Source organism: Camelus bactrianus, chromosome 7, assembly GCF_048773025.1.
Source record: "Camelus bactrianus isolate YW-2024 breed Bactrian camel chromosome 7, ASM4877302v1, whole genome shotgun sequence".
Classification (NCBI taxonomy): domain Eukaryota; kingdom Metazoa; phylum Chordata; class Mammalia; order Artiodactyla; family Camelidae; genus Camelus; species Camelus bactrianus.
The window spans coordinates 5,262,463-5,332,320 of NC_133545.1; the positions used below are offsets into that span (position 1 = coordinate 5,262,463).

The window sequence follows — 69,858 nt, forward strand, 5'->3', positions numbered from 1 at the left end:
AAAAGGCAGCCCCATCAGTAAAATAAATGCTGTCATTGATTTAAGTTTGGGGTTTGGGACAACTGAAACAGTTTGTATCTGCCTCAGTTTCTCTAAACTATTAATACACGTTTCATTAATTCAATAGACCTTTATTAGATACCGACCATATGCTAGGATCTGTACAACAACAGATATGATTTCTATATTCATGGACAATACATTTCAGCTGCCACCACTGTTCCTTTGCACACAAAATAAAATCCATACTCCTCAGCCCTCTGCTAATGGCTCTAGCCTATGCTCCACTGACACTAAATCAAACTGTTTTGTCCCCAAACCTGGTCTTCATTCTCCACTCTCTATGCCTGTGCTCACGTTGTCCCTTCCACCTGCAGTGCTCCTGCCCTGCCACATCTTGACCTTCAAGGACCTGCTCTGAAAGCTTGTCCCCTCCCAAGGTCCTCCCAGACTCCTCCAGTTGAGAGTAAGTGACACCTCCTTGTAGTCCACAGGATTTACCGTAGACTGCAGTTTCTGTCTGCACATCACCTCTCTCAAGCCCCAGTAGACCGCGAATCCCTGGAGGAGGGATCCTAGCTTGTCCCTCCCATCCCTCATGGTGTCTGGCATAGGGCCTTGTACATAGAGGGCCCCCAGTAGACATCTGTTGATGCGACTAGTAGCAGAGCCAGAATTAAAAGTCAGATGTCCTGAATCCTAGTCTCCAGCACCTTACTTGCTTCTTTGGATATCACCAAGGCAGGAAAAAGTCCCATCAAGAGTGGTTATCAGGTGGATGGGAGAAGACGCTGGCTCTGGCAGGAGGTTGACAAGATCACTGCACATGGAGCTACAGATGGCAGTGAGTGGACGGAGCTCTGGCTCCTGGCTAGGGGTTTGTGGTGGGTCCTTCCCTCCCTCCCTTCCTTCTCTTCGTGTTCTCAGCAAGCCTTGAGCACCCACTTCTGCAGGGAAACATGCTGCTTCTTTGACCTTCCTCTCCTCTAACCCCAGTTCCTTTCTGAGAACATCTTCCTTCTCAGTACCCAATCACGCAGAAACACAGGCCCCACCGTGCAGTCTCAGCCTCCCCTAGCGCAGCGAGGGACTACTCCATGTTCTTCCCTGGGGTTTCTGAGGAGCCATTCCATCAGCTGTCTTTCCTGTGCCCACCTGACTGGAACTGCTTTCCAGTCCCCTGTGACTGTCACTTGCTCTCTTGGGCCCCATTTTGGCTGCATTCTCCTTGGGGATCCACCAGCAGGGGCAGGCTTCAATTCCTTTTTTCCTCCCAGGACAGGATCCCTCAGACTGAGCAGGAGCAGAGAGTGGGGTGGGGAGGATCTTTTCCAAGGACTTTTCTCCCCAAACCATCTCTTTCAGGGAGCTGGGAAGTGCCCGTGTGTCTCACTGTCAGTACCAGCTTCTCCCTCCCTCCCTCCATCACAGTTCAGGGTCACAGGCCCGGTGGAGGAAGCTCTTCCTAGGACTGATCCCTGTAAATGGCTCAGTGAGCCCCAGTGGGGGTGGGGCGGATTCTGGTTGCTCTGGGTATTAAGCTTGGGCATGTTCCTCTTTCTACTGGATCTGGGGGTAGTGGAGGTGGAAAGGGGGTGGCAGCGGAGGCTTCTCTATCAGCTCATCTGTTGCTCTTTACCTCTTGGGGCCTGGCACCTGTGGCCCCAGGAAGGATGCCTTTGGGCAAATTCCTCCCATCTCATGGTCCCTCTTCTTTGTCCCAGTCCTTGGCTGTGGGGTTGGCTCATTGGGACTGCCCTCAGACTCTCCTTAGCCTCCAGGAAGGCAGAACTTCCATTCAGCTTTCACCTCTCACTGAGGTGTTTGTGCATATGTGTGTGTGTGTGTGTGTATGTGTGTGTGTGTGTGTGAGAGAGAGAGAGAGAGAGAGAGAGAGAGAGAGAGAGAGAGAGAGAGAGAGAGAGAGGGAGAGAGAGAGGGAGAGAGAGAGAGAGAGGGAAAGAGAGGGAAAGAGAGGGAAAGAGAGAGATTTACCTCTCCTTCGCCTAAGGGAACAGGTCTCTCCTTGCCTGCAGCCTCTATGCACAGAAGGAGGGCTGCTCTGGGCCCAGTCTCCTCTTTATTGGGGGGATCAATGGTCCCTCTGATTCCTTCATCCTCCCCAAGGGATAAGAGCAGAGGAACATGGGAACATGGGTACCTCAGTGTGGACAGCTGGCCAGGCTAGGCAGCCCAGCTCTCCAATACAGATGTCCCTCTCCCCTTCCTCTCTCCCCACACCCATTTTCAAAGCAGACCCTTTTTTACTGTCTCAATCCCTTGACCTGGAGGGGAAGACATCCCACTTGCAGGTGAATCACCCTGGACTTAGTGCAGGCGAAGCAGCAACAAGGGGGTGGTTGCTGGGGGTGGGGGGAAGAGCTGAGTCATAGACTGGGTTCCTTCTAGTATCCAGATGGGTTGATGTACCTGATGCCAGGTCACAGAGGAAGGGGGGTCTGTGCTACCAAAGGTCCTGGGCATCTTGAAGTGAGGGTGAAGAAGCTGCCGGAGGTGGAGAGGGCCGAAGGGATGACTGTACAGGCAAGAGCCTCTGGTCTTTTTTAGCATCAGCTGGTGGAGCCACCTCCTTCTCTCCCACTGGCTGCCTCCCTGAGTCACTGCCCACCCACCAGCAAATAAAAAAGGGGTGTCATCTGCTGGCCAATGGTTCCATCTGGCCCCAGGGTTCGCCCCTACTTGTTCCCGGGTGGCAGGTGAAAGTCTAGGCAGGGTGGTCTCACTGGGACCTCTTCCTCTGGCCTTTTGCCTTCCAGGCTCTGCTGCTTTCTCTGTCCTTTGTTCCTCCCCTCCCTCCATACCCCATGATGGTTCTCCCCGGCGACAAGACCCACCCCCTTGCTCCAAGGACAGAGGCAGCTGCAAGCCCTCAGGGGCCCTCACATGGCCCTATCCATCTCCCAGGTCTCTGATCCGGGCTGCAGGGGAGGGGACCCGCCAGCAGCTGCTCAGTGGCCGACTCCTCCCCACTGGCCAGCTCAGCTGTCAACACTCGCCTTCCGGCCCTGAGTGTCCTGAGGCCCTGCCTGGCTGCTCAGGCTGGGGACATTGCGCCCCGGAGACCCTCCGTTAGACCCAGGCGGGCGATGGGCAGGCGGCGGGCAGACACCCTGCCTGCCCTTGAGCATCCTCAGGCCTCCTTGCCTAAATAAGGGAGCTGCAGCTGGAGTGAGCCAGCTGGCCGGGGGGAGGGGCCTGCGGCTAGGCCAGGGTTTTCCGAGGGGCTGGGCCGCCGCAGCGCCGCAGGGCCCCGAGCCCGCCGATTGGGCCTGCACTGCTGGCCCCGCGCTGCAGAGGGAGGGCGGGCCCTTCGCACGAGGGGATCCCCAGGCTGGAACCTCGCGTTCAGGGTCTTCTCTTTGATCCCGCAGCTAGGAGGCCGTAACTCCTGTCAGAATGTCCCTCTGTGCAGGAGGGCCTGGAATTACCCCAGAGAGGGCTGTGTGTGTGTGTGTGTGTGTGTGTGTGTGTGTGTGTGTGTGTGTTTACGTTGGGGGAGCGCCCCTGCTGTGGGTGTGTGCCCCTCCTAAATCTCACCCACCCTGATCTCAAATGTTGGTGGCCAGGGGCCTACAGATTGTCCTGCCCTTCACACTTCTCGGGTCTCCCCTGACCCTGTGCTCGTCCTCCCAGGGCCCAGGCCTCGCCTATGTCACCAGTATTGGTTATGGAGCGCATGCTGTGTGTCTGAGCCTGCCTGGCATGGTGGGGGAGCAGGGCATAAGGGACTTGCCCTCTCCCTTCAAGTCAGGTTCCTCAGTCCTCCCAGTCCCGGGTGGCTAGGTGGGTGGAGTGGTGGGGGTGCGGGATTCCCAAGACTCCTCCCTGACCGCCTCAAGGCGCCGTCGCACCTGTCCTCATAGTTCCCCTACCTAAGGGTCCCTTCCCCCTCTTGGGGCGCGCGAGTCCCGGGGGCTCCTGGGCTGAGCGAGGGGCTGGGGTAGGGGGAGCCCTCGACGCGGCTCAGCCAATGGGAAGGGCGGGCGCGCGGGGTGTGTGGGGGGAGAGGGCGGCGCTGCGGGCGCGCGGCTGGCGGGAGGGGGCCGGGAGGCGGGGGCCGGAGCCCGAGGGGCGCGCGCCGCGTTAACCCTTCCGCGGCCGGGCCGAGCCGCAGGCGCAGCCCGAGCCGCGGGCGCCGGAGCGGCTGTCCGCGCGGCGGGCGGGAGCCGGGAGCCTGGCGCTCGGGCGGGTGGAGCGCAGCGCGGGGACGCGGCGGAGCGGAGCCTGCGGCTCGGCTGGGGCCGGCAGACAGGTGTGCGGGCGGCCGGGCGGCCCGAGCTCAGGCAGCTCCAGGCCAGGCCCGCGGTCCGGAGCCGGCGCCGAGCGGGGACCTCGCGCCCGCAACCCAGTCCCGGCCCCGCCCGTGCTCTGCTTGGCCGCGGGGCGCGGGGATCACGGCCGGGCCGGGCCACCCGAAGCCTGTGCTGGGCCGGGCCGGGCCGGGCCGGGTGGGGGCCCGCCCGGCCCGCCCATGGGCTCAGGATGCCCGTGCGGAGGGGCCACGTCGCGCCGCAGAACACCTTCCTGGACACCATCATCCGCAAGTTTGAGGGCCAGAGTGAGTGGGGGAGGGGGCCGGCGGGGAGGGGGCTCTGGGGGTGGGCCGAGCTCTCCAGAGTGTAGATGGGGGGCGTGCCCGGGCCGTGTGCATCCAGTAAGTGAGAGTCAGTGGGGGCTGGTGGCCCCAAGGCGCTGGCCAGGGGTCGCGGGGGCAAGGCTTGGTGCTGGGGGCCGGGGGCTTGGGGCCAAGGGGCCTGGTGTTGGGGCACAAGGTAGGAGGCTCAGCTTATGTTTTCGGTATGGGGAGAGTGAATGTAACACCCTGAGTGTGCAGGGAAGGGAGGTGGGATGGGAGGGTGCAGTTATCTCTAACTCTGGGTGTCTGGAAGTGGATGGTGCTGTGTGGACACAAGAACAGAATGTATACGGTCCAGACTGTGGGACCCTAAGAGCACCGTGCCCATGCTGATTGTGTTGCTAGAGACTGAAAGCCAAACATGCGGGGTCAGTGCCCAGTCTGCTCTTGGGTGTGTGTGGCGTGTGTATGTGTCTCCCATGAGTTTGACCCTGCCCGGGCAGTGGAGGGGGAGCGTGTCTTTGACAAGGCTAGGAACTGTGGGCTCTGGGGTGAGAGGGAATCAGGGCTGAAGCTGGGCTTTGGGGGTCTAACAGGCTCCATGCAGTGACCTCAAGTTGTTGATTTTCCTGTCCCGAGCCCCTTTATGGGGTCTACAGCACCTCAAATGCTGGCCCAGTAGGAGAGGCTTCCAGAAGTGTCCCAGGCTAGGTGAATGTTCTGTGTGTGGTTGTTTGCACCCTCCTGGCATGCGTGTTTGCCCCCAAGGCTGCATGTGCCATGGTGGGTGTGACTGCCAAAGGCCCTGGGAGCGGGTGACATTCCTTGCCCATGACCCTGTGAGCACAGGACAACATGTGCTTGTAACTGTGGTGGGGGGAGGGAGGGGTCAGTTAGATGGGCAGCATTGTCTGAAGCAGAGGAACAAGATGATCCTGAGGGGGAGGAGACTGACGTGGCGGAGGGCGGTGAGGCTGGGGCTTTCCTTCCCACAAGCTCCGAGAGGCTGTGCAGGCACGGGAAGAACCTGGGCTAGGAGTTGGGGGCCTGCCTTCTGGCCTCACCTCTGCCACTGACTGCTATGTGACCTTGAGTGACTCTCTTCCTTGTCCTAGTCTCAGTTTCTCAGTTTCCTGGGAAGGAGGGGGTGGCAAAAGGACCTGGATGTGAATGGGGGTCTGTGGATGCAAGAACAGAACGTACATGGCCCAAACTGTGGGACATTTCAGGTTCCTTCTGTCTCAGAATTCCAGGAGCTCAGGGAAGGAGGTGGGGGTGGGGCCTGCCTTCGAAGAAACTCACTCTTCTCTCCAGGCCTGGGAGTAGGGGGTGGCCAGGTGGCTGTTCCTCTCAGAAGCTGGCGCGTGTGTGGCTTGTACTCAGGATTGCCCTGGGCTCAGGTGGAGATGGAGGCTTGGTCGGGGATCTTTTCCTGTTGACAGGGAGCCCTGCCTTCTGGGGTAGATGGCTGCCTGATAGTTATGGGGGGCCTGGAGAACTGACCTAAAGATGACCTGACTTCAAAAGTAACTTCCTGGAAGCCAGGCTAAGGATGGGGGAGAAGGCAGGAGGAGGCCATGCAGCAGCCTGGGCCCTGCCCATGGGATTGCCCAGGGCTGCAGCCTGAGGGCTGTGCCCACTGGGAAGGGACAGGGCAGAGTTCCGATTCTTACTGAAAGCCCCAGCATTAAAGGCCAAAGTGCCTGGAAACCTCTATGTTTATAAAAAGCTCTTATCCACAGAGCATCTTTCCTGGCACAGCTGGGGCTGCTGCTGCTGCCTGCTGCTCACCCATCAGCCTGGCTTCTGGGGCAGGTGTGATGGGGGTGAGCCAAGTCTAGCTGCAGTAGGTCCGTTGGGGCTTCTCACCTTAATGGGGCCAAACTAGGAAGGCCTCACATCCTTGGGGGAGACCCCCTTTTCTGGGTCTGTCTCCTTACTAGTGAGCCACTCTCTCTGGCTGGCCCTGACCTCTGGGTCTTTCCAGGGTTTGGAGCTGCAGGTCGCTTTCCTTGCTCTCTATGACCTTGGGCTTCTGCTTGTGACCCTCAGCTTATTCCTCACCTTCTGCCAGAAAGGTTCCAAAGCTGGGTCTGTTATTTACAAGCTGCAAGATAAGGGCATGTTCTGAACTTCTTTTGAGTCTGTTTCTTCATCTATAAAATGAGGATAGTGGCCGGGTTATCAGAGTATTAAATGAGAGAAAGAATCGTAGATGCTCATGTGGTACTACTTTCCTCTTCCTCTTTGGTACGCCCACTCCCCAGCCCCTGACTGCCCTTGGAGGGGGCGCAGAAGTCCCAGGAAGTACTGACCTGGCAGGGTCCGCAGATACTTGGGGGAGTGATTTCCTAGGGATCCCCGGGGTAAGGAGTGCTCAGGGAGCGCCTCTCAGTCTAGAGGGCAGGGGTCAGGAAGAGAAGCCGGAGCCGGTGCAAAGGGAAGGCTGGCCGCCATCTCTGGCCCTTCCCAGGATCCCTCTCCAGGCCCAGTGTTTATCCCTCCGCCGCGGCTGCTGACACGCGTTGCTGACACCCGCCCAGGCTGGCCTCGGCCCCGGGCGCGGAGGAGCGGGGCGGGGGGGGGGGGCGCAGCTGGCAGCCCGCCCGGGGGAAGCCACGCAGCCAGCCCGCGGGCCGGGCGGGGGAGGGGGCGGGCCACCCGGCCGTCCCCAGCCGTGGCACCTGTGTCAGGGCACAGCTGCGTTCGTCCCTGCTGGGGACCCCAGTCCCTGCTGTGCTTCCTGGGGCGAGGAGTCCCCGGGGGTGGGCAGCTGTATGTGACAAGAGAATGCGGGGAAGGTCTGGGAGCCGGGCAGGCTAGGGTCCCTGCTCACGTGCCCTCTAATCTCCGCCCCCCAGGCCGCAAGTTCATCATAGCCAACGCTCGGGTGGAGAACTGCGCTGTCATCTACTGCAACGACGGCTTCTGCGAGCTGTGCGGCTACTCACGGGCCGAGGTGATGCAGCGGCCGTGCACCTGCGATTTCCTACACGGGCCGCGCACGCAGCGCCGCGCCGCCGCGCAGATCGCGCAGGCCCTGCTGGGCGCTGAGGAGCGCAAAGTGGAGATCTCCTTCTACCGGAAAGATGGTAGGCGGGGGCTAGGGGCGGGGCCGCGGCGAGGGGTGGAGCCACGGTGGGGGCGGGGCCGAAAGGCCGTGTGTAGGGGTGGGGCCGTGGGTAAGGGTGGGGACCGTGGGTTGGGGGCGGCCTGAGGTTGGCTGGATCCCGGGTGGGTTCCATGGGGGCGTGATCCCAGCAGGGACCTTTGCTGTGCGCCAGGCGGGAGGCGCGGGCTGGGCGTTGGGGCTGCAGGGCGGACTGGGTCTCTACTTAAAGCACTCTGGTGGGATGGTTTACGGGGTGACCAAGAGGCTGCTTGGCTGTGGGTCCTGTGCCTCTGGTTCCTTCCTCCCTAGGCAGATGTGGTGGGCACCTTGAGCTAGGTGGGTTGGAGTTTGACGGCCCCTGGATGGCAGGTGCGTGCATGGACGGAGGTAACAGAAGTCCAGGCCGGCGGCTGGGCACTGACCTCCGGCCACAGGCCTCTAGTTACCCTAGGACAGCCCCTGCCAGGTGACTGGTCTGGGGAGTTGTCGCTGAGGGCGAGCCGGGGAAGGGCGGCAGGACTCTGGCTCGCTCTCTGCTGCCCCTCTCCTGCCCCCTCTCTCTTGCACTTCAATTGCACCTGGCGGGAGGTGTGTGCCTCTCCCCACAACCTCAGTTCCCTTTGTCTCATCTTTTGAGCGCCCCGCCCACCACCTTCTCCTGTGCCAGGTGTCTCTGCTCAGCCACCGCTTCCCGGCCCAGCTGCTGTGGGCTTCCGGAGAGCGGATAAACAAACCCTGAGTGGAGCTGCTCCCATACCTCCAGCCCTGGCGGGGTGGGCTCTGCTCAGGGAGGGCCGTGCAGCAGGTCTCTGGGGGACCTGCAGTTATCAGAGACTGGGGAGGGGGTTCCAGAAGTTGCCACTGGACTTTTGCTCACCAGCATGTATCTGATGAGCATTTACGGAATCCTTGTGAGCTGGGTGCAGCAAGAGCAGTGTAAGAGACAGATGAGGTCCGTGCCCGCAGGGAGCTTACCTGCTGTAGACAGCACTCTCTGTCTCCCTCTGGGGCATAGTGAGCCAGCAGCCCCTGTATGCCCTTAGCCCTGTACCTTGGAACCTCCCCTGAATGCTCAGAGTTGGCTGAGGCTGCCCTGCAAAGGCTTACACCCCCCTGCTTTTGCAGAAGTGCACAGTTGAGATCCCTGGATAGCATTAGATGGGAGATGGTCTCTGGGGCCCTTGGGAGAGGGTTTGCTTGCAGCAAGTGGGCATTCTGGCTGGAGGCAGCGGCTGGGAGACTGGAGGCAAACTCTGGAAGGCAGGGCCTTCTGTGCAGCTTTTCACTGATGTCTCCCCGGAACCTAATCAAAACAGATCTGCTTTAATATCTGTCTGCTCATCTAGTACTAGCTAATGTTGGTGGGTGCCTTTTATCCACTGGACCCTGAGCTAAATGTTTCACTTGCGTTATCTCATGGGCTCTTCACAACAACCTTGGGAGGTGGATACTGTTTTTTCCCCTCCATTTTATGGATGAGGAAACTGGAGTTCAGGAAAATTAAGAAACTTCCCTCAAAGACACACACACCTAGAAAGTGCAGGGCTGGGAATGGAACCATGTCTATCTGATCAGAGCCCTGTCCACTCTGCTCTGCTGTCACAGATTAAAAATGACACAAAATAGTTATAGGTATGCCTATGTACTGCATGTTACTTTATGTACACATTTATTTTGAAAGTTTGCAAACCGTTGATATAATGAAAAGAATGTGAATGCCCAAGTCCTGGATTCAGGTCTAACACCAGAGATTCTATGCTATGGGCCAAGCTGGTTACTGCCTTGAGCCTGTTTCTACTTCTGGTTTAGTGTGCCTGCTGGGCCGCTTGGCATCTGGGGCCTGAGTGCTTCTGTCTTCGCTGTAGTGTGAGTGAGGAGCTGGCCCTCCCTCCTGCCCCAGGCTGGTGACTTCTGAAGAGGATGGCCATGGGACCCCTTCTGCAGAGGTGCTATCATGGAATCTTGGTGACCTCGCGGATCGCCTAATCCAGTCCACTCAAGTTACAAATGGAAAAACTGAGAAGCAGAGGTCAAGTTACCAGTGAATCCGTGGAGGGAGTGGGGCTAGAACCCAGGCCCCCCACCCAAGTTCAAGCTCTTTCCCCACTCCAGGTTACTACTCCAAATGGGGCTGTGACCCAGAAAGTCATATGCCAGCCATCTCTGCCTGCCCCCTTCTCTGCTGTCACCTAGTTTCCATGGGAATCAGGTATCTCCTGCCGGCCCATAGGCTGGCCTTGTCCCTCAGGCTTTGTGGGCCCCTACTTGTCCTGGCCCTCCAGGCCTAGGGTGCAGAGATATTTCCTCTGCCTTCCCTCCCTCTCCCTCTGTGCAGTCCCTTGGGCAGGTCTCTGTGCCTGACCTGGGCTGTGTGTGTGTGTGTGTATGAGCATGAGCTCACAGCTTTGTGCATGGGCAGAGGAGAGAGGCAGAAGTGAGGAATGCTGATTCCACCTCTTGTTTCTGTCCAGGCCTTTCTCAGGGTCTCGGTCTGGGCCAGCCACAGCAGAGTGGGTCCCTGGGCTTCAGCCCCGGGGAGGTGGGTGGCTGGGGAGGAGGCGGGACCTTTTGCTGGCAGGCGCCACTGAGGACAGCTGTGCTGTATCGGTGCCTCTAGGCTAGCTCTGTGGAGTGTCAGGGCCTGGAGCCAGACAGCCCCATTATTTAGCTGCTGGGGCTGCTGGGAGGTTGGGAGGCCGGACTTCGGGGGTGTGGACTGGACATGGGGTGCCAAGGGCTCACTGGCCCTGTGTTCCTGCCCCTTCATGTCAGGCCAGGATTAAGGTAGAATTGGGAGCCGGGCCCCCGCAGCATGGGGCTGGCAGGTGGTGGCATCCCTGTGGGGCTCTGGGCGTTGCCTTGGTGGCCGGTGATGCCGGGCACACCTGCCCTCCCACATTGCACTGGAGTAGGCCGTGGGCCTCTTTGAGCACGGCTCCTCCTCTTGTGCTCCCCTCTCTGCCAGGCCTCATGGAGGTCCCCTGCTCTCTGTCTCTTGTGTTCTCTCTGCTCTTTGTTCGCATCTCTCTGCCCCGCCCCCCCCGCCACACTCAGCGTCTGCCTGTGCCCATGGTCTCTGTCCCTCTCTCTCTCCCCACGGTCTTTACCGATTTCTCCCTGCAGCTGTCTCTCTTCTTCCCTCCCTCCAGCACCCCTGAAGTTTCCTCTTTGCCACTCTCCCTTTGCCCTGGTGTCTTCCGCCTATCTGGGCTCCATCTGGAAGTCTCTGTCTGGCTCCCCGTACCTCTGCCTGTCCTGGCCTAGTCTCCATGTCCCTGTGTCCCCGGGAGCCTGTGTGTGGGTGAGGATGGGGGTGTCTCTAGAGAAGAGTCTGTCTGCTTCTCCATTCCAGTTGCAGGCTGGTTGTCATGGTAACAGGGTCAGAGGGCCCCCCACTGCAACAGTTGAGCTGTGGGCTGGGGGAGGGTTGGAGACCAGAGGGCCAGCATGCTCCCCAGCACCCTCAGAGCCCATGGGGAGCCAGAGACCCAGAGGTGGCCCCACACCCACTGGTCTGTGGTCCCCAGACTCAGACTTCAGCTTCCCAGGTGCTTGTGCAGGTACTCTTGGCACCAGTGCCATTCCTCTGGGCCTCCTGTGACCTTCCACACACTCCGGGCCATTTCCTTATCTCTTCCCTGGTCCCTGAAATCAGACTCCTCACTGTGAGGCTCCCACACCACGCCCTTCTGCATTGTGGCCCCGAGCTCTGACTCTCACTGCCCTCCGTCCCCACCAGGCAGGAACCTGATTGTCAGGTCCCCAGACCGCCACCAGTCTTGGTTGCTGGTGAAGGGGTATGTTGAGGCCGGCAGGCAGGTCAGGTGGAGACTGGCGCCTGGGTGTATTCTGCACCCTTAAGATGGAGCCGACCGGGGTGACCCCCAGAGGAACGCGGTTAGACACAGGTAGCACTTTTCTTGGACAGGAGAGTGGGGAAGCCATTAGGGGTCTCCCTCCACCTTGGGCCTTTTGGTCAGGGCCTGGGGCAGCTTGGAGTCAGGTGGGGGAGAGCACCTGCTCCGTGGTGGCCAGGAGCGGGGCGGGGCTGCCTCAGGGCCCAGCTGCTTTCCCTCCGCAGCTCCAGGGGCTCCCTTGTGGGGGGGGGGTCATTCCTGAGCGGGAGCAGGGTGCCCTGTTCTGCTTGGGGCTTCCTGTCCCAGCTCCACCCTGGGGGCGAGGCAGGCCTGCCATGACTGAGGGTGTGTGGGCCACTCCTGCTCTCCTCTGGGGTCTGGAGAGTGTCGGGAGGGTGGCTCCTCCGTGTTGTGTCTGCTGTAGCCCCCGAGAGGAGCTATGTAAATATTTGTGCAGAGCCGTCTGGGATGGGAGCAGAGTTTGATGGTGGCCTTGGGCTCTGGGGAGGGGGGCTGTGGGCAGCAGGGGGGACCAGCATAGGGGTTGGAGTGTGAGATGGGTGAGACTCTGCCTCTCTTCTGCCCAGAGGTGGCTTCCAGGGTGGCAGGACTTGAAAGGTTCCAAGAAAGTTCTTTCAAAATTAAGTATCTTCCCCGAAGGGGCCTGAAATGCCTCTGTTAGGGAACCCCTTGCTTGGGCTGAGAACGAACCTTTTTCTTTAAAAAGACATTCTCTGTCATCACCCCTCCCCTGTAAGCAGGGAGGGACGTGGAAATAGCTAGCCTTCAGTGTGAAGGAGTTTAACAGAAACTTTCCTCCCTGCTGTGGGGTCAGGGCCAAAGAGGGGGCACGGAAGGCCACCTGGGGCCAGTGATGAGTATGGGGGGGGTCTGGATGAACCGCTGTCCCCCTAAAGTCCCTTCCTGTCCTTAGTCCAGGGGCCCATAAAGATCTCCATCTTGTGAACTGTGAGTGGCCTCAAGTGGACTCCTCTCCATTCCTACCAAGTGTCCAGGGACTAGAAGCACCTTGAGGGCAGGGCGGTATCTTCTCCTTGACCCACCATCACCCTCGCCCACAGTTGTGGTTGAGGCTGCCATGTCTGACTCCCCCACTAGATTATAAGCTCTGTGAGGGCAGAGAGTGGCCTGCTTTGTTCTTTGTTGTATCTGTGTGTGTACTGCAGAGTGGGAGCTCAGTTCATGCTTGCTGAATGAGTGAATGAATGAATGAAGTGGGCAGTGTGCTGTGTTGCAGAAACCCTATCCTGGGAGTCAGAGTCTTGGGAGCAATTTCTGGTTTAGTTACAGACTTGCTGTGTGGCCTTGGACAAATCACTTCCCATCTCTGGGCCTTGGTTTCTCCCTCTCTGAAAAGCCTTAGAATAACAGAATGCCACGGCTGGGAGGGATCTTAGTGGATGAGGAGGCTGTCAGGGCCAGAGGAAGGTGGGTCAGGAAGAGGTGGACTGAGGTGGCCACTTAGAGAGTTTGGAGAACTCCAGCCCAGCTGAGTGTGGGGGATGTTGTGGGCTGCAGGGAAGGTACTGGGGATTCTCACCCTCCCCGCCTCAGAGATGGACCAAGGAGGCCCGGACCAGGGAGCTAAGCTGGGGGAGGGGACGATGGCCGCTGCATGACCAGCTCTCACAGGCTCCCTCACTGTTGTGACTACACTTGTAGTTTGCAAGCTGGGACACACGCTTTGTGGCAGGTGGTCCTTAGACTGGGGAGGCCTCCTCTCCATCATTTTACGGGAGTGAAATTCTCACTTGGAAAGGCTAAGGGGACTTCCCCAGCTGGCAGGTGCTTGGGTGAGAATTCCTATCCAGTGTTTCTCTTTCCACTCGAGTCCTGCCCAGCATGGAACACCACCGCACAGGCTGACTTGCCTCAGAGGGCCATTTTTCGGCATGATGGTCTCAAAGCCCCAGGAAATTTGGGTGTTAGCTTGGGCTCCCAGAGCTGCAATTCCTCATTCGCTAAGTGGGATCATAACACCTGTCCTCTTGGGTACCGCTGGGAGAGGTTCAGCAAAAAGAGAATAGAGGCAGGGCAGTATCGAGTGCCAAGGCTCTTGGCACCCTACTTGCCATTAGGCAGGGCATCGCCCACGCGGCCACAGGTACTGGCCAACCAAGGAATTGAGCCGACTCAGGGCCGCAGCATCCCTGTTCCCTACAGCTCTCACTCCTTGCCCTGCACCCGGCTTCTGCATGCGTGTGTGTGTGTGTGTGTGTGTGTGTGTGTGTGTGTCTCTCTCTCTCTCTCTCCCCCCCACCCCAGGCTTTTGCTGGCCCCAGCTCCTGCCTCCTCCCTAAATCGTGGAAACCAAGATATTCGTGTTACTGGTTTTTTCTTTCTCTTTCATTGGTTTTTCTCCTTTTTCTTTTTTTCTCACTCCCCATCCGTTAGTTCCCCTTCCCTTAGGCAACCATTCAAATGTACTTCCTGTGAATGTGTTGCTTGCATATGTTCTTGCAAAATGTGTGTTTTGTCTGGCTGCATGTAGGTTTAATTTATGTAAATGATATGTGCTATATATTGTATTCTGGTGTTCACTTTTGTTACAAAGGAGTACGCCTTTAAGTCCAGCCAGGTTGCTCCTTGACACTGAGTCCGTAGTGTCATATTCTGTGGGGTGCTCCCACCTCATTTCACCTGTCTGCTTTCCTGGAGAGGGCCCTCCACATTGTCTCTATAAATGATGCTGCAGTGAACATCCTCATCCATGGCCCCTTTTGGACTCATGTAGGGATGTTTCGGGGATTCATCCCCAGGGGTGGCGTTGCTGGGTCACAGGGTACGTGGACATGCAATTCAACCACGCACTGTCCAGCTGTAACCAGCAGGGCTGTACCTATCACCGCACTCCCACGCAGAGCAAGGGATTTCTATTCCCCCGCATCTCTGCCACACCTGGCATCATCGGCTGTTCTAATTTTTGCCAGTGCAGTGGGTGAGAGTGATACCTTGCTGCTTTAATTTGCATTTCTTTGATTTCATGCGAGTCGGAGCATCTTGTTGGTAGCCGTTCAGGTTTCTCTCCCGCGAGTTACCTGCTCATATCCTCTGCTCATTTTTCTATGACGCTGCTGCCTTTTGTTCTTGTTGCTTTGCCAGAGTTGCTTATGTAGTCTCGAAATACAGATGTATGCAGTTAAATATCCAGCACGTATTCTGGATGTTATTTCCTGTTGAATCAAGATACTGCACATATCTGCTCCCGTTCAGTCATCTGTTAAATTTATCCAACAAAGATACTTCCTTTTGATACAAAGTCATGGATTTTGAGCTTTGTTTGTGCTTTTGAAGTTTTGTTTAAGAAATTCCTCACCATTCCAAGGTTGCAAAGGTCTATGTTTTCTTCTATTAACTTAATTGTTTTACCTTTCTCAGTTGGGTCTTTGATCCATCCTGCCTACCGCTGTCTGTGGTGTCAAACAGGGATCAAGTTGTATTTTTTCCATATACTGAGCCAATTTTCCCAACACATCTAGTAAACAGCCTGTTCTTTTCCACTGATTTATGGGGCTACCTTTATTACCGGTTAATTTCCCATATATCCATCGATCTGTCTTTGAACTCTTTTGTTCCAAATATTTATTTGTCTGTTCTTGCATCAAAACCACATTAAAAATATGGCATTTAGTATGTCTCAGTATCTGGAAAGGCAAAGCTTCCCTCTCTGTTCATCTTTTGAAGGTTGACACAGATATTGTGGACCTCTCTTCTTCTTTGTAAATTTCAGAGACAGTTTATCAAGTTCCTGGGAAGAAAAACCCCACTAGGATCTTAATTGAAATTAGGTTGGTTTGGTAGGTTAATCTGGGGAGAATTGACATCTTTGTAATATTTGTCCCATCCAAGAGACTGGAGTGGCTCTCCATTTATCAGATCATTTTTGCATCTTTTATTAGTTTAAGGTTTTGTTTTGTTTTTCCCCATAGAGGCCCTGTGCATTCTTGGTCACTTCCTAGATATTTTATAGTTTTTGTTGCTATTATGAAAGAAATCTTATTTTCCACTACCGATTCTAATAGCTTAATGCTTGTGGAGAGAAATGCTGTGTGTTTTGTGGGCCGATCTTATATTTGGCAGCCTTGCTGAGTGAACTCTCTTATCAGTTAGTGCTAATGGTTTATCTGTTGATTTTATTGGTTCTCTAGGGAGATGATCCTATCATTTGCGAATAATGCTGGTTTCCTCTTTATGCCTGGGTCACTGCCGTATGTGTTGATGCTGGAACATTCCATCTGCCTTTTCAGCAGGCTCTCACATGTACTTGTGTTTATTTGCTGGAGACCCTCCAGTGTCCTGTAAGGTGGGTGAGTCAGGGAGGAATTGCAAGTCTCGGTTTAATGACCAAGAAGCTGTGGCCGACTGGGTGACCGATGGGACAGGGCTCTCTCAAAGCGTCCCTAGGTTCTCTGGGATATGCTGGGAGCCAAGGTGGGAGCGCCGTTTGAGAAGCTCGCTGAGCCCTGGAGGAGGGCAGGGACCTCGGTTGTCTCCTGGTGGACCACGGCTCTTTGTATCCTTGCCACCCGTGGCTGGGTGGTCAGCTTCCATGTTCTGTGCTGTTGACTGGATTTCACAGTGCTTCAGCAAAAGACATCACCTAATTCCCATGGGGGTTCTCACTGCTGAGGGTGGGTTTGAAATGGGCAAATCCTCTTGTGGAAGGACAGTCAGTGCCCCTGGATCTGAAAGGGAGCTTAGAGGGTGGGGAGATGGCCCTGGCCACACCTGCCGTCAGCACAGGTCACTGCCCGGAGTCCACAGTCAGTCCCTGGACACCTGCTTACCCAGTACCTCCTGTGAGCCCAGCCCCACCCTGCCCTCAGGGCTCTGGGGGGAGGGAGGAAGCTTACCCCGGAAGCCATGCACAATCACCTCCCACATGAGGGATCTAGTTTGAGAAGAGTTCTCAATGAGAAACGTCCCTGTGGGCCAGGTGGAGCAGTCAAGGAACTCTTTGTAGAGGGGGCCTTCGGGGCCTAGAGGGTTGGGAGGAGCTAGAGAGAAGCCGGGTGGGGCCGCGGGGAGTGGGAGGGTCTGGTGAAGCTGGGGTGTGCTGGAGGGGGCGCCCGGACCCGCCTGCTGGGGACTTGGCCAGTCTGTGTGTCCCGGGATGGGAGGCCCAACTGGGAGAGCAGGCTGAAGGATGTGTGGGTCGGGAACAGGGGATTCTGAAAGATTCTGCGGAGGGACAGGCTCCAGGAAGCAGGAGGAGGGAGGTTAAGTGTGGAGGCCTCAGGGAGGCGGGGAACGGGATGGAGCTGTGAAGAGAAGCTTTCCCCGAATAAACATGGCCTGGTTTCACCTTCCTGGGCTTCTGTGGAGCGGGGCAGGGGTGTGACTCCCAGTTTACAGACTATGAGGCTGCATCCTCAGAGGTCGAGTGGGGCTGAGCCCCAGAGATTTTCTAGAAAGAGCTCTTCTCCCGAGGACGTCACAGTGGCTTCAGGGAAAGACAGCACATACAGGCCACCTGCAGGGGTGTGGGTGTTAGTCTGGATGACTGCACAGGCCCTCTGTATGGCCCTATGGGTCTCTGCGAAGGTGTGAGGCTGGAGGGGTGGCGGGAGGGTCTGTCTGGAGATGCTTCCTCTGTATGAGCTGGGGTCTGGATTGTGGCTCCCCATCCCTGTCCTGCAGTGAGTATCTGCGGGCGAGTCTGTCCCACTCAGCTCCTGGAGTCAGGATAGGATTGCCCCCACCCCGTCTGTTTCACACACACACACACACACACACACACACACACACACACACACGCGCACACACACTTAGGCACACCCATTCACTGGATGGCCTCTCAGGCGTCCCTGCTCCGTCCCTTGGGCCTGCAGTGTCCCTGGCCCTCTCTGGGCCCCTGTTGCCCATGAGAGCGGTGTTAGCGACACGGTGGCCCCCGGCCAGGAGCAGCTCCTGCTGCATCTTCCTGTCGCCGCCACCAGGCTAAATATAACCTGACACTGCACAGCCCCGGGCCGCCGCCGGAGACAGCCTCTGCCTGGGGGCGGACAGGCCAACTGGAGCCCCAGCCTCCTGCCCTCAGCGTGACTTTGGGCCCAGCTCCTCCTGCTCCAGCAAGGCAGGAAGGCGACTAGGGTGAGGATGGCTGCCTCCCCGAGGTCACCTTCCCTGCAAGGACCCGGCACCCTGCCTTGTTACAGCTCTGGATGCTTCCACAAGGCCATCTGTCATCTCATCTGGCACCTGGGGCAGGAATCACTTGTCCCTGCAGTACCCCTAGGGAGTCTGAAGCTCAGAGAGGTGGGTGGCCTGCCCACAGTCACACAGCAGTTGCCTGGGTCTCTTGAGGGTCAGGGCAGATCAGCTCAGCTCAGTCCCCAGGATCCCTCTCTCTGCCATCTCATTCTGGACTCCGAGCCAGGGAACCTCGTCTCAGGGAGGGTGGGCACCCCAGATGCTTCACATGCATGTGCTCGGTTAGTGTTCGAGGGGCTGAAGAGCCGCCTTCGAAGGAGCTGTGATGGCACCTAGTTTGCAGACGAGCACCTGGAGACTCTGCCTGGGGAGCTTGTCCAAGGACACTCAGGCCACCTGCAGGCCTCCCCTTCCCCTGCTGCCTGGTGCTGCCCTGAGAGATAAGGCCTCCCTGCAAAAGCAGAGGGCAGCTCTTGCCTGGGGCACAGCCAGGGGTGCCCAGAGTTGGGAAAGTGGGTTTGGGGCTGTCGGTGGGGCCTCTGGGTGGGTCGGGATTCAGGGTGGGGCAATGCCCCCAGGTGCACCGGCAGGCGGGGGTTGGCACCACGGGGAGCAAGCCAGCGTTGCATTCTGATGAGTGACGTTGCTCTTCCCTGGAGTCAGGAGGAACTGCGGCACCTGGCAGGTGGCCAGGCCTAGCTCTCTCGGGAGCCCCCCCAGCTGCCCCTTCCTCTTTTCCCTTCCTCAGTGGCCTGCAGTGAGCTGCATGACTTCTGTGGCTGTTATAATCTGAGACCCAGAGGAGCCTGTCAGTGTGCAGCTATCCATTCATGACTCCCCTCCTCTCCTGGTCTCCATCCCCGCAGGGCCCAGGGTGCCCTTAGCCCCAGAAGGCAAGCAAAGGCTGGGTGCCCAGCCTCCTCACCGAGACCCAGGTGTCTCAGCTGGGCCTGGGCCTGGGGGCTGTGAGTGGGGTGTTCTCCGGCTTCAGCCACATGGGCCAGGTGGCCTCAGGGGCCTCTCTGTTCCTGAACCCACCCCCCCAACCTGCATCTCCCACTCTTCCTCCTCCTTTTATCAAGACCTCCCTTGGGTACTGGATGAGCTCCCTGGGGCTCGGGGGGAGGGCAGGTGACTTGCCCAAAGTCATTCTGATGCCATGAGTAAAGGCTCCTTAACTCTTGTGCCTGTGCCCCACCCCTTTGCACCCGGGAACCCCACAGGCTTCCTGTGGGTGTGGCAGGGGTCCTCTCCGCTTGCTTTCTTCCAGTCGGTTCCCTCCTTGCCCCTCCTCCTGGTTCTGGCTGCCTCGGAAGTGTGGGCCATGCCTGCCACAGAGCGGCTTTCGACGGAACTGCAGCCTCACCCGGCTCTGGGGTGAAGTCAGCCTCAGCTCAGAACCTGCTCTGGGGGGGGGCGGGGCAAGTAGGAGGAGAAGAGGGGCAGAGTGCTGAGCAGGGTCTAGGGTGGGTAGGTGCAGAGCTCCTGGAGGGCAAGGCACCGTTCTGTGCATCCAGCGCCAGCCCAGCCACAGACTCTCATCACTTCTTTGCCCAAGGTCAGAGCCCCACCAATTTGTTTTGCACCCAGGCCCAGTTCTGGCTGTCCCTGTGTCCCACCTCTGGCCTGCTGACCTCCAGCTACCCAGAGGGACCCCTGCCCGCCATAATTCCAGCCAGTGATGGGATGGGGTGTGCTGAGGTCTGGCTGAAGAGCTTGGGGTGGGTATTGTGCTGGCTCACGGAAGTCCCAGCCAGCCAGGCAGGGTGGTGGGAGGCAGAGCCTGATGGGGCCCTGGTGAACGGGGGCCACCTGCTTTCCTTGCTCTTATGTCCCCTTGAAAACAGCAGCTGGAGCCTACTGCTCCCCCACCCTCCACCCCCCAAATCCTGCCCCAGCCATCAGGCAGGGCTCCAGTTCACATTTTTGGAATAACAGGGCTTTTACAGGGTTATTTGAAAGGGAAAATTCCTTGAATATTGACAAAGGGAGAGGACCAGGAGGGCTCCATGTGCATGTCTGTGGGTCTAGGGTTGGGGAGTGGGACTGGGCTGCTGAGGGGGGGCTTATATCTGGAGTTTGGGGGCCTGGCAGGGACTGGCTGGCAATTTGGGATGCTAGTGTCCTGGGCTGTCTGGGCTGCAGAGTGCAGCTCTGGCCTCTCTTGCTGGGAAGCTGGAATGAAGTGGGCATAGGTGCTGAGGCCTCGAGGTCAGAATCCTGAGGCTGTGCACTGGGGCAGGATCCCCAGGCCATCCTGAAGGGCTGCGCCCATTGGGGTTCCAGACTCTGGACTTATCTAAGATGAGTTTTCCAGCAAGGAATGAGGATCAGGGGCCTGGATCACTGGCTCCCAGGGGTGGGGTGTTGGGGGTCTGCAGGGTGAAGGTTTCCTGGTCTCTAGCCTCTCCTTAGTCCCTTTGAGGGCTAGTCCCTGTTCAGGCCGCTGCCGGCCATCACCATATTAGGGCATAAACTCTAGGCGGGCTGTCTGGGTGCCAAACGGTCTCCAGCTGGGCCCGGCCTCCTGCAGCTCCCAACACCACAGGCGGGCTTCAGCCGGGCCATGTCAGAGGCCGGAGGTCAGGGGACAGGAGCAGCTACTGGAGGGAGACCCAGAAAGAGCCCCCCAGCTCAGGTCCTGCAGGCTGAGCCATGAGTGTCTGGGATGCGGTGAGTGGAAGGGCTTTGGGGTGGGGCGGAGAATTCCTGGCCAGCCCCTCCCCTGGTCCAGCCCCCCTCATCCCAGTGCCACCCTGTTTCAGTTGGGTTCAGAGAATCTCCTTCCATGAGATAAATCCCACAGCTGTTAGAGGCGCTGATCTTCCCCTTCTCAGCTCTTTCCCCTGGAAAATCTTCCCTGAGCCTGGCCAGCATCTCCCAGGAATCAGGCCCTTTGTGCCTGGCCTTCTCAGGTCCAAGGTGAAGCTGCGGCTGCACTCCCCAGGGCTAGGTTGGCTGCCAGCCCCTCCAGGTTGTTGGTCTTGACTCATTCACCCCCGCCACTTCCTCTCCACCAGTCTTGATTCTTGACTCCTTCCTCACCACTGCCCCCTCAGCATTAGCACTGGAGCACCTGCCGGCTGGTGCAGTGTTCTAGGCGCTAGGCTCTTCAGAGGGGACGCAGACGCTGGTGAGTTAGGCCCCTGCAGTTCAGAGAAGACATGAGCATGGGGGAGCAGAGACAAGGAAAGAAGTCTCTGCCCTGGCAAGAGAAGGAGATGAGGAAAATGCCTGGTCCCCACAGGGTCCGTGGAGAAAGAGGAACAGGATGTTAATGCGCCTTGTTGTATCCAGGAGGGCTTCCTGCAGGTGGGGTCCTGAGCTAGGCTTTAGGCGGAGCCTGAGAGCGCACCACGGTTTCTTTCAGAAATCAGCAGAGGGGAGGGTGAGGGGGCCGTGCACTGGACAGGGAGCAGAGTTGGACAGGGACCCAGGTGGACTGGGTACATTTGGCCTGATGGACTGGTATCACCTAGAATAGGGGCTCTGGTGGCCAGAGAGAGAGAGAGATTGGGAGGGAAAAAAAATCCAAGAACAGAGAAAAAGATGAGTGACTTTGATGAAAGGTGTAGAAGCAGTGCTTCTCGGCTCTGGTGAAGGATCAGTTTTATTTCTAGTAAGTTGCAGACCAATGCTTGTGTGAAATACAAAAATCATGTGCTTGGATATTGTGGCAATGCCAAATTTTTGAAACTCCTGCTCTCAACTTCTGAACTTGTCATGCTGTAGATGACACAACAATTGGGTACTGACGTAGGGAAAAGACAGAGACAGACAGCACACCTGCTAACCTGTCTATAGTGTTCAGTGCACGCCTGGCATTGCCCTAGGCAGCTGGCACGTGTTGACTTATTTAATCTGTACAATTTATGAGGAAAGAATGATTATCATTCTCATTTTGTAGATGGGGAAAGTGAGGCACATACGACGAGGCAGCAGAGCTGGGATCTGAACCCTGAGATCCTGAGCCTAAAGTCTCTGGGCTTAACCACCAGGCTGCGCTGCCTTGCACGAGGGAAAGCAGAGATACATTGAGAGGTTAGGGAAGAAGATGAAACAACGCAGGGAGAAAGGAACATAAGCCAGTGTGAGGAGACTGCACATAGGGAGGGGGTGCTGGAGAAACAAGACAAGCAGAGAGAGAGAAAGGGCGGGCTTTGAGAGCAACAAGCTGGAGCGGCCAGATTGGGGAAGAAACTCAGTCTGGCAGGCATGTGGCAGGAGGAGGGCTTGGGGCAGGAGACACTGGCAAGAAGGGGTGAGACTGTTTGTGGGAGCAGTGGGGGAGGCAGAAGTGGACAGGCCCCTTTAGGATTGGGGGTCCATCCCGCCTGGTACCACAGTGGCTGTGTCCCCGCTCTGCAGGGAGCTGCTTCCTGTGCCTGGTGGATGTGGTGCCCGTGAAGAATGAAGATGGGGCTGTCATCATGTTCATCCTCAACTTTGAGGTGGTGATGGAGAAAGACATGGTGGGGTCCCCAGCCCGTGACACCAATCACCGCGCCGCCCCCACCAGCTGGCTGGCCCCAGGTAGGTGCAGCTGTGCTCTCGGGCTGGTGCAGAAACACCTGGTTTCCCTTCCCTGGGATCATGAGGCTACCCAAGGAAGGGGTGTGGAAGGGATCCTTTCAAAGATGGTAGGGGGGAGGTACAGCTCAGTAGAAGAGTGAGCTGCTTAGCATGCATGAAGTCCTGGGTCCAATCTCCAGTACCTCCATTAAAAATAAATAAATAAATCTAATTACCTCCCCTAATAGTAAAACAAAACAAAACAAAACAAAAAGATGGCGAGAACACGGAGAATACGGCTGGTCCCATCTGGCTCAGGATGGACAAACGGGAGTGGAGTGACTGACTGAGCCCAGATTCACAGGTCCTTGGGGCAGGATCACAACTGGTTTCACAGCCTTACCTGCTTGGGTTTCCACCACAGCATCTCCTGGGAGTGGTCCTCTCTCCTGCCCCAGGGATCGGGGATTCACCCTTCCCAGATGGCTCTGGCCACTTCCAAGTGGCTCCCTCTGCTCATGAGAAGTTTCAGTCTCTCTCATGGATTCAACTCTGTGAAGTTTCTACCTCTGGTCCTTGTTCCTGGTCTGGCCAGCTCCCTGCTGTGGCCTCGGCTAATTGAGAAGAGGATGCGAGGGGAGTGGTCCCTGTGGCTGGGGACCTCACTTTATCCTCCTGTGACTCAAAGGCTCAGAGTCATCCCCCCCTCCTGCCCCCAACCAAGGCCCTCTTGGGTTTAATTTTAAGTATTCCCTTAGAGTCACAGGAAGGAAAAAATCACCTCTTGGTTTCTCAAGCTCTAAAATGGCAGTGTTAATAACGCTGGCCCTACCTGTTCCACAGGTGCCATTTGCAAGATGGCAGGTCATGGCAGGAACCCATGGCATCACTCCTCCATTCAGATGCAGACCCTGCCATTTACTGTGTGACCTCCTACCAATCACACAACTCATTGGTGCCTAAATTTCCTCAGGTCTAAAATGTAGAGATAATGGTACTCACAAGTGCAGCTGTGAGAGTCTCAAATGGTTTGTGTAGAGACCCCGGTGATGTGAGGCTCAAGAAATGGTGGTTTATTATTGCCAGAGCCTTAGATAAGGTTGTATTCTAGACTTTTCTGGAGACTTGAGTTCTGTGCAGTAGGAGTGGGGGTGCAGGGGTGCTGGCTGTCAAGGCTCCTGCTTTCCCTCCTTCCTCCCCTTGGTGACTGGGGCTCCAGATCCTGGGCCTTGCCCCCTCTGGGGCTGTGGCGGTGCCCACAGCCACGCGCCTCCCCTCGCCACGCGCCTCCCCTCTCCCCGCAGGCCGCGCCAAGACCTTCCGCTTGAAGCTGCCCGCACTGCTGGCCTTGACCGCCCGGGAGTCGTCCGTGCGGCCGGGTGGCGCGGGCGGCGCGGGTGCCCCAGGGGCCGTGGTGGTGGACGTGGACCTGACGCCCGCGGCACCCAGCAGCGAGTCGCTGGCCCTGGATGAGGTGACGGCTATGGACAACCATGTGGCGGGGCTTGGGCCAGCGGAGGAGCGGCGTGCGCTGGTGGCACCCGGCTCTCCGCCCTCCTGCGCGCCCGGCCCGCACCCGTCGCCCCGGGCGCACAGCCTCAACCCCGACGCCTCGGGCTCCAGCTGCAGCCTGGCCCGGACGCGCTCCCGAGAGAGCTGCGCCAGCGTGCGCCGCGCTTCTTCGGCCGACGACATCGAGGCCATGCGCGCTGGGGCGCTGCCCCCGCCACCACGACACGCCAGCACCGGTGAGTGCCGGCCCCCACCCCTGTAGGAACCGCCTGGCCGCGTCCCCACCCCAGGCCTGCCCCATTCCAGGACCTCAGCTTCCTCCCTCCCTGCCCTGTCCAGTGTGCCTGGGAGACGGAAATCCCATTAAGCCCATATTTAATCCCATTAAGTGGCCTTTTAGTCCATTAATCATGCATTTATCCCCCTGCATTCTTCCACTCTCAGAGCCCTGCTGGCCCCGCAGCTGGCTCTCCCAGCTGGAGTGGGGATGGCCGTGGGGAGTCTGGAGGGCGGGAGAGGCATCTCTGTACTGCCCCTACCTGGGCCTCTGGCAGGCCCCCAGGCCCCGTTGAACAGGCCCTTATGGAGGCTTTTCTTCCTTTGTCATCTCATAGTTGCATCTCAGCCTGCTTCCTTTACTTGGGGAGGGGCCTGTCCTTGCTTGTTTCTCAGTGACTCTGCCCCTCTCTCCTGAGCTGGCTTCATTGACTCACTGAACGCCACGGCCTGGCTCATGCAGGGCCTGTCTCCACCTCAGCTCTACGTGGTCCACCTGACTTGCCTTTGACCCTGCCTGCTGCCCTGACCCGCTTTCCCTCCACCCCAGGGGCCATGCACCCCCTGCGCAGCGGCCTGCTTAACTCCACATCAGATTCGGATCTCGTGCGCTACCGCACCATTAGCAAGATTCCCCAAATCACCCTCAACTTTGTGGACCTCAAGGGTGACCCCTTCCTGGCTTCGCCCACCAGTGACCGGGAGATCATAGCCCCCAAGATAAAGGAACGGACCCACAACGTCACTGAGAAGGTCACCCAGGTCAGTGCCCAGCTCCCTGGCTCTCCTCTCACCTGGGAGGAGCTTGGAGGGAAGGTGGGAGTGGACTGTGGTCAAAAGTGGGGGTGGAGGGGTGCAGTCACTGAGGGCTGCTTGAAGGTGGCGGACCTGCAGGCTGGGGATGGAAGGGAGGCTTTCAGAGTTGGGACAAGAGAACAAACAGTATGAGAGGTCCTGGAGAAAAGAGGACTGGAGAGGAGGTAGCATTGGGATGGGGCAGATACAGAGGACAGGTTGATGGGGCTCAGGGAGGACATGGCAGTTGAGGCTGGGCACCTGGGAGGGTCAGGGTGGGTAGGAGAAGGCCTCCAGAGGGGCACAACAGGGTCTGTTCACACCTTGTGGTAGGAGAGCACTGGGGGGCAAACCAACAGGAGACTTCCAATTAGAAGAGGCCACAGAGGTCGAGACTGGGGGGTCCTGATTCTTCTAGGCCAATATGATGAGCCAGTCAGAGGGTGCTAGGGCCAGGGTGGCCTAGAGGTGCCCATCCTTTCCCCAAACCACAGGAGAGGAGAGTTTCCTTCCCGTGTTGGGAGGGGAGGGTGTGGTGGTGGGAGCACAGATACAGAGGATCAAGTCCCTGAATCCTGGGCCAGAGATTGCCAGCCTTGGGGGGCACTGTCTGGTGGCAGGACCTGCTGGTCTCCTGCCGCCTTTTGGCAGTAAGGTGGTTGGCATCACCCCCACTGCGCAGTCCATCTCAGCCCCTTCACGGTCCTGGCCTTGGGGGTAGGGTGGGGGAGGCTCAGGAGTTGGAAGTAGGAACAGTGGGGGCTCCTGTCCCACGCCTGCCTCGCCTCAGTCCCCGTTGCCCCTTCCTGTCCCTCCCACAGCAGCTCCCCTAGTTGGCCCGAGTGAGGGAGCTGTCCGCTTGCTTGCTGCCTCCTCGGCCCTCCTCCTGGCCCTGCTCCCGCTGCTGCCTCTGGCTCTCTGGGCCCCTGCCAGGTCTCCAGCCCCTTGGCCTTGACTCCAGAACGTTCTCCCACACCCTAGGCCCCATATCTGGCTGCCTCCTCCTCACCCCTTCCCTGCCTCTCTCTTGCCCCACCTGGAGCCCAGGCTTCTGCCCTGCTCTGGTGCCCACCATGTGTGCTGTCGTGTTGTGGTCTGTGCGTCTGTGTGTGTCAGCGCGCGCGTGTGTTCCTGGCTCTTTGGTCACCGGGCAGTCTCTCCATCTCTGGGTGTCTGTCTGACTCTGGCTGGCTGGTCACTGGACCGGCTGGGCGGGGGTGTTGGGGAGACCATTAATCTGTGGTGACAGGCCGGGCTGCTGGGGGAGGGGGAGGGGCGCGGGCTGCGGGAGCGGCTGCAGCAGGAGCCCTGAGCGGGCCGCGGGGGGAGGGGGCCTCTGGCCGGCGGGGCGGGGCGGGGCGGGGGAGCCCAGTGTGGCGGGTGGGGGTGGGGACCCGGGAGGAGGAGGGGCCGGCTGGAGGAGCCGAGGTTCCGACCGCCTAGCGGCTGCTGGGCTGGCAGCAGGCACAGCGCGGCACTCTGGCAGCGGGGCCCGCACCAGGGGGCCATGGGCAGCCCGAGCCAGGCGGGCCGCTATCCACGCTCACTGCCAGGGTGACCCCAGCCCCGAGATCCAGCCCTAGCGACCCTGGCTTTATGCCAGAGGCAGAGGCTGCCTCGGGAGCCAGGCCGCCAGCCTCTGGGGCACAGCCTGGGCTGGGACTGCTGTTGGGGAGCAGGTGAGGTGCTTGGCTGGGCCCTAGGGCCCCAGGGCAGGCAGGCTGGGGGGAGCCAAGTCCTCCATGGCGGCCCCAGCGGGGAAGGCGAGCGGGACAGGGGCCCTGCAGCCCAGGGCCCAGAAAGGCCGGGTGAGGCGGGCCGTACGCATCTCCAGCCTGGTGGCCCAGGAGGTAGGTGATCCCCCAGTCCCTCCCTTTCCCTCTGGGGCTGGGACACTGAGACCACAAGTCAGATGTGGCCCAGAGGGCTCTGGTTCCAGGCGGGGAGAGGGCTTCAGAAATGCAGGATGGTTTGGGGAGCCATGGGGTCTGTGGCCCCATTCATCCCACTCTTGGCTCCAGCCTGCTCTTCCCAGGCCTGCCAGGCTAGGTGGACAGTGTTTTTGTTGCCAGGGCTTCTGCTCTCCTTGGGCTTTCGTGGCCCAGTCTTCTAGCTCAAGACGCAAAAGGAAGAGAGGGGAACAGGAATGAAATGGGTGCCCAGAGAGGATGGTGGGGAGATGGGGGAAGAGTGTGCCTCCCGCTTTCACCCCACCTCCCTCAGCAGGCTGGGACAGTGAGAGGGCTGGCGGGCAGCAGCCCGGCCTGGCTTGGATGCCCTGGGGCCCCACCCCTCCAGCACTCCGTGTGCTGGGGTGGACCCTGTGGTGGACGAGGGAGGCGTGGGCTGCTTCTGGGGTCTAGGTTTGGGGCCTGGAGTCTGAGGAGGCTGGGGGTCAGAGGCCACTGGATGAGTAGTGAGGGCAGGCTGAGCTGGGACACCTGGCTCACCTCTTTTGGGGCAGCCTGAGGTGTTGGTGGCTCCCCAGGCTGATGACTGTGTAGGCTCCTCCTGGGAGCCACCTCTCTGCCCCCAGGGGCTTCTGTGAGAGAGCCAGGAGCAAGCTCAGGGAGGATGGCAGGGGGGCGTTAGAGTGGCTCAGGGGTGAGTCTGAGACTCCCACCCGGCAGCTGAGCTGTCTGTCTTGGCTCTTACGCTCCTCGTGGCTGGGGGACAGTTGTGGGGGGGAGTCTTCTCGGCCACAGGTGAGGAACCAGGGTTTGGCAGGTCAGGGGAGGTTGCACACTGGCCCAAGGCCGTATGGTAAACTGGTGGTTCCAGGGCTGAGCCTAGCCCCTGTAGGATGAGGTCTGTGGGTCCAGGGCTTGTGTTCTGGGCTTGTCTCCTCTGTGTGTGTGTGTGTGTGTGTGTGTGTGTCTGTGTGCGTGTGTGTGTGTGTGTGCATTGGGGTGGTGCTAGTCCAGCTGTGGGCAGACTCGGGGAGGAGGGGCAGGACCACATCTGTCAGGTGTGGTCCAGCACAGTCCCTGGAGAGCCGGGCAAGGAGCCCCTTCTTTCGCTTCCTAGTCTGCGAGGGCTCTGGTCAGTTCCAGTTTTTCAGTACCCACTTGACTCCCCAAAGGTCACTGCCCCATGTTCTCTGCCTTAAGGAACAGGTGGCTTGGGCTGAAAGCAGGGCAGAAGTGGGGTCCTGGAAGCCACATTCTCCTTCCTCTGCCGCAGGCCTCAGATGTTCCCAGCCACCCTCATCATGTGCCTCTGGAGCCCTGTGGCCACCCCAGGGTGGTTAAGCCCCTAACTATGGCCCGTCTTAACTTCTACTTACTTCTTCTAAGGAGATATTCTCCGAAGCCCACCTGGGGGGGGGGCGGGCGGTGGTTGCAGGGGAATCCCCAGTTTGACTATAAATGGGAATCTTTGGGGCTCCACCCACTGCACAGAGGCTGGAGGATGCGGGGCCCTGACACTTAGTGCTGCTCCTGTGGGGTCTTCAACCTTGGCTCTCGGGGTGGGGGGAGAGCCTTGGGTTTGGCTGCCCAGGGAAGACAGGGCCAGGCTGGGAAATTCTGGGGATTCTGAGGGGTAAGGGGAGGCCACAGGGGGATAGACAGAGGCTCCTGGGACAGTGTGGGAAAGCTGGCTTCAGCTCTGCCTAGTTTGGCTTGGGGAGAAAGGGTGACGTGGCTACTGCCACCTGGTTTGAATGGCAAGCCTGCCTCTGCCTGAGTGAGGAGGAGGCAGGACGTGAGGTGAGCCTGTGCAGGCTGGGTGGTCACTTCTGAACATCTGCTCTGGTCCAGGGCGAGTAAGGGGAGGGTGGGAGTGTCTTGGTCTCTCTCCCCTGGATGCCAGGGGACCTGGATCTGGGTGGCTGGGTCCTCGGGCCAGTGGCATGAAGGGACATTTAGGCCCTCAGTCCCTGGACCACCAGCAGTGGGACTTGTAAGAAACTGCAGTGACTGCCACCATTTATATTGCTTAGGCTGCGAGATGTGGTCATTGGAGCATTTTCTGGACCGTGGTGTATGTGGGACGTGCTTGTGTGCACGTGTGTGTGTATGTGGTCTTGGGTGAGGGGGCGGGCAAGATCTCATGGTGGGAGTTATATCCTCAGTTATGGGTCTGCATTGCTGGTGGGGGACAGTACTTGTGGGTGTTACTGTGAGGTGCCCTGGACTCAGGTGGCTGGCCAGGAGGTCCTGTGCAGCATGGGGAACTGTAGTGCCCAAGTCGAGGGGTGGTCAGTGGCTGTGGCCACTTGGCTGAGTGTAGGCCCGCCCCCGACACTACTTGGCCTCTTCTCTGGAGGGCCCAGCAGAGATGTCACCTGCTTCTACCCTGGATGGTCTGTGGCCTGTTCTCCTTTGCTGGGACCCCAGCTGGACATCATGCGCTCGCCTCCACCTTCCCTGCCCGTTCAGGTCCTGTCCCTGGGGGCCGACGTGCTGCCGGAGTACAAGCTGCAGGCGCCGCGCATTCACCGCTGGACCATCCTGCACTACAGCCCCTTCAAGGCCGTGTGGGACTGGCTCATCCTGCTGCTGGTCATCTACACGGCCGTTTTCACCCCCTACTCGGCTGCCTTCCTGCTGAAGGAGACCGAAGAGGGCTCCGCAGGCCCCGACTGTGGCTATGCCTGCCAGCCGCTGGCTGTGGTGGACCTCATCGTGGACATCATGTTCATCGTGGACATCCTCATCAACTTCCGCACCACCTACGTCAACGCCAATGAGGAGGTGGTCAGCCACCCTGGCCGCATTGCTGTCCACTACTTCAAGGGCTGGTTCCTCATCGACATGGTGGCTGCCATCCCCTTTGACTTACTTATCTTCGGCTCTGGCTCTGAGGAGGTAGGTTGGCAAGGACACAGGGGAGAAAGGAGGGAAGCAGGTGGGAGGTGGTGGGGCCGAGGGGGCTGTGAGAGAAGGAGGGCCACAGACCCACCGCAGGTGCCCTAGCTAAGCTGGGCCTGCTCTCCTTTCCATACGAGCTTCTCCCTGGTTTTAGAGGCCCAGAGTAGCTCCCCTTTCCCTAATGTGTCTGTCCAAAGTGGCCACTGGCTTCTGAGTCACATGGAAGTGTCCCGGAAGCTAGTGGGTCCTCTGGCCAGGCATCTTAGGGTGGGTGCACCTTTCTGAGCCCATTTCCTCATTCTCATCATGGGGACCGTGAACCCTTTGTCACAGAGCTAGCATGAAGATTAATGTGACTCTGTGCTGGGCCCATCGCCTGGGAGGTGCTTCTATTATGAAGAGGTTCTGGGAGGAAGTCTTTGGAGATCTCACCTCCGATGCCCCCTGCCACCGCCCCCGAGGGCTGCAGAGCCCCGGCTCCTCATTTGCCCCCAACACTGAATATCCCACCCGCTTCCAGCTGATCGGGCTGCTGAAGACGGCGCGGCTGCTGCGGCTGGTGCGCGTGGCGCGGAAGCTGGACCGCTACTCGGAGTACGGGGCGGCCGTGCTCTTCCTGCTCATGTGCACCTTCGCACTCATCGCGCACTGGCTGGCCTGCATCTGGTATGCCATTGGCAACATGGAGCAGCCGCACATGGACTCCCGCATCGGCTGGCTGCACAACCTGGGCGACCAGATCGGCAAGCCCTACAACAGCAGCGGCCTGGGCGGCCCCTCCATCAAGGACAAGTACGTCACCGCCCTCTACTTCACCTTCAGCAGCCTCACCAGCGTGGGCTTTGGCAATGTCTCACCCAACACCAACTCCGAGAAGATCTTCTCCATCTGTGTCATGCTTATCGGCTGTGAGTGCCCCCGGGGCCGGGGGTAGGAAAAGCCAGCAGTCCAGGGTCCAGGAAGAGCCCAGGACAGAGGAGAGGGAGGGTGCTAGATGAGCCAGAGTGGGGTCTCTAAGTCCCAGGGACCTCCATCATGGCACATTTGGGTGCTGGGACGCCAGGGTAGAGGCACAAGGCAGAGCGGAGGGGCGGGTGTTCCTGGGCGTCTGTGCGTGTGCATCGCGAGTGTGTGCTCACACTGAGACATGACTGCATGTGTCCCTGACTTGGGGCAAGGGCGGATGGGGTCCTTCAGATACTGATGGCCCCACTCACCCTGCTCCCAGCCCTCATGTATGCCAGCATCTTCGGCAATGTGTCGGCCATCATCCAGCGGCTGTACTCGGGCACGGCCCGCTACCACACGCAGATGCTCCGTGTGCGGGAGTTCATCCGCTTCCACCAGATCCCCAACCCACTGCGCCAGCGCCTTGAGGAGTATTTCCAGCATGCCTGGTCCTACACCAATGGCATCGACATGAACGCGGTGAGGCCACTGCATTTGGCCACGGGCTGGTGGGGACTGGAGGGAGCAGGGTGACCGTGGGGACTCCTCTTGGTGCAGTGAGCATGGATCAGCCCACCAGAGTCACACTCCATGTTCAGGAGGTCCCAGTTAGCACTGGGGAGGACCCTGAGAGGTACGTCACCCACCTTTTGCCTGTGAGCTTGTTGACGGGGAGAGCTCTCACTTTGGGGCGGGGGCCAGACCAGGCTCTAGGTGATCATGTTTAATCCTTACAAGAGCCCCAGGCAGGAGCTGGTCTCCACACCTCACACATAAGAACCTGGAGGTTAGAGCAGTGAGGCGTCATCCCCAGGGCTACACAGCTAGAAGGGGTGGGACGGGTGAACTGGAATGGGCACCCAGGTCCCTGGCCCCATGCTGGATGCTCTGGTGCTTCCTGCAGGACATCTGGGTGGGGGGTGGGCGTAGGGTCCCAGAAGAGGGCATGCTGAGCCAGCCCCCCTCCCCCAGGTGCTGAAGGGCTTCCCCGAGTGCCTGCAGGCCGACATCTGCCTGCACCTGAACCGCTCGCTGCTGCAGCACTGTAAGCCCTTCCGAGGGGCCACCAAGGGCTGCCTGCGGGCCCTGGCCATGAAGTTCAAGACGACGCACGCGCCACCAGGGGACACGTTGGTGCACGCTGGGGACCTGCTCACTGCCCTCTACTTCATCTCCCGGGGCTCCATCGAGATCCTGCGGGGCGATGTTGTGGTGGCCATCCTGGGTATGGCGGGGACCGGGAGCTGGGCCTGAACTGCCTGCTGAGGCCTGGAGAGGTCCGAGCCCTGGAAGGACATAGCCCTGGGGGCTGTGGACTGGGGACTACCCACTGGGACCTTGAGCTCCTTTAATTCACTTAAACTCAGGCTCTCCAGGGGCGTGGCAGAGAGGAGCCCCGCATGGGGTGGGCTGCTGAATTCTGGGGCCTTCCATTTGGGGTCTCTTCATAGGCAGTGACACTCTTGCTCCTTAAAACAGGACCAAATCCAGATGCTCCAAGGTGGGCAGTGGAGACAGGCTATGCATCTGATTTTACCAAGGGCCACGTGGTTCCCTGCAGCCTCAGGCAATACAGCCAAGCCCTCGCCTCCCAAGCCGAGGGAGTCCTGCCCCTCTTCCCCTCCCACCCCTTGCTTTCCCCACTCCCTGTGCACGTGGGCACGTGTGCCTGGGCACTGGGGACTTCCTGCCCTCTGCCTGTCCTTCCCTTGGCCCTGGACACCTCAGGGCAGATGTGTCACGGTGGGCCTTTTTAGATTTTAACTTCTCAGTTCAGCATAAACACACACTCATGCCACAAACGCCCCCAAACACAACTAAAACCAAAGTTTTGCCGGACGCCGGCTGCCGTACTGCGTTCTGGCGGTTTCTGTTCTGTGCTGTGCTGTAGCTGTGCTGCCGTATTTTCTTTCAGTAAACAAAATGCTGGTCTTGAGTCACTACTGTGTTATGATCTGTAGTTTGAAGAACAGTTAATGAGGGGGTAGGAATTGGCCAGGAGGGTGTTTGGAACACGGGCTTTGGGGAGTACAAGTAGAGTTGGAACCCAAGGAAGCCAGGGCCGTGGGCAGATCCCGGCACCTGGGCTGGAGCTGCTGGCTGGCCCAGTAGCTGGGAGGCACAAGGTCCCTGGCCCTTTACCCCTGGGGCTCTGCACATGTCCTGCCTTTGGGAGCCTCGGGAGGATGGGGCTGGCTGATGCTTCCTTGGCTCTGGAGGCTGCTGACCAGACTGAGGGGAGGTGCCTGGCCCAGGGTGAGAATGCCCAGAAGACAGGTGCCTGCTGCCTCTGCTGCCACCCCAGGGGCTGAGCCCCCCTCTTGGTGGCCTCCAGGGAAGAATGACATCTTCGGAGAGCCTCTGAACCTGTATGCAAGGCCTGGGAAGTCCAACGGGGATGTGCGGGCCCTCACCTACTGTGACCTGCACAAGATCCACCGGGACGACCTGCTGGAGGTGCTGGACATGTACCCCGAGTTCTCCGACCACTTCTGGTCCAGCCTGGAGATCACCTTCAATCTGCGAGATGTAAGTGGGCGGCGCGGCAGGCTGCATGCTGGGTGGCTGCCCCTTCCCTGTGTGACCTTCTCTGGCCTTGTTTCCCTGCCTGTCAAACGGTAGCTGGGTCAGATCAGGTTGTGAAAAATACCAGTCTCAGCCCTGGTCCTGGGACAGAAGTCAATCCCCCAGAGCCGGCACTCCCAGCCCCACCTTTTCTGTTAATGAGGGGGTTTGGGCGGGACCGGGCAGGGTGGGAGGGCGCGCAAAGGCCCTGACACCGCTTTCGGTTCCAGACCAATATGATCCCTGGCTCTCCCGGCAGTGCAGAGCTGGAGGGCGGCTTCAGCCGGCAGCGCAAGCGCAAGCTGTCCTTCCGCAGGCGCACGGACAAGGGTGAGGCGGGGGAGCGGAGGGGGCGGGGTGCAGGTGAGCCGGGAGGCGGGCGGGGGGCGCGGCCTAGGGGAGGCAGGGAGGAGGGCGGAGCGCGGTGGGCGGGCCGGTCTGCTCCACACAGGCTCCACAGACCTCGTGCCCCACCTTCAGTGTTTCCCACTACTCACCCCAGCTCTCCAAACGCTGCCCATCCCTTCAAGCCCATTTGAACTGTCACCTCCTCCAGGAAGCCCTCTTCCACCCTCCAGGGCAGGGGCGTGCCTAAGTTTGCTTGGTCCTCCAGGACTGGCGTCTTGGTGGGCGCTGCCTTGAACTGATGATGGGAGAAAAGACAGGGCAAAGGAGGGCGAGGAGGCCAGAACGGGGTTTGAGGGTACGGGGTCCCAAGAGCCCCGCCCAGCAGTGCCGTGGCCCGTGCTTGTGCAACCAGAGGTCAGAGATGACCTGGTCCTGCACTGGGAGTTCTCAGTCCTCTTGAAAGTGGGGAAAGAGAGCAGAAGAAACCACCTGGGACAAACCAGGGGGTCCTGTGCGGTCCTTTCCCAGGGCTGCTCCCATCCCCCTGACCCGGGCCCTTTCCTCCTCTTCCCTCTGCTCCACCCCTCCTCCCTTCCGTGCCTCCTGCCCCTCTGAGGCTCATTCTCTGTTTCCCACAGACCCGGAACAGCCAGGGGAGGTGTCAGCCTTGGGGCCCAGCCGGGCGGGGGCAGGGCCGAGTGGCCGGGGCCGGCAGGTGGGGCCATGGGGGGAGAGCCTGTCCAGCGGCCCCTCCAGCCCTGAGAGCAGTGAGGATGAGGGCCCAGGCCGCAGCTCCAGCCCCCTCCGCCTGGTGCCCTTCTCCAGCCCCAGGCCCCCCGGAGAGCTGCCGGGTGGGGACCCCCTGACTGAGGACGGAGAGAAGAGCAGTGACACTTGTAACCCCCTGTCAGGTAGGGCCAGGGCTGCCCGGGTGGGCGGGAAATGGCATCTGTCCCCATCTCAACCCAGTTCTCTGGCTCCAGGCGCCTTCTCAGGAGTGTCCAACATCTTCAGCTTTTGGGGGGACAGCCGGGGCCGCCAGTACCAGGAGCTGCCTCGCTGCCCCGCCCCCGCCCCCAGCCTCCTCAACATCCCTCTTTCCAGCCCGGGCCGGCGGTCCCGGGGCGACATGGAGAGCAGGCTGGATGCCCTCCAGAGGCAGCTCAACAGGTGAGGGTGGTCCCTGGGATCCAGCTTAGGCCCAGCTGTGTGTGTCAAGGGGGACGGTCTAGTAGGTGTTGGGCGTGGGAGTACTGCTCTGTGACCTGTGGGTTTCTGGCAGTGTTGCAGGGTGCAGGGGTGTCCGCTCTGTCCAGTCCTGTCTGAGTGTCCAGTAGCTTGACCGTCTTCTTGCATTCAGAGCTGAACCAGGGGCTGCCACACCTAGAATGAAGAGTGAGCCTGGGGTTGACCAGCTGGCTGTCCATAGGGTGGTCCCGAAGTCACAGTTACTCGTGTCTCCATCTCCTGGAGACCCAGAGCATCCTCCTCCTTCTTGCCCCAGGCTGGAGACCCGGCTGAGTGCAGACATGGCCACCGTTCTGCAGCTGCTGCAGAGGCAGATGACGCTGGTCCCACCTGCCTACAGTGCTGTGACCACCCCGGGGCCTGGCCCTACCTCCACCTCCCCTCTGCTGCCCGTCAGTCCCATCCCCACCCTCACCCTGGACTCGCTTTCTCAGGTAAGTTCTGAGCATTCTAGCCCTGCCTTTTCTACCCTGATTCCCTCCCAGACCTGCTTTGCTACCCTTTCTGCTCGGCCTTGGGCCCCAGGCTCCTCCCACCCTGTTCCTGCCCTCCTCCCAGGCTGTGCTCCAGGAGCTGTGAGGACAGAGCAAGGCAGGAGAGCCCTCAAACCAAGCCCCTAGACAGCTGGGCCAAGGAAATCAGCCAGTTGAGTGACATGTGCTCCCCCAGTGTCACCTGCATGGCCAGATCTACTCATGGTGCCTGTGTCATGGCTACAAGTAGAGGGGACTGTTGAGCCCAAGGCCTGGTGGTGGGTTTGTATGCCGGGGTCCCCTTGGGACAGGGTCCCAGGTCCCTGCAGTGACTGGCACCCCCTGGGTCTGGCTCTACTGCCAACCAGTGGCTCTCATGCTGGGCCCTTTGCAGCGTTGTCCTCAAGGCTTTGGCTAAGCCCCAGGGTAGCACTCCTGGCCGGCATCTCTCCTCTCTTGCCAGAGATGGGCTTCTGTTGTCCTTTGTCCTCTCCTGAGTGGCCTCCTGACAGGAGAGCTGTGTCTGGGCCCCTAGAAGGGGCTCCTCTGGCTACCAGAGGTGGCCTGGGCTCTGATCCCCACTTCCTCTGGCATCTGCTCCCCCCTCCCATATGCTGCCTGCTCCTGTTTGCAGACACCAGAGCCCACGTCAGCAAATGTGCCAGTCTCCCTTCACAGCCGCCCCCGCAGAGATCTCACAGCAGACTCGTCAGCACCCACAAACCCCCTCCCGCCTGCCCTGGCACTCTCCCTGGCCTTCCGAGGCCTGGCCGCCAGCCTGCCTCTGTTTTTGGGTCCCTGAGTTCTTTCTAGATTGGAGGAAGGAACATTGTTTCTCTTTCCATCCAGCTTCTGTCCCAGCTCAGGGTCCCTTATTCTGGGTTGGTTTTGAATTCAGCTGCCACGTTCCCTGGGGAAGGAAGCAGCTACGGCCTTGGCTCTCCCCTGTGGCAGGTGGAAGCTCCCGAGGCCCCGAGCTGCTGGGTTTGGCTCTTGCCCTTGAGAGTGCATTTCTCTCCTTCCAACCTTGGGCCTCCCCTTTGTGGTCGGAGTCCTGCTCTGTCTGCCTTGGCCCATCTCCTTATCCCCTCCTGCCCTCTTCTGTCGGCCTCCCTCCTGACCCTCTCTGTCCTCTGACCTTCCCCCCATCCTCCACTCCTGGCTTCTCACTCCATTTCTTTTGCAGGTTTCCCAGTTTATGGCGTGCGAGGAGCTACCCCAAGATGGCCCCGCTCGACGCCTCTCCTTGCCGGGCCAGCTGGGGGCCCTCACCTCCCAGCCCCTGCACAGACACGGCTCAGACCCAGGAAGTTAGTGGGGCTGCCCAGTGTGGACACATGGCTCACCCAGGGTTCAGCGCACTGTCTGGGCCCCTCCCCGTGGAGGCCCTGCCCAGGAGGCCCTGGCCGCGGAGGGGAGAGGAACAGGAAGGCACAGCTCCTCCCCCAGCCCTTGGGACCATCTCCTCCTGCGGTCCCCTGAGCCCCAGTGGGAGGGGCAGGGGCAGGGCGGGGCAGTGGATGGGGGTCTGTGGTCCCCCCACTGCCCTGGGGGCAGTAGCTGGTCTAACTGCCCGGAGGCACCCGGCCCTGGGCCTTAGGCACCTCAAGGACTTTTCTGCTATTTACTGCTCTTATTGTTAAGGATAATAATTAAGGATCATATGAATAATTAATGAAGATGCTGATGACTATGAATAATAAATAATTATCCTGAGGAGACTCCAGTGGTGCTGGGAGGGTGCAGCCATCAGCAAGCTGCACCCCACGGTCACAGCCGCAGTGTACCTGTGCACTGGCCTCTCTGCAACAATCTGGGCCGGTCTTTCTGTGTGCACAGGGCCTGCAGGGGCAGCTCCAACATCTGGACGTGGGGGTGTTGCAGTGGGGGGGCTGCTCCCTGGGGCCTGACACGACTCACCTTCAGGGCTTCTTGCCTCCGGTGGGCCCTACTTCCATGTGGTCCTGGATTTGGGAGAGCAAAGAGCCACCTGACTGTTCTGAATATAGAGGTTGTCCTAATGGGATCCCAGGCCTGGGGTCTGGCCCCCAGGGTCATGATGCCTTGCTGGGTGCCACACTGGCCTCGGAAGCTGGCCCCATGCTGACCACTGATCTATCCATACTCTTGTCCCCTACACAGTCCATGAACCCAGCCTGTACTGACTTTAACCTGGGACTGTATTTGGCTAAGCCCCTAACTTGGCCTTATCTTGACCTTAACCCAGACTCACATGGACCCTATGTAATTGGGCCCCCACAGCAAACCAGCTCTGGGCACGCTGGTTTTCTCAGCACTGACCAGAGCTCCCCTGGTATCTGGCTGCAGACGGGCCTCACTGTGATCACCTCCATCACTTGGTCACCTGTGATCCCTGAGCTGCCTGAAGAAGGTGGAAGTTTCAGGGTGGCTCATTCCTGTTATTGGGGGAAAAAGTCAGAAGAGCTCTTCTGGGGCCAGTGAAGGGTGGTGGCCGTGTATGCACGCGCGTGTGTGTACATGTGTGCGTGTGCACACGCTGCTGGTCTCCTGAGGGCACGCAGCCTCTCAGAGGAGCAGTCATGCAGTGGCCGTGGCAGGGCAGCTGTGGGCCAGCAGGAGGAGCAGACGGGGAGCGGCCGGCTCTGCCAGGGGGCAATGGTGCTGCCTAAGGCCTCCGGGGCCGCTTAATCCCACACCGTCTGACCCTTTGAGGCGGGTTTGTTAACCTCACTTTGAAGACAAAGGCATTGCTGCCCATGCCCAGGATTGGGAAGGTGTTGGGAGGAGACCCCGGTCTCTGAGCTGCCAGGAGGGTGCACTCTGCCCAGAGCGGGAAGGAGAGAAGTTCCTGGTGGTTCTGCACCTGGGCCCTGGCTCCCTTCCCAGAGGGTGTGACCAGGGAGGGGCCCCTGTAAATTCAGTGTGCCCTGGGGGACAGGGCTGGGAAGACGGGAGAAGGATGAGCTGGGTGACGGAGAGGGGTGACACAGAGAGGTGGGCCAAGCAGAGAGGGTGGCTTTGTGTGACAGGACCTGCCGCACGTGCACCTGTGTGTACGTGTGAGTGTGGGCATGCACCTGTTCACGGTGTGGGAGCTCACGCACAGGCCTTCCTGGTGGATTGATGTGTGTGGGTGCGGGGTGGGGGTTCTAGCTGGGGGGATGCCCTAGATTCAGTGTCAGCTGAAGTGGGCTCTGGGCGCGAGCAGACACCATCAGGATCTCAGCCCAGGGCATGAGACTGACAGAGGCGGAGGCCACCGCGAGGCTGACTGTGGGAAAGAAGGTTCAGGTGAAGCTCACTGCACTTGCCATGCTGGGGCCAAAAGGCCCTCAAGGCCCAGCAGCGGAGTGAGGCCCAAGTGGCTCAGCTGCTGCCCAGGGCCCAGGAGCAAGCTTGTCCCTGCACCTGTCCTTAACTGGGCTTCTGCCCTGCTCGGTCCAGGCAGTGGCAGCTCTCATATTTCAGGGACAAATAGGAGAAATCAGTGCTCACAGAGCCCACCCTTTGTGGTGAACATTATTCTTGCTGCCTGAAACCAAAGGCCAGGATGCTGGCGTAACCTGCCGGCGTCCGGACTGGAGCTGGAGTGTGAACCTGGGCAGTCCCAGCACCTCCCTCACCCTCCACCCGCCGGACTGGCCTGACCCTTGGGCACACTGCCTCCCTTGCTCTAGGAAAGACACTAAGAGACCTTTGCGAGTGTCTGGGATTTCTAGAACCTTCTCTTCCCTGCAGACTTTTGTACCTTCTGCTCCTTTGCCTGGAACACCTTTTGTTTAGTGAATTCCTGCTTGTCCTCTGGTGACTCTTCTAGGAAATGCTTGGAGCCCCTCTCAGGCTGGGGGCCCCTCTGTTCTGCTGCATGACCCTCTGCTCTCCCCACCCCACTCTCCCTACCTGGGACTGCCAAATTCGGGGGGGGGCTCATCACCTCTGTGTGACCCTGTGTCCCTGTCTGTTCCCCTAGCACCATGCCCAATGGTTCCCCCAGAGCACCCACTGGACAGTTTACTGAACGGACATCTCTAGATTTTGGTAGTGATTAGCAGTAAAATCCATAACATTGAAAGGGCCTGTGTGGCTTGACTTTGAGGAGCGGGGAAACTGTGACTTCCTGTGCAGCCAGGCTGGGGGTGTGAGGGCTGAGGAAGGGGCTCCGGGGCTTCTGGCACTCTCTGAGTCTCCTCTGCTGGAAAGCAGACAAGGGGTCTGATACCCCAGTGATGACCCCCTCAAGGACCAGGCTGTTTACATCTTCTATCCCATTCTGTTGACTCAGTCAGTGCGTGGGGCTTGGTCCTTGCTCTGAGTTACGATTAGGGAACTTGCCTGGTGCCTTCTGGGGCTGGAATCCCTTCTGGTGAACATCTTGGGGCACAGCTGGATATCTTGTGACGGCCATCACTCAGCTGAGCTTTGGGGAACCCCTGTGTCTGCTTCCCAACCCAGCAAGCTCATCCTCCTCGCAGATGCTGCGTCCCCGGCTTGGCCAGACCTCCAGGGGCAGCCCCTGCAGGCCGCTGACTTTTCCAGGGTCTGTCCTGGCTCAGTGCAGGGGAGGAGGTTGTGCCAGGCCCTTTCTGCAGCCCACCTGCCCACGTTGCACGAACAGATGGACTGGAGCTTGCCCAGGTCCTGAGGGGACAGATGGCTCCCTCCTCTTTGCCTGCAGGACAAAGCCTTCCGCGTCAGCTTGGCACAGAAAGTTCTCGTCTTCCTTTTCAGACTCACCTGCCCTTATACCTCCTGCTGCCGCGTGCCTGATACCCCAGCCACGAGAGCTCACATCCTGTTAACTGTACTTGAGTTCTCCCTGCATTTGCCTGTCTTTCCCTCTTCCTGTAAACGAACTCCGTCCTTCTTGGCCTGGAGAAACCCTTTGAGCCTTCATGTCCTCGCTCAGACATCACCTCCTCCAGGAAGACTTCTCTAGGCTTCGTGGTTCATCTAAACCTCCTACAACACACAGCTCAGGTCTTTGTTAGAGTCCCCACATGTTCTGCCTGTTCCCTTGTCTGTCGTCCAAAGGGGGACTGACTACTGGTCATCTTTGCCTCTCCCCGAGGGGCCTCTGTTGCGGGGCTCGGGAGATGGCAGGCACTCTGCCAGCGTGTCTTGTTCCCAGTGACCGGGGGCACACAGAGGCGATGAGCGCCCCTGGATTTCCCAGCCGGCCTCTGCGTGGCTGCTCATTTGCCCTTCGCTGCACAAGGCTGGGAGCGCTTCCTCCTGGGGCTTTTCTGTTCCAACTTCGAGTCTGCAGGACCCACTTCTCCCCCAGGTGGTGGACAGTCCAGTAGGAACTGAAGGGCGCTCGGCCTGGCTGACCAGGGCCACCGTCCACGGTTCACACAGGACAAGGCATCCTGGTGGTCTGACCACACAGGGACCATAAGAAGCACACGAGCAGTGGGTCTAGTCTATCTCAAGTGCTCAAAGGTGTCGAAACGAATCTGAAGCATAGGGCCTTCCAAAGTGACTCTTTAGAAACATTTTTATTTTACTTATTTTTAAAATGTATTTTTATTATTATTTTAAATGCTCAAAAAATATATAATTTGTTTGGGGAAGTAATTAGGTTTATTTATTTTTTAATAGAGCTCCTGGGGATTGAACCCAGGACCTCGTGCATGCTAAGTGCGCACCCTACCACTGAGTTGTACCCTCCCCCAATGGAAACAATTTTAGATGACTGTACATCATAAAAGAATGGTTGGTGTAAAAATCAATAAGGATTTAGTGAAAGATATAATAGTAACAGATTTCTTTAAAATTTTTTAACTGACATACAGTTGATTTACAATATGTTCACTTCTGGTGTACAGCATAGTGATTCAGTTATACGTATATATTCCTTTTCATACTCTTTTAAATTATAGGTTATTACAAATAACAGATTTCTTAAAGCTGCACAGGTGCATGATAGTAAACCCTATAAAAACTCAATTTACCTTGATGGCCTCATTGCAGTAGCATTTAAAATAAAGTGATTCTTGATACATTATTTTCTAAAAGTCTAAGTACAAGTTAAGAGTTTTTTTTTTGTTGTTGTTGTTAACTTTTGCCTTTCAAAAATAAAAAGAATGTTTTCTGAGGCATTTGTTTAAATAATCAGCTTTATTATTTTATAATCACACCTTATAAGTGAGTTGGAAGTTCACAAGAGCCATTGCTTAGAAACCAGAGCAGAAGAGTTTAGAGTTTAATGTCTTACCATTGTTTTAAAATTAGCAATAGCTTAAGGTCTGGCTGCAAGAGACTTAGATGCTAACTGGCAGGAAAATCAGTCATTAGGGAAGCGGTCTGGAGAGGCTCCGGCAACAAGGTGGCCACGTGTAATGGCTTTGCGTCTTTCTGCTCTGCCAGGTGATGACAGCTGGGGAATCAGAGGGAGCGCGCTGCTCGGGGACACCAGGAAGGTCAAATGAAGCTGATCTCACGGTTAAGAGGACTCAGTAGAATGAAACTTGGAGCAGATGGGAAAAGGAGCGTAGAGGGCTTTATTTAATGTCAAACTGCCCTGGGGATTCGGAACTGTGACTGTCCCGCAGGGAAGTTGGGCTTTATATGGGGCTCTGGGTGGCCATACAGGAGGGTTATTCTCAGGGCTGGTGGAAGGATCATGGGGGAATGAGGCTAAACAGTGATTAGTTCTCTGACCCAGCTGCCCCCCATCCTCTGGCCCTGGGGGACCCCTTCCCTTAGGATGCTGGGAAGTGGCTGAAGCCCCATCCTGCAGAAGGTAGGGTGCACCCAATGCCTCCCCATGTCTCTGGGGATGCCCCAGGGGTGAAGCTTCTGTTCTAGGTTAACCTCCCTGTGACTGCATCTCTGTAGACACCTGTCCCTTAAGTGTGTGGTAGCTCCTGTGCTTGCTGCCCCCTCTTCGTGCCATTCTGACCCCCGGTGGACAGTCCCCCCTTTTCATTATCCCGAAGCATCGCCAACCAAAAGCTGTTGCATGTAGCGGATGATCAGTAAAGATCTTGGGGGTCATTGTGAATGCTGGGGAAGTGATCTCACTGTACAGCCCAGAAAACAACCTAAAAGGTGACCTCAGGCATTCCAGTCCTAAATTCTTGACTGTTTCCGTGTTGGTGCCTTTCTCATTGGCTGACCTCCTTCCTAGTCCTTCTGAGACCCTCTTGGTCAGTTCCCATTTTTCTGAAGATCCTTCTCTGCCTCTTCTTTTCCTCACTTCCCTGGCCTGCCCCCAGACACTCAGGTTTCACCTTACTGCCTTGGGCAGATCGATTCAAGTCTCTCCAGGCTGCTCTTAGCCGCCCTTGTCAGGGGCTCTACCCTTCTCCTTCCAAGAGGCCCTTCCAGGCTATCGGGACACTATCCAGACTTGTAACCGATGGACCCAGAGTGAGCTAATCACACCCCTAGAAGGAGAGAGGGCTGCAGTGAAGCTTGCTTTCTTTTCTCTCTTTCTTTTCTTCCTTCCTCCCTCCCTCCCTCCCTCCCTCCTTTTTGATTAGCAAGCAGTTTCCCTGCAATAATAACTAGTGATGCATGATGAGGCATCTGGGGCAGAGACGGGGACTTAGAGAGGAGGTGAGGAAGGTGCAAAGAGAACAGCCAAGTGGGAGGCAAAGAGCCCAGCAGCGCAGAGCATGGGGCAGAGCTGACGACGGCTTGGCTCCTGTCACTGTCCCTCCACACAGGTGTCCTGAAGGGCACAGAGGTACTGCTTGATTTTGGGCTGAGCCCTTCAGCCCAGGTCTTAGGACATTCATGAGGCAATTAGCTTCCCTCTCGCAGAGGCACCAACTCTCGGGACCTCGGGTGTTTGGTGGAGGAGCGGGCTCTGGAAGGGACTGTAAGTGCCGCTGCTTATTAGAGACCCAACTCACATCAGACTTGCCCCTGAGGAAGGCACAAAAGGCTGCTTGCTGAGGACAGAGTCCTCACGGTTTCCCTCTTTTTGCCAACTGACTGGCAGATATTGAATGGGCCGGGTAACTGTCAAATGTGCGGTTTGGAAATGAGTAAAATGCAGAGAAGCTGCAGGTGACTTTGGTAAAGGGGCAGCTCCTGGGACGACGTGCTTGGCCAAGGGGACACAACAGATGTTGACGGGGCCAGCCCCTCTCTCTCAGCACCCCATCCTCACCGGATGGCGTCTCCCTGGCTCTAGACCTGGGCTTAGCCCCCGGGTGCCTGGCAGTGCCGTTGCGGGTCCTGCCCTGCTCGACTCGACACTCTCACTCTCCAAGACTCGCCTCACGGTTGGCCTTGTCTGTGAAGACTTGTCCATGGCGTTCCTGTGACATGCAGTGCTGCACTGTCCAGTGAAAACTCCTTGTTGTGAGATCTGTGTGTGCGTCACGCAGAGCTGGGATTTAGGGGGATGCCTCTGAAGTGTGGGTAGAGATGCTCTCCTCCATAATGACACGCCCGCTGCCGACTTCTTCCTGAACACGGGCACATCCTTTCAGCCCTGCTGCAGGGTGGGGTTCCCTGTGAGGTCTCCACGGACGGGGACAGGGAGGCTGGCTGTGTAGGGTGTGGCGAGGAGGAGCTGTGACCCACCTGGTAGCCCCCTCACTCGGTCTATCCACAGTGTGACCTAGCCACACTTTTCTCAATTGCTGCTTTTCTCCCTGGCTACAGGGTGCACCCTGACACGTGGGGAGGTGTGCCTGTGTCTTGCTCCATCTCCAGCTCTGCGTTGGTCAATAGAGCTGGTCATCTGGGAGGAGTGTCAGCAGAGGCTCTGGTCTAACTGTCGTGTCTCTGATTCCAAGTCCTTCCCACCCATTCTTCTCACAAGATTGGTGGAAGCTGCCTCATGTGGGACCAGGGGTCTGTGCGAATTATAGCTTGAGACCGAGGTAAACTTGTGGTAGAAGCAATTTCCTTTCAGAGCCACCCATGTGCTGCCTGATTACCTAAGATTCTGAGCTCACCTGTGGCCCATGCTCCTGCACCCAGATGAATTTTTTTTTTAAAAAAATTGAAGTATAGTCAATTTACATTGTTGTGTTAATTTCTGGTGTACAGCATAGTGATTCACACACATATATATATATATATATATATATATTCCTTTTCATATTCTTTTTCATTATAGGCTATTACAAGGTACTGAATGTAGTTCTCTGTGCTTTACAGTAAGACCTTGTTGTTTATCTCTTTTATACATAGTAGTTAGTATCTGCAAATCCTGAACTCCCAATTTATCCCTCTGCCACCACCTCCGCACATGACTCTTGAAAGGACTGAACATTCATTTCCTGCTGCAAAGCCAGCAGGGCAGGGCTTTCCTGGACTGATGTTGCATTCTTTTTGCTCTAAAGGGGAGCTTGCAGGGGGGCTTTAGTAGTTACCAGTACCACATCACTTTCTAAAATCTTTCAGGCACAAAATTGTCCTGCATAGAGGAGGAATCCACAAATTGGAATCCGAACCTGGCAGGGTCCCATTTGTCCCTGGGGCCAGTCTGATGACAATGACGCTTAAGTCATACACTGACACACAGTGGCACCTGCGCAGCTGTGAGTGGGGCGGGGTCGCTCGAAACCGCAGCTCTGGAGCCGCTGAGAGCACCTGGAATGAGATGTGGAAACAACAGGAGTTCGGACTCCAGCACCTGGAGGAGTCTTGGTCCGTTCGGGTTGCTATAACAAAGCACCACACACTGGGTGAATTGTAAACAACAGAAATTTATTTCTCACAGTTTTGGAGACTAAGTCCAAGATCAAGGCACTGGCAGATTCTGTCCAGCGAGGTCTGCTTCCTGGTTCAGAGATGCCATCCTCACATGGCTGAAGGGACGAGGGAGTGCTCTGGGGTCTCTTTCATAAGGGCACTAATCCCATTCACAAGGGCTCCACCCTCATGACCTAATCACCTCCCAAAGGCCTCGCATCCTAATGCCATCACCTTGGGGATTAGGTTTCAATATATGAATTTTGGGGACACAGATATTCAGTTCACAGCAGAATGGACCAACTCTAGGGGGATGGTCTGGTCAGACCATCTGGTGCATCCTTAGGCGGACCAGAGAGCCACCTGCTCCTTGGTGAGAGGGAGAACAAAGAATGCTGGGGATGAACTCCAAAGGACGGACTTGTTCTTCGGGGATTTTAAAGTAAAATTTAAAAGCTCACATGAAGGGTTAAAAGTTATGAAACAGAGCTAATATACACCAAGTTATTTTCAGGACATGCTTTACAGGTTGCTGTTGTGGGGAAGGTGGCATTTTTCACCATTGGCAAAATAAAATAGAAATGTGTGTTAGTCTTGTCTTCCTAACGCGACTATAAATTCCTTGAAACCAGGGCTGGGATTGAACTTGAGATGAAATGAGGCGCCGTGTGGGAAAATCTCTCTGCAGAGGCTGTGTGGAAGGCCACAGCAGAGGGTGTGTCCTGAATCCCTCATCCCTTGTCCCTGAGTATAGGAAGCAGAAACCTGATGTTCTCACTTTGCCCATTTTTGACATCGTCACCTGCCACCGAGCCTGGCATAGAGTGGGCTCAGTGAAGGCTGGGTGGCTGATTGAAAACATTGGGTAGATGGAGACTGAGCTGGACGGGCATGAGGCAGGCTGCGTGGGGCCAGCATCGGAGCCAGAAGACTCCTCCCAGAGTGATTGGCTCCATCTGTTCATGACAGAGACCACTCACCTGAACCTGGAGAGAATGCACAGCCCAAGCTCGTGCAGAGAATCAGCGTGGGTCCAGGACTCAGGGCTTCCCGTCTCTCTATACCTCTGGATACACAATGTATGACCCTCCCAACCCTTGGAATCTACTTTTGTAAAACCCGGGCTGTTCTTTGGGCAGGAAGATAATACACTAGGCTCTGGTGGGATGTCTTGTGCTTGGGGGTCCTCTGAGATTGGGGCAGGGTTGTGTTTAGCCATTCAGCCCCTCCCCACCCCTCTTCCCAGAGGTGTCACTGTCCCTGAGCAGATGGGGATGTGGAATCTGTTTCAACCAATATCTACCTAGATAATCAGCCACTCTCTCCACTGCCTCTTTCTTCACTGGTAGTGAAGACCCTTTCACTACCTATCGCTGCGCTTCTGGCTCCGTGCCAGCTCATCCTGGTCACTCAAGTGACCTCAAGTGAGCTGTGAGAACCTCGAGTCGGAAGGCCCAGAGCGAGGTTACCCAGCCGTGCCCTGTGTCTGCACTGTTGTGTCTTTCCTCTGGCCCACGGTTCTCAACCAGGGGCGACTTTGCATGCCCAGGATATATTTGATGATTTCTGAACACATTTTTGGTGTCACTACCAGGGGTAGGGGTAGGTGGGTTGTTACTGGTATCTGGTGGGTAAAGGCCGGAGGTGCTGCCCAACGTCCCACAAAGCACAGGGCAGCCCCCACGACAGAGTTGTCCAGCCTGAAGTGCCGAGGCTGGGAAGGGCCGCGCCAGCCCCCTCCTTTACAATTTATCGGGAAGAGGGACTTCCCAGCCTCTCCTCTCCTGAGTGTGGCATCACTTATACCTGTTTTGTCTCTGCGGTGTTTTCCCACTGAACGTGGAGACAGCCTTTCTATCTTCTACATGTAGCAGAAAAAAATGTTTTAAAAGCGGACTGTAGTTACAGCTGAATGTCCCGCGAGAAAGTCAGAACATCCCCGTTGAGAAGGGAATGGCTCCTTCTGTCTGGCGATAACTTAACGGGCTTGTTTGGTTACTAAAGATGAGGTCCCGAGAGCGTGGCCTGGCTCAGTGAGAGCGAGGCAGAGATGGAATAACAGAAGTAACCCTTGCGTTTCTATGGGCATCCCGGGAGAGAGGGTGAGGGGCCCAGAGGCGAGAGGGGAGAGATCTAGAGGACACCAGGACCCACAAAGACACACAGGGAGTAAGAAATTATTTTTTTGGTAGGAAATGAATTTTTAGGAAGACGGAGATTTGACCTTCAGTTCTGGGTTACTTCCTACCTGTGGTGGTAAAATTCCTCTCTTGCTCCACAGGCCTTTGGTAGAATCCACTACATACATCAGTGTGTGATGCAGGTGCTTTGGGAAAAGGAGGGAGTGGGTGTTTCCAGGAAGACACGGCTGCAAAGTGGACGAGGCAGAGCAGGGAAGTGGCTAGGAATCAGGTGACCCCACAAGACCATGGCTGCAGCATGTTCTGACCAAGTGCAGTCAGGGTCAGTCCCCCTGGCCCCCAAATTTAGTGAAGGTGACTTTTATTTAAGGAGGTTGAAGGGAGGAGTAGAGGAAGACAGATCAACGTCACTGTTGTGTGCCTGGGGCCCTCCAGGTGACAAACACATCAATTACACGTATAATAATGGCCCTTCGTGGCCAAGGCTGCTAGATGCCTGCCCCTGAATCCATGATTCTTTCCCTCTTTAATAGTGGAGCCCCTGATTTTGAGCTAAGCCCATGGCTTCCCAGAATAAGGACCACGTTTACCAGCCCTCTGGGTGGCTTGGATGGGGTGAAAGTGTCGTATGTAACTTTTGAGGGGTGCCCTTCAAGAGGAGAACTCCCTTCTCACCCCTGCTCTTTCCTGCTGACTGAAGCGTGCAGTGTTCAGCCACAGACGGAAGAGCCACAGGACGAAAGACCCCGGGTCTCTAATTGTGGAGGAGCTTCCATGCCAGCCCCGACTGCTCATCTCTGGGCTCAACCATAGGAGAGAACGCGTGTCTACTGCCCCATAGCTAGAGGCAAGCAAGGAGGGGTGAGGAGGGGGAGCGTGTAGGACCAGCCGTGGGTGTGTTCCCACCTTCAGCACCCTTTCCTCCTCCCGGAGTGGAGGGAAGCCAAGTGACATCCACAGGACGCTTGGGATGGATTCCAGAGCCCGTTCATGGCCATTTTTCCCTAACCCCCTGTCAATCCCATCTCATCATGTCAGCCCCACTCCTGCTACAGCTGCCCCAGTGCGTGGTGTCATGGTGTATCGGTCAGTGTCCAGTCCAGTCACAGACATTTCTCTGGGGATTTCAAGCAGGGGATATTGGCAACATTGGTTACAAATGTGGAAGAAGGGCTGGAAGAGCAGAGGGGAGGAAAGGGTGGTACCACTAGGTCAGGAAGCTGCTCGCACCCGAGGGATAGAGCCCACCAGCCCACACTGACTGCCACTGCCAGAGGTGCTGCTGGACACCAACCACTCCTGTGGCCACTGTGAGACCAGTGGCTCTGCTAAGGGTCACAGTTGCTGCTGTAGCAGAAGCAGACTGGCTTCTCTCTTCCCTTTCTCCTCTAATCTCTTGTCATCGATTCCCACAGATGAAACTTAACCAGAAGCTAAGGGGTGGAGTCTGAGATACGTAGTTTTCAGACTTCCAGCCGTCAAAACCCAGAGGCAAGCATGCAAAGGTGAGGGAGGGTTGGAGGGCCAATGGACAAGTATTGGCACATGGAGAAAAGTGATGCTTCAGAGCTCAACTTTCCAGATGAGCCTCACTCCTAGGTTTTTTTCTTTTTGGAATTAAATTTTATTTTTATTATTGAAAATTTTAAGCATATACAAAAGCACTAAGAACAGTGTAGGAATCCTTTATGTATCTAACTTCAGCAATTACCAACTCAGGTCCAATCTTGTCTCACACTAGACCATTCACTTTCCTGCTGTCAGAATACTTTGGTGTAAATCCCACAGACTATATAAGAACATTTCATCTGAAAATATTTCAGTCTTTCTGAAAGATGAGGACTCTTAAAAAGAAACAACCACAATGGCGTCACCACACCTAAAAATATAATAATCCCTTGATAGAATCCAATACCCAGTCAGCGGTCAAACTTCTTCAGTTTCTATATGCTTTTGAAAAACAATTATTTGAATCAGAAACCAAGTAAGGCCCAGTATTGCAACTGATGGGAATCTCAAGTTCCTTTTAATCTGCAGTGTCTTCCTCCATATTTTTGCTTGCTTTTTTGGTTTTGATGGAAGGATCTAGGTTGCTCATCTTTTAGATTTTCTACACCTGGATTTTTTTTGTGTGTGTTAGTTTTCTACAACAGGATTTTGCTGATTTTGTCCACGTGATGCAGCTGAACATTGGGGTGACCATTCAACCCAGTTTGCCCAGTGCTCAATTAGGAAGTCCTTAGCAAATCAGGTTGGTCACCCAACTTCTTTTCCCTGTCATCTGTGCTTCTCATAAGTTGGCAGTTAAATCGAGAGCCTTTATCAGACTCAGATTTAATTTTTTGGCAAGATTATTCCCTAGTTGGTGGTGCGTCGTTCCAACAAGAGGGGCATAAATGGCTGGTTCCCTCTTCCTTTGTGGCGTCACCGTCATTAACGACCACTGCTCCAATCCACTCGTTCATTAGGTTGCAAAATGGTGATGTTCTGATTCTACCTTCTCTTTCCATTTCTTAGCTGCACTTCTTTTATTACGAGAAACAACCTCAGCAACTCTTTGGTTACCCAAAAGAGCTACAGTTCATATATCAAAGGCACCGTCAGTGCTCAATTCTTCCCCTGTATTTATCAGCTTTTCAAAATATGATTCCTTGGCATGCTCCTCAAGTGAAGAATGAGTTTCCTTTAGCAGCATTATAAACTCATAGATAGAAAAAAAATTCAATGTTTTGTATTTATAGTCCTTACTGGTACTCACGTTGTTTCCATCTTTGGCCAGTGGGAAATTGCTCAGGTTGGTTTCTGAGTTGTTTTGACATAACTCCAGTAGTCTTGATAGTTTCCTTGTTTTATGATTCGACAAGATGTTCCAACCCAACATATTTTGTACATTCCCCTGCTGGTCTTGGGAACAGCCATTTCTCCAATGAATCTTGGCTCTTTTTAATGGGAAATGTATTTATAGACAGAGATGCCCATTGCTACTAGACTGGCTGTTTTTAGGCACTTTCAGTGTCCATAGCTAAGAAATAGGCGTTACTTTTAAGAGATAAAATGTACAGTGTGTTCATACTGCTATTACTAATTCAAATTCAGAACTGCAGAGTTTTAATTGAACCTCATTGATCTTACATCTTTATCTCCTTTTCCTCACACTGAAAATTCCTGACTCCTAATGGTACCAATGTAATTACCCATTTGCTTTATCCCACAACAAGCACACACACAACAGTCTCAGAGTAACAATACGAACCACTACAGTTAACAATGTGATTACAGAAACTGCTTGCGATATTTTTGAAGTTCTTTTTGTGCTTAGAGTGTATCCCGCTAGGGAGATACAGTCAAATTACTGTGCTTAAGTTACTGGGAATAATTCCTTCTTGGGTGGTTATATTACCAACTAGTGGTTATGTTACATAATTATGGCTCATTTGCATAATTTCCCTTTTCATTTTTAGGGCTTGCTTTTTAAGTTTAATTCTAAGGTTGAATTTACAAAACAAGGTACCTTCAAAGAAGTCTAGCTTCTTTCTTGTCTCCTCTATTCTGTTTCCTTCCTTACTCCCCTCTTGATAACCACTAAGTTATTTTTTGTTCATCCTTCCATAGTTTAAAAAATAAACAAATGTCTGTCTGTCTGTCTGTCTGATCTATTTAGCTAGTTCCTTTTTTTTTCTTTTTTACGGGTTCCAGGCGCATTTTTCTGTTCTTTGCTTTTTTCACGTGCTGTCTGGAGAGCACTCCACGTTAGTACGAAGAGGTACTCATCATTCCTTTTCACAGCTACGCAGGACTCCATCATTTGGATGTACTTAGTTTACCTACTCAGTACCCTATTGATTGCCGTTTGTTTTCAGACCTTTCCTGTGATTACAAAGTTGTGCAACAATAAATAGTCTTGGGCATGCATCTTTTCATATATATTTGCTAATATATCTTTGGGATAAATTCCCAGATTTTCTGGGTCAAAAGATTACTGCTTATGTAATTTTGTACCATATGACTCAGTTTCCCACCATCAATGTAGGAGCACTTCTTTCTCTAACCTTGTCAGCAGAGTATGGTGTCACACTTTAGCCTTGTGCCCAATTTGATAGGCGAGAAACAGTACCTGAGTGTATTTTTAATTTGTATGTCTTGGTACAAGTTGAATTACCTGGGAGCAGAGTTTGAGACAGGCTAGCCTGCAAAGTGTTTATTGAAGAATGATCTTTGGACGATCACCTGTGGAAGGGACGGGAAGGAAGGGAAGGGACGGGAAGGAAGGGAAGGGACAAGCTGAGCAATGTTGACAGAGGACCCAGCTAAGCCCAGCCTAGCCCAGCCCACAGGGAGCTCTGCAGCTGGGAACGCCCTTCAGAGATGCTCTGAGTTGGGATGACAGGCTGGTCTGCTTGTCCATGCTCATCCATCATTAGATGTGGGCTGCTCTGGAGGGAGGTGTGACCTTGGACCAGGCAATTTTCTTCTGCTGAGACAAACCCACATGAGAGCTGACAGCTGAGGGCCATCTTCTGGTGGCACTTGGAGTAGATGGGGGAATTAAATCTTTCCTTTCTGAAGGAAAATGGGTGGCACACCACAGCACCTGCTGTGGTCGCTCCATTTATCTATAAGGTCAACTTTAATGACTTTTTAAAGTTTTCTACAGACAGCCTTCTTTCTTTCTCTCTCTGTCTCTCATCCATCTATCTGCTTGATCTTTCTTGGTTTGAGATGGGTGTACTAAGTATTCTTTTTTTTTTATAATGTGTTTCTGTGTATTTCTCCTATCTCGCACAGTTTCTGCTTTGTGAAAGCGGTTACTAAGTCATTGCATGCATACAGAGTATTACTGTTCAATCTTCATCATGCATTGCAGACTTCAGAATAGTACAGTGTCCTACTTTGTCCTGCTTAATGCTCAATGTGGCCTGAATTTACTTTGCTGGGTATTGAGACGGCAAGTCATGATTTCTCTTCTACTTGTAACTGTCTGTTATATCTTTAAATTATTTTTAATTTTTTCTATCCTTTTATTTTTAACCTTTTTGAATCTCTTTGTATTAGATGTGTCTCTAATAGGTAGTTTAGTATTAGAATGTTTTTTCTTTTACTAGCTGAGTTAAGCCCAATTACATTTATTGATATGGTCACTGTGCTGCTTGACCTCACTTCTGTCTCATTGATTTATTATCTGTAGATCTCAGTGGGATCTATTTTATGTGTTCTCTTTTGGTCTTTAGGAAGGCTTGAATTACTTTCTAATGAACGTACTTATTCAATGTTACTTGATACTTTCAGTTCCCTGATTTTGTCGTTTTTCTTTCTTTCTGTCTGTTTTTTAAAAATCGAAGTGTAGTTGATTTACAATGTTGGGTTAGTTTCAGGTGTACAGCAAAATGATTCAGTTCTACGGAATCATTTTCAGATTCTATTCCGTTATATGTTATTGCAAGATATTGAATATAGTTCCCTGTGTTATATAGTAGGTCCTTGTTGTTTATTTTATATATGGTAGGACGTATCTCTTAATCCCAAACTCCTAATCCCTCCTGCCCTTCTTTAATAACCATACATTTGTTTTCTATGTCTGTGAGTCAGTTTCTGTTTTGTATAAATTTATTTGTATCTTTTTTAGATTCCATATATAAATGATATGATATGATACTTGTCTTTCTCTTTCTGATTTACTTCACTTAGTATTACGATAATCTCCAGGTGCATCCATGTTGCTGCAAATGACATTATTTCATTTTTAATGGCAGAATAGTATTCCATGGCATATATATATATATATATATATATATATATATATATATATATATACATATATATATTTATACACACACACACACACACATACACAACAGAGCTGCTTTAACCAGTCATCTGCCGATGGACATTTATGTTGCTTCCATATCTTGGCTGTTGCAAATAGTGCTGCTATGAACATTGGGGTGCATGTATCTTTTTTCCCCCTTGTATATGTGTATTTTATTGAAGAATAGTCAGTTTACAATGTTGTGTCAATTTCTGGTGTACATCATAATACTTCAGTCATACACGAACATACATAGATTCATTTTCATATTCTTTTTCACCATAAGTTACTACAAGATATCAAATATAGTTCCCTGTGCTATACAGCATGAACTTGTTGCATGTATCTTTTTAATTAGAGTTTTCTCTGGATATGTGCCCAGGAGTGGGATTGCTGGATCATATGGTAAGTCTATTTTTAGTTTTTAAAGGAAACTCCACACTGTTCTCCATAATTTGCCTCTTTTCTATTAGTGCCCTATGAGGAGCAGTATTAAAGTGAGCTGATAACGGCTTCTTGCTCCTCTCTGCCCCCCAGCATGTAATCTGAAGTAACACTCTTTTATTTCCGGTTTCCCCCTTTAAAGCAATCAGCAAGCTGATTCTCCTTTTCATGGGCCTTCCCCACACTCTCCCTCCCATTATTTTTGCTAGTTGTGTTATATCCGCAGTGTCAGACACAGCCATCCCCTTCCCTTTGGTCCCCTTTATTGTTGTCATCTGATCTGGGCGCCACGCCCACTGCCTGACCTCACACTGATGTCTTTCCACTCATTTCTCTTGTTCGAAGCTTGCTCTCTAATGGACCCTTTAGTCAGAGCTCATGAGAGGAAGAGCCCCTGAGTTCTTGAATGTTTACAGCAGTCTGTCTGTCTATGGTCTTTAGACTCAAAAGTTGGCTTCGCTTGCATTTTCCTTCCTTGAGTATCACAGTTCAGTCCACTGTTTTCTGGCAAACAGTGTGTCTGCCAAAAGTGTAACTGCAACCTGCTAACTGTCCCTTTATAAGTGACATGGACTATTTAACCAATATCCAAAGACGTTTTTCTTCCTTAAAGTCCAATAGCCCTACTAGCACATGTCTCAGGGGATGGTGTACCATCCTGGGTGTACCGTGTGCCCATTAAATGCAATTTCAAGTATTCACTTTTCAGGAAAAATGTTCTAAACTTTAATTCTGAGTATTATTCCTTTTTATATCTTTGGTTTTCTTCTTGAGGTTCCCTATTATACGGACATTTGATTTTTTGCCTGTCTCTTGCTGTTGTCTCTTGAAATCTTTTCATGTTCTTATTCATTCCATTAAAGAACTTTTTCTTCTTTTGGGGGAAAGGTGAGTGGGTTTATTTACTTATTCCTTTGATGGAGGTACTGGGATTGAACCCAGGACCTCGTGCACGCTAAGTGCGGACTCTACCACCGAGCTCTACCCTCCACGCCTATTCATTTCTTTGGATTGAAACTTTTCCCTTTTTCACCTATTTATTTGCATTTGTGCCTCTGGCTTAGTCTTCATTAGCAAAGTCTTTTTTTTTTTTTTAAAGTAAAGTAATTTTTACTTCATATCTAATTCTCCCTTTTTTTTTTTAATATTGTCCTTTTCTTCAGTCATCTCCTTCCTGAGCTTTCCTAATTCTGACTCGTGACGTTCTTTCATAGCTCCTATCATTCGATTTATTTTAGCTCATTTTGAAACACGAAGCGACCAGTTTTCGTCTGCGCCTGGCCTCGTCGCTCCTCTGTGCCTTCCCGGGCTGCGGGGCTGCCGCGCGATCCCACCCTCCTCTCACAGGAACTCACAGTGCCACGCCCCTTCCTCTCAGAGGGACTCACAGTCCCACTTGAATGGGATTCCTCTCGGCTGCTCACGTGTAAGTGACAGGAATGCTCTGTACTTGGAGAGCAGGTTGGGCCAAGCTTACTGTTTTGAACTTTGACTCCAGAGCTCTTGTTTCTGTTCTTTTCGCAAAAGTTTATAAAATTTGGCCTTCCACGCTCTGGAATACCTCTTCTCTAACCCTTTCCCCACTATTTTTTCTTTGGGGGCATGGTGATACTTAAACTTATTTCCTCCTAGAGGAGACACTGGGGATCGAGCCCAGAACCTTGTGCGTGCTGAGCATGCGCTCTACCACTTGAGCTCCATCCCCTCCCCTCCCTTCCCCTCTGGTAACTGGGCCTTTTCTTCCCTTTGCCCCTGTGAGCCCTGACCTGATCACTGTGGATTCTTTTCTCATCAGTTTCCCCTCAGGGCTGGGTTTGGATTTGGAAGAGAGTCCTGGTTGTTGGCTTTGCAAGTTCACAGGCCCTGGGCGCTTTGACACAGCGTGGGGGTCCCTTGTTCTCACCTGTGACTTGGAGTCTCTGAACCCTGCTCCCAGTTTTGGTGGCTTTCCTCAGACTGACGAGCAGTGAGTACCTAGAAAAACACCAGACAAGTTGTGTTTCTGTGATTCTCAGGATCACCAGAGAGAGAGGGCCAGCCGTTTCTCCTCGGCGTCCTCCTGGACGCTTGGCTCTGGCTCGCTGCTCCTGCAAGCACTGACTGTCTGCCTGGGACATCCGCGGTTCGGGGTTGCGGGAACACCTTGGCGCCGTTTTTGTTGTCAATGTTGTCCAGGGGAAGTTTTGGCTTCGTTATTCTAGTTCTGTTTTCTTTTAATGGGGCGATTTGAGAATGTTAAAAAAAATATGGACTGTTCGTTATTTGTCTCCTGTCCTTTTTATTAACTGAAATTAAGAAATTCTGAGTGTGTACCTGGTGGTGTTAGTGAAATGCTGATCACTCACTGTATCCTGTGTGTCCAAAAGCACACACGCTGAACAAGCGTAATCAAAATTAGGGGTTGCGTGAAATTTCCCAGGACTGCTGTAACAAAGTTCCACACACTTGGTGGCTTGAAACAACACATTTATTCTCTCACATTTCTGGAGGCCAGAAGTCCGGAGGTGTTGGCAGCCCACACTCCCTCTGAAGGGTCTTCTTGCCTCTCTTAGCTTCTGGTGGCTGCCGGCAATCTTTGGCTTGTGGTCTTATCTTGGCTTAATTCCTGAATCCACCTCTGTCTTTACATGGTGTTCTCTCTGCGTTTGTGTCTCTTCTCGTCTTCTGAGGACACCAGTTGTTGGATCAGGGACCACCTAATCCAATATGACCTCCTCTTAACTGGATTACACCTGCAAAGACCCTGTTTCCAGTAAAGCCACACCCTGGGTATGGGGGGACATGGACTTTGAGGGGAGATTATCTGACTCAGCACAAGGGTCTTAGGCTAGATAAACACACAAAAGGGGGATTTTCTAGATAAAGAGAAATAAAAATGTATCTTGAGAGACAGAAGATTTAAGCTCTTCCCATCTCTGGCATCAAGCAAGAGGCACGTGCCCCACGACTTAGCCAGGGGCTCAGTGACAAGTGCTCTCCAGTCAGCTCCGGGCCCCTCCTGAGTTCCCAGCGTGTCCTTGGAGGTCTCCTTTGGGCTGACTGCCTCATGGACCTTGCACGAGGCCGGGGGCTCCACTCCCTGCCCTCCTTTAGGAAGTCTGTAACCTGAAAAGCTGTCAAAGAGGAGCCTTCTATCTCTGGACTCAGGGGGTGGGAACCGGAAAAGAGTTGTTCTATGCTTTCTGTTCTGACCGCTGAATCCCTACAAATGAGCCTCTTTTTAAAAGCCTGAAACCCTCACACATGTGGAGGAGGAAGCAGGGAGTCAGAAGAGGTGCCAAGAGCTATAAATTTTCTCTGTCTGGGGCCATTATTCCATTGCCTACAGGCACTCACTTGGCAGCTCAAAGTAAATCAGTCCCATTCACCAGTCCAGGTGAATGCACTGGTTATTAAATTAATTGGATGTACATCGTTCAGTGTCCTAGCTCTTGCATAGGGTGTCTGCCAAATTCTTAAGCGTCTAGAAATATCCCAAGGAACTTTTCTGACTTATAAATAGAATTGTTATAATCACACTTCCCTTGTTCACCTCTAGGCCTACCTCTCATCAGTCTATTTGAACAACGATAACAACAGCCCCACTCTAACGCACCACTTCTGGACAGGGGTTTATGTCTTTAGAACACTTACAGCTGCATCACAACGAGTCTGGAAGTCTCCGAGCTTGTTGACATGGTCTTACATCTGATCAACGTGCCCTTTGCCTTTATACATAATTTTAAAAGGATTTGAGGAGCTTTTCCAGGAACTTTAACCCTCTTGGAAATCACCCATGGAATGTTTGTGACTGGAGGTCACCTGGGGTGCTATAGTTAGCGGTTTATCCTCCAAAGCTCACAGTTACTCAGTCTGTTCCACACCATCCTCCACCATTCCCAACAGTCTTCCACTCATCATCCGCTAGCATCACACCAGCTTCCCATCAACCTCACAGGTCAGCTTCTCAGATGCACATCATCAACCAGTCATCACTCACGCTCATGCCACCGTCCCTAGCTGCCCAAGGCCAGGTACCTTCTGCTTTCACGTGGATGGACTGGGGTGCTCGACTGATGATGCTCTGCTCTCTTCAAGGCTGACTCTGCTTCACTCAGGGTTGGCTCCATTCTTTGACATCTCTCTTTCTGTGGCTTTAAGAAAGCTATTGGCAGTGCCAGAATCTTGATCTCTACAAATCCAGCTCTCATCCGAGAACCCTGTGTCTCTCAACCAGAATAACCAAATCAGCACCAAATGGAAAACTGGCCCTACTTGAGCCATGTGCCCATTCTTGAATTAATCTGGAATAATCAGATGACGATGCATGAGTCATGTGATTATTCTTTGGTGGGTAAGTCAGAGGCACCGAGTGAATCACATAATGTTGTTGAGGGAAATTTCCAAAAGGAGGGGAAGCTGGGCAGACAAAGCATAACTGTAATGTCACATTCTCCACCACTGCCTTTCAGGGAGTGAGTCCACATCCTCTTCCTCCTTTAGTCCGCATCCCCCATTCTAGTTGCTCATGTTATATTTCTTGCTGTTAAATATATATTTAATACTTTATGTTATTTTATTCTTATAACTACCATCTTGGTCAAGAGACAGAACTTGCCTGCCCCGTAGAAGCCCCCCTGTGTGATGCTTCCTGACCACAACCTACATGTGAAAAAGGCAAAACCAAAAAAGCTTTAGAAAGTAATCGTAGGAAACGTTAAAATTACGAGCTTCTGTTTATCGGAAGTCACTTTCAGGAGGCACTAAAAAAATTCTCACGGTGGTGGGCGCGCGCCAACAGGATACAAGGGCACCCTGGAAGATCTCCCAGTGACCAGAGCTGGGAAAATTCAAGCAACCAGTAAATAATGGTAGTATTGAATTATTACCTACAGAGTAAAATAGATACCCATGAGTGCAAACCGATATAAATAACTGATTGAATGCATAAGCAAAAGTGGAGGAAGAATGCCTTCCCTACAGAAAAGTTCTAATATACGTAGATCTACCCTTTCCAGGAATATGAATTTGAGTTTGGGCTGGACCTAGAGACTTGCTTCTGAAGAAAAGAGTATGGAAAGGGGAAAAAATTGTAACATTACCATAGAGAAGCCTGGAAGATATTCCTTTACCAAATGCTCAAAGCTCATATTATGGTGCTAAGTCATGCTGAAATCATGTGCCCCCCGATATGAGAAAGGCCCTTTGTGTCTGTGGAATTCTTCCCCAAAACACATCTCCCAGTCAGTCTAATCATTAGAAGATTTTAGACAAACTCAAACTGAAGGACATTCTACAAAATACCTAATCAATACTCTTCAATAGTGTCAAGATCATGAAAAAGTTGGAAAGACTGAGAAAGTGTCACAGCCTAGAAGAGGAGGCTAAGGAGAATGATGACTAAGTGGAATGTGTGTCCTGGATGAGATTCTGGAACAGAAAAAGGACATTAATGGAGAACTGCTGATAACTGAATAGTCTATAGTTCAATTTATAGTATTGTGGCAATGTCAATCCTTTAATTTTGCCCAATGTACCATGGTAATTTAAGATGTTAAAGCTGGGTGATGGGTATATGGAACTCTCTGTGTTATCTTTGCAAATCTGTAAACACAAAATTATTTAAAAATTAAAAGTTTATTTAAAAATACATATTTAAGAGGGTAAAAAGCTAAGCCACAGTGTGGAAGAAGATATTTGTAGTGCATATAACTTACAAAAGACTCACATTTAGAGTCTGCAGAGAATCCCTATAAATCAGTAAGAAAAAGGCAGACAAACCAATAGAAAAGTGGGTGAAAGAAATGAACAAGCACATCACAAAAGAGGAAAACCACACGGCCAATAAACATAAAAAAGTGCTCTTTATGGGAATGAAAATTAATTATTCCTTTGCATTTTCCTTTGAATTATTACTTCATAACAATTCCTTTCGTGTATCCCCACTGTAATGCCTCAACTGTAATATGGAGAAAGGGAGTTTCCACACTTGCAGACTCAGGCCAGGACTTGGGGGGAAGACCTGGCATCACCGAGAGGATGCGGTGGTGAGGCTGACAGCAGGGGAGATACTTCTAAAGAGACACCTAAATACATCAAACAAATGAAAGAAATAAGGAAAAGGTTACAGAAGTGAAAAGCTATGGGAAAGAATTGGGGCTAGTGCCAAATATAAATTCCTGACTCTTGTAATATTCCACTTTATCCATACAAAATCACTGCATCCCAGATGGACGGACCTCTGACCAGGAATAGAGCATGTTCTCTTTTATTGGATGATGCCTATTATTTTTTCCATATATATGTATATATACACACATATCTTTTTTATTGAAGTATACTCAGTTTATAATGTTGTGTCAATTTCTGGTATACAGCATCATGTTTCAGTCATCCATATACATACAGATATTCCTTTTCATATTTTTTTCATTATAGGTTACTATAAGATATTGAATATAGTTCCCTGTGCTCTACAGTATAAACTTGTTGTTTATCTCTTTTATATATAGTAGTTAGTATCTGCAAATCCTGAACCCCCATTTTATCCTTTCCCACCCTCTTATCCCTGGTAACCATGAGTTTGTTTTTTATGTCTGTGAATCTGTTTCTGTTTTGTAAATAAGTTCATTTGTGTCTTTTTTCAAAAGATTCCACATATAAGTAATATCATATAGTGTTTTTCTTTCTCTTTCTGGCTTACTCCACTTAGAAAGATGTTTTCCAGATCCACCCATGTTGCTGCAAATGGCATTATTTTATTCCTTTTTATGGCTGAGTAGTATTCCATTGTATAAATATACCACAAATTTTTATCCAGTCATCTGTCGATGGACATTTAGGTTGTTTCCTTGTCTTGGCTGTTGTAAATAGTGCTGCTATGAATATTAGGGGGCATGCATCTTTTCGAATTAGAGTTTTCTTTGGATATGTGCCCAGGAGTAAGATTGATGGATTATAGAGTAAGTCTATTTTCAGTTTTTAAGGAATCCCCATATGTTTTCCATAGTGGCTGCACCAAACTACATTCCCACCAGCAGTGTAGGAGGGTTCCCTTTCTCCACACCCTCTCCAGCATTTACCGTTTGTGGACTTTTTAATGCTGGACATTCTGACTGGTGTGAGGTGATACCTCAGACAATGTCTATTATTAGGTTAAACCTGTCTTCGAGCAACTTCCGTCCATCAGTTCTATTTCTTCTAATAGCAGCCCCACAAACCCAAACCACTGACAATGACTCAGATATATTAGACAGATGCCTTATTCTCCTCAACTTCTTCTTCTCCAGGCAAAACAACGTCCAAAACTTCAACCACTCCTTGTAGGATATAATTTTGAGATGCTGACATCAAATGGCACCGCAGCCCTCACCAGTGGTTTGAAGTCACTGACTTCATTAGCCTGCAGAGCTTCAACCTTTAGCTACCCCTGTGGGGGAGGAAGTAGGGGGTCCCTGAAGACTCTAAAAGCTTGATGAATAAAATCAACACAAATGGTAAGAGACAGAGTGCTCCTGGGCCAAACACATATCAAAGAGATGTCATTAACAGAACTAAAGAAGTAATGTGACAAGAGGCAAAGGGAATTTGGGCATACATGCAACCACAAAATGGGGAGTCAGAGAGATGAAGGTTGACAGCGTCTGTCCAGTACAGTCAGGAGACTGGACGTTGACTCTGAGTGATGTGAGCAATCAGGTCATGGGAGAGCTGGTTGCTTGGGCAGGGGTGGCTCATCATAGCTTGGGTGAAACATCCTCTGGTATTACCCATCTGCCTTGAATCTGAGTCCACGTTCATCAAGCAAATTCCTGGATACTTGGGGAGGAGAATGTTCTGGTGGGAAATATAAGAATTCTAGTCACTGCAATAGGATCCCCTGCACTGAGAATGAATACTTTGGTATCTGGTTAACATCTCAGTCTATTGTAAGTTGGGAAATACCAAATGTTCCCTGCTAGCATCACCAGCGGATACTGTGCAGCACAGACAGTTGCCTTCCTATCTATTTTCCATTCTTTCTTATTAATAGAATCCCACATGTCCAGCTAAAAATTCTCATTTCCTGATTCCCTTCCAGCTGAAGGTAGCCATGTGCCACAGTTCTGGTTAATGCAATGCAGATGGAAGTCCCTCGGGAGTGTGTTCTTTTTCTGGATAATGAATGTAAAGCCTTACGAGAAGAAAGTGTTTTTGCCCTTCCCACTGCTATCTCCTGGAACATGGATGTGAGACCTGGAAGTATAGCAGCCATTTCATAACATGAGGACAAAAGTCACACCCAAGGATGCCAGGGAAAGAAGATAGAGGGGCCTCTGGCTCCCTGATGACAACCATGACCAGATGCATGAGACCTGAATTGCTTCCCTCCAGACATTGTAAGAAAAATAAGCGCCTATCTGTTTAAGCCAAAGTTGGTAGGGCTTTCTTTTTATAACAGAACATAATCTTTATTGGTACAGGGTGTAAGTGGAGTTTCTCCACTAGCAAAGCTGAGGACAAAACACTAGAATGTGGTTAATTTACAAGGTGATGCATCTATGATGCTCCTTGGTGGTCATCCCCTGGGGACGCATCTCAGTTTTCTTCTGATCATACATGTAACTCATATATTTTGTGAAAACTCAGATGAAACATAAATCATAAAGAATAAAGAAAAAAATCATTCTGAAGTCCACCAACCAGAGATAACCACTGCTTACACAGCAGAGAACGTCCTTGTAGATGTCCATGTCTGCAATACAAATGTTTGTAATACATTTGTTACAAAAATGGGATTGCATTTTGTAACTTGCTATTCACTCGGCAATTGTGGGCATCTTTCTGGTGATTTGATTTAGAAAATCCATCCTGACTATTGTCTGATTAAATATAGATGTATGTTATTAATTTTAGCTATTTTAATATTCAAATATTATTTAATTAGGTATACTGTAATTTAGCCAACCAATCCTCAACTAGCATCTAATTTTTGATAATGTATATCTGGCTATGGTAAAAGGTCTTGAGTAAACATCTCTGAGAGCTTTTCTGATTATCTCCTAAGAAACCCCTAGTCATGGGTTGCTGGCTCAGAGGGCTTTGCGAGTGTACCTGAGTCTCACACGTGCTCTCCTGGCCACACTGTTTCTTCCCACTGGGAGATCCTTGCATTGCAAGGTCATTCTGGAGAAGGTCATGGCTCTCTGCTGAGTTGTCCTCCTACATGTCTCAGCTCTCTGGTTTCAGAGGCCCCTGACATAGCTTAGCAGTGGTTTAATCACTGCCTTTTCTCATACACGCTCCACGAACACTGTCTAGTTACCACCACATTTCTTAAGCTCCTACTATGGGCTGAAGTATGCTCCTCCCATTGGATTGATAGGTTGAAGGTCTAACCCCTAGGAAAGTGACTTTATTTGGAGGCAGAGCCTTTAAAGAGGTGACTAAGATCAAATGAGGTCATCTGAGTGGGCCCTAACCTAATATGATGGGTGTCCTTATAAGAAGAGGAGGTCAGGGCACAGATACATGCAGATGGAAGGTCTTGGGAGGACACAGGGAGGAGATGGCCATCCACTTGCCAAGCAGAGAGGCCTCAGAAGAAGTCAATTCCCCTGACACCTTGATCTTGGACTTCTAGCCTCCAGAACGTAAGAGAAGAAAACCCTGCAGTGTAGCTAGCCAGTCTGTGGTGCTGTGTGATGGGGGCCCTCGTAGGCTAATAGAGCCCCAGTCCTGCCTTTCTGGAACCACTCAGAGGGGAAGTTTCTTTCTTTGTAGACCCGAATTAGGCTTAATTTGGGCTGTTTATAAAAAACCTGTAAAGGTTCTGTTTTCTAAGACAGACAACAGTCAGAAAGGATTTTCTTAACCAAATCCCTCTATTTTCCAATGAGGAGTACCTGACCAATCACTGGATGCCACCCTCAGTGGCTCTGGACCTCTCTGTAGAAGCGGTCTCTCTCTCTGCACAGGACTCCAGCTCCCCACCTCTCCCCACCCTCGTGCTCAGGAGAGGCAGACAAAAAAAGGTTACTCTGCAGGGCACTTGGTGGCTGTGACCACATCACTGCTCTTCTCCAGGGAGACTGGCTGCCCCTCTGCTTTTCACCAAGTTGATTGACAGTTATGACAACGGATTTCAACGATCCTGTCCTCCTTAGGGGAATGGAGAAGTGGGCTTCCTCTGTTCTCTCACAGAGATGTCGTAAAGTAGCTAGCCTGCGAAGTTTTCTAATGAGACCATGTAAGTCGTGAAGACTAAAGAAGATTCTGCGCCCTTTTCTATTCACTTGTTATAAACAACATTAAGTATCTTGTGGGACCAGGACATCCTTGGTCTTCGGACCAGTCTCTCCTAGTGATGGTTTTCAAAATCCATACATTCACAGGTGAAGGAAACGCTGTAATTGGCAAAGGGACAAAGGTCACCCCCTCAACCCACCACTTCTACAGAATTGCCCAAATGTCCTCGGCACATCAACTCTTTATTTCCTCCTGGATAAAAGGAAAAGGAGTTTTTTCCTCCCATTTTTTTTCTTTTAAAAATTGTAAAACACACAACATGAAATTTACCATTTTAGCCATTTCCAAGTGTATAGTTCAGTCGTATTAAACACATTCTCATTGCTGTGCGACCATCACCACCGTCCATGCTCACAGCCCTTTTCATAAACCTGAAACTTCACCTATTAAACAATAACTCCCCATTATTCCCTGCCCCCAGCTCCTGGCAACCACCATTATACCTTCTGTGTTTATGATTTTGACAACTGTAAGGACCTTGTATAAGTGGAATCCTACAGAATTTGTCTTTTTGTGACTGGCTTATCTCACTCAGCATAATGTCCTCAAGGTTCATCCATGTTGTAGCATGTGACAGAATTTCCTTCCTTTTTAAGGACGAATAATGTTCCATCGTGTTTGCGTATGTATGTATATCTGTATATAATATTCCGCTTATCTGTTCACCCATTGAAGGAAGCTTGGGTTGCACGTGTTAGCTGTTGTGAATAATGCTGCTTTGAACACGGGTGTACAAATATCTCTTTGAGACTCCGTTTTCAATTATTGTGGGTATATGCCCAGAAGTGGAATTCCTGGATCGTATGGCAAACCGTAGGCAAGTCTGGAGAACAAATTAGAGGAATGTTAGTTTATAGAGAAAAAGGGGAAGTTAGGAGGGTCTACTTTGAATGGAAGTCCATTGGAGGAAAGTGGGAATTCAGGGTGACAGTTTCTTACTGGCTGAGTTGCAGCGGCTTCTCATTGGCTGGGCTGATGCTGGGCTAGGAGAACATTTTCCTTCCCCTGCTGGGGTAGTAAAGTAAGCTTCTTTCTGCCCACAGTTGTACAATATGCTTGATGGGAGGTGTGTGCATCAGAGCTCCCCATGCAGGGCTTCCTGACGCCACTTTAAAGGAGGTTCTCTTCTATTAATTTTTACACTTTCCATCCTCTATAAATTTTTTTTTTGTTGAACATTGGACATTTGAAACTAATAATGTGGTAACTCTGGAAATCTCCGCCTCCCCCAGGGTTTTCTGTATTTTATTATTATTAATAATTATTATTTTTTGATTGTTATAGGCTGTATCTTGCTAAGGATCAGCTTGAGCTGTAAGCTTAATGTCTTCTTGTGCATTTTCTGAGCTGTTTCAAGGGCATGCACGGTCACTTTCTAATTTTCTCTGTATATGCAGTTGTTTTTGAATGTCTTTCATGTCTGGCTCCTGAAAAGGTAACAAGTGAAAAATGAAGTGTGGGGAAAAAGGGAAGCTTCTGTACAAAACTTTTCATTCCCATGTTTTTCTGTAGTGTCCCTTTCATGTGTGTTCTAGTAATGCCTAGTCAGCTTTAGATGCTGCAAATGGTTTTCCCCATTGGGAATCGGTATGTTAATTTTGTCTATGGTATTTTTTCTTTTGGAACAGAAATTCTTAATTTTGATATAGCAAAAATACCAAGTTTTGTCTCATAGTTTGTGCCTTTTAGGTCTTACTTATGAAATCTTCCTTGAATTCAGCCCAAGTATTGGATATATTATTGTACATTTTTTCATATTAGTTTTATGATTAAGTCTTTCCCATTTACATCTTTAAAATTTTTTTTGTTTTTTTTTTTCGGGGTAGGGTAATTAGGTTTATTTATTTATTTGCTTTTTTAATGGAGATACTGGGGATTGAGCCCAGGACCTTATGCATGCAAGTCATGAACTCTACCTACTCTTCCCCTTGCCCATTTAGGTCTTTAATTCACCTGGAGCCACCTTTACATATACTGTATGGTAGGAATCCACCTCACAATATAAAGAACTAGCTTCCCAACAATCATTTGCTAAACAAGTTCTTTTTACACTGACTTGTGGTGACTTCTCTCTCATAAATCAAGCTGCCACATATCCATGGGTCTGTATTTGAGTTCTCTTTTTGGTTAATGGTGCCAGCACTTTACTGTTTTATTACTATGGCCTTGGAGTATATTTTCATCTCTTATAAAACCAATTCCTCTTTCCCCTTCTGTTCTAGAATTACCTTAGTGATTTGGGAACTTCTATTCTTCCTTACAAATTTTAGAATAAGTTTGAGTTCATAAAAGAGTACAATTTGAATTTGATTAGGATTCTAATTGTGATAATACTTGGGTGGAGTTGATAATTTTATATTAAGTAATCCCATCCAACAATGTGGATTATTTCATTTATTTTGATCTTTTATCTCATTTAATAGAAGGTAAAATTTTCCTCCATTGAGAATGATGTATTTTTTGGTCATATTTAAAGATATTTTATAGCTTTTGTTGCTATTATGAATGGTACTCTATTTTGTTATATAGTCTAGGTGGTTATTGTGGTATAAAGTATTTTTGGTTTTTGTAAGTTGCTCTTACGTCTATCCAGTAACCCTCTTTTTAGTTCTCATAGTTTGTTCAAATTTCTATGTAGGTTATCATATTGTCCACAAATAATGATACTTGTATCTCTTTGCTTCTAGTTCCTACACCTTTATTTCTTTTTCTTGTTATATAGCATTGGCTGGGACCTCTGGTTCTTTGTTACATAATAGCAGTGCTAATAGGCCTCCTTATCCTGTTGCCAGTATTAACAGGAATGTTTCCTAAATTTCTTCATTAGGTATGATATTTGCTGTGGGGTTTTGATATACAGCCTTTAAAGTTGAGGTGGTTTCATTCAAAGTCTGGTTTTCTGAATTATTCTGTGGCTCTGTGTCATGAAGGCTGTTCATCCCCATGCCCCCAGCCCACATGGTGGAGCCACACTTCAGCCATGGGCTCCACATCGCAACTTCATGACTTAAAGTTTTCTAAGTCACATGTCAACTACATATAGGATGTCCCTACTCACAGGATGCATCCTCCATCATTGTCCTGGAGAGACATACCTTGGCCCAGGTGGACAGTGATGACATCTTCCTACCGCACACGAGCATCACCTGGACATACCTGTGGGACATGGTGTGCAGATGGAAGGTGGCATGGAGGGAACATTAGCTGTGAACCAGGCTGTTTTGGGTTCAGAACTCTGATCTGCCACTTACTAGCTGTGTGACTATGGCAGATTATTTAACCTCTCTAAGCCTCAGTTTCCTTATTTGTAAAATAAGGAAAATAATTGTACCTACTTCCCAGGGAAGCTACTTGGTAGGTTTTTAAGTAAAATGATCCACAAAAGCACTTAGCGCAAAAACATTTAGTAAGTATCAGCTATTGTGTTAACAATACTGTCACTTACTGTTACCCATAAAGGGAATAACACTAACCCATTCAAAGTATTTTCACAGAATTTTTAATGATATGCAAAATGCTCTTGATAAAAGGTTAGGTGAAATCTGTAGATTTCACAAACTAAGCCAACGTTTGTTTAAACATGTTTTAAAATCTGCATAAGTAAAAGTCGGAAGAGAAATATACCAAAATGAGGCATCAAAGGTGACTTTTATTTTAATTAAAAAAATTTTTTTGGCGGGGAAGGTAATTAGGTTTATTTATTTAATGGTGGTTAGTGGGGATTGAACACAGGACCTCATGCAGGCTAAGCACACACTCTACCACTGAGCTATACTCTCCCCTAAAATTGACTTTTAATCTCCTTTATGTTTTTCTGCGTTTTCAAAGTTTTTTCCAATGAACACATGATTACTTTTATAATCTTTATAACATGTTTTATGGAAACAGAAAACTCAGTGTGACTCAGCTATGAAAAGACTGCCAAGAAAGCTAGTGTGGTCTTTGGCTGCCTCAGTAGGAACGGAGGGCCCAGCGCTGGAGGTAATGGCCCTGCTGCACTTGGCACTGGCCAGACCTCGTCTAGATTAGAGTTTTGTTTAGCTCTGAGCCCAGGTAACTATGGGGACCTTAAATGTCATGGTGGAACAGAAATGTCCTAAGTGTGTGAGAGCCCCAAATTCTAGACAAAAACAGGGCTGGAAAAGCAGGGAGGGAGGGAGGGCAGACTTGGAGAAGCAGAGGAGTCCCCAGCCTGGGGGTTGGGGTTGGGGCAAGAGAGGGTTGGGGGTGGGGAGGGAGAGGAGAGGAAGATGGGGGTGAGGGAGAAGGAGTGGGGAGTGCGAAGGAAGGCAGAGAGTGGAGCATCAGCTGGGGAGGGGGCTTCTGCTGGGGGCCGTCTGACTTAGGGCCACCATTGCTCTGCTTGTCCCTGATGTCCGGCACATTCTTCCAGACACTGCCTTTTCCCCATCCCAACCGGGAGGTTGAATGTGAGCCAAAGGTTTCTTATAAATCCTGCCTACTGCCCCATGGTCCCTGGATCCCCACCAGTAGACGTCCTTCCTGGGAGTTTGCAAACTGGCCTTGGGGACAGAATCGCCTCTCTCAGGCTGGGGGCACAGGCCCTGCACATGGAGAGCCCCCCCTCCCAATGAGGATGAACCCCTCGCAGAGGGCTCAGGCACAAGGCCTGGCCCGGAGGTTGGCCCCTGGCAGCGGTCCGGTCCCGGGTCCCAGTGGATCCGTCTTTCTCCAGGGTCTGGTCCTGTATCATGCCTTTACTGGGAGCGAAGCCCAGATGGCTTTTCAAAGCCTGTCTCTTTTTCCTCAGCCTTGTTCAGGCTGGGTTTTATCACTTGCAACCAAAAATGTCCTGAGTAGTGCAAAATGACAGCTAGGAGCGGTGACGAGGAGCTAAAATGAGAGGCTGCGAGGGGAAGGTGGCGTGTGGAAGGCACTGCGAAGGACACGTCCCCTGAGGCCCGGGGCCTCAGCCCGCCCTCCCAGCGAGCGCTGTCTGTGTCTCCGTCTGTCTCTCCGTCTCTCTCTCTCTCTCTCTCTCTCTCTCTCTCTCTCTCTCTCTCTCTCTCTGTCTGTCTCTGGGTCTCTGCTTTCTCCCTCTAGCTCTCATTTTCTCAGTCTCAGTATCCAACTTTGGCCCCTCTTTTCAAGCTTTCTTTCCCACCCGTCTCTGCTCTCTGGACCGAGTTCTCCCCAGGCACCCCCGACTCCAGCTCACCTGCACCTGTCCTGTCCGCCTCCGCCCCCAGCTCTCTCCATCCAGGGGCCGACTCTCTACGTGTGCCCTTGGCCCGACCCTCCCCGCCCCGCACCCATCCACAGCAGGCCCCTCCCCTCCTGTCCCCCTCCCCCAGCCCAGGGTCCCCCGGAGGTGCTGCTCATCTCCGCATCCAGGCTGGGAGCCCACAAGCTGCCGCCTCTCCTTCCTTCTCCACCTCCCGTCCCCACACCGGGACTTTACTTCCTGGATTGTTCTGGAATCTGCCTCTCATTCTACTCCCTCCCACCACCCTACCGGGTTTAGTGTCTTTTGTCTCTGGCACGAACACTTTCAGAGTTGTAATTGGTCTCTCTGCCTCCACTTTGTTCCTCTCAAACCCACCTACTAGCCTATCCCCCCAGGGAGCTTGTACAAGGACACATCCCACTGCCTCTAACCGGCCAAGAGCCCCCCAGGGCCCAACAGCCCTGAGTAAACCCCAAGGGCCCTCTCAGCCTTAGGGGACAGCTCCTGACCTTGGGCTCCTGCTCCAGCTGCGCGAGATTCTGGCAGCTCCCAGCTCAGAGCGAGGTGTTTCTCGTCTCTGGGTCTCTGCTCAAGCCATCACCCTGTCTGAGTCCTTCCCTCCCTGCCTGGGCCACTCTGCCGTTCAGTTAGAGTCTGGTCTCTGCCAGACCCTCCCCACCCGGCCACACCCCTGCACACCACAGCCCCTTGGGAGGGGGCCATCTCAGCCGTTCCACCACCATTTCCAGTTACTTCCTCAGGGACCGGTGCTTCCCACTAAGCCACAGATGCATCGAGGGTGGGGGCTCTCTGCACCTCCCTCTGAAGTGTGATCTGGAGCCAGGGCACTGCAGAAACTCAGCAAATGTCAAAGGAACCCCTGGGGGCTCAGAGCTCCTGAAGGAAGGAAGGGACAGCTGAGCAGTGCGGCCAGGCTGCCTGGGCAAGGGCGGAGGCTACAAGCGCCAATGTCAAGGTTAACGCTGTTATACACCTGGCTCCTGGCTGGCAGGCAGCTCTTCCTCCTGCTCTGGGGCTGCAGGTGGGGATGTTGTTAGAGTCAATGTTGCTTGGACTTTGGAGAAGACTTTAATCCTGGGCTCCTGCCCTGTGTGGGGGTCAGGCAGATGAGTAGCTCCC

General features: G+C 53.2%; 1 protein-coding gene across 7 annotated transcripts; it reads left to right on the plus strand.

Moving 5' to 3' along the window:
• The first annotated feature begins 4,143 nt into the window (after positions 1-4,143).
• Positions 4,144-36,694, plus strand: KCNH2 (potassium voltage-gated channel subfamily H member 2). 7 transcript variants are annotated; one of them, XM_074366771.1, is made up of 15 exons: positions 4,149-4,579; positions 7,459-7,689; positions 22,109-22,273; positions 23,557-24,000; positions 24,504-24,802; positions 29,218-29,646; positions 30,170-30,557; positions 30,878-31,077; positions 31,570-31,822; positions 32,933-33,126; positions 33,393-33,492; positions 34,149-34,421; positions 34,494-34,680; positions 35,015-35,192; positions 36,418-36,694. In XM_074366771.1, the coding sequence occupies exons 1-15, from the start codon at positions 4,504-4,506 to the stop codon at positions 36,544-36,546; spliced, it is 3,546 nt and encodes a 1,181-aa protein (XP_074222872.1). In that variant the 5' UTR covers positions 4,149-4,503; the 3' UTR covers positions 36,547-36,694. The 7 variants fall into 7 exon arrangements, with proteins under 7 accessions (XP_074222876.1, XP_074222872.1, XP_074222873.1 ...); XM_074366772.1 differs by having other exon boundaries at positions 4,151-4,579; positions 24,591-24,802; XM_074366774.1 differs by lacking the exon at positions 4,149-4,579 and adding an exon at positions 4,777-4,793.
• The last annotated feature ends 33,164 nt before the right edge of the window (positions 36,695-69,858 follow it).

Bases quoted from the DNA above. Each gene is read 5' to 3' on its own strand.
- KCNH2 (XM_074366771.1), top strand. From the start codon at position 4,504: ATGCCCGTGCGGAGGGGCCACGTCGCGCCGCAGAACACCTTCCTGGAC. The intron at 24,803-29,217 runs GTCAGTGCCCAG...CTGCCCGTTCAG, and splicing joins TCACTGAGAAGGTCACCCAG to GTCCTGTCCCTGGGGGCCGA. The intron at 29,647-30,169 runs GTAGGTTGGCAA...ACCCGCTTCCAG, and splicing joins TCGGCTCTGGCTCTGAGGAG to CTGATCGGGCTGCTGAAGAC.